This window comes from Solea senegalensis, linkage group LG11 (genome assembly GCF_019176455.1).
Source record: "Solea senegalensis isolate Sse05_10M linkage group LG11, IFAPA_SoseM_1, whole genome shotgun sequence".
NCBI lineage: Eukaryota > Metazoa > Chordata > Actinopteri > Pleuronectiformes > Soleidae > Solea > Solea senegalensis.
The window spans coordinates 19,082,215-19,154,303 of NC_058031.1; the positions used below are offsets into that span (position 1 = coordinate 19,082,215).

Consider the following 72,089-nt stretch of genomic DNA (forward strand, 5'->3'; position numbering starts at 1 on the left):
AGGCACTGGAGCAGAGCAGATAAGCCGGGCTGTTAATCGCCGGTCTGGGAGTTGCATGGGGTGGCTGATGCTGCAGTGAACTCAGCAATAGACCCTCAAATACTGAGGGACGGCGTTTATCTTCAGCCTCTTGTGAAGGAACAGCAGGACAGACAACAGCTTTCCCTTGTCCCGACACCGAGACTCCAAATAAAAAGATTAAATAAGACAATATGAGCAGTGACAGCCACCAGAAACACTGGCCCCCAAACCAAGACATGTGCTTCATAGATGTCACTTTTATTAAATAGATTACACTGAAAATGGCTCTGGAAACAGTTCACTATTCTAAAATAAAATACTGTATATGTGACAGGTGTACAAATTAGACATGTGTATTGTTAATAGGCCATGTTTAAGCAGGAAACACACAGGCGTTAACATTCTAACATCATTATTATTGACGGCTCTTCTCAGTTCCTGTAAGCGAAGACACCGTGTGTCATGGAAAAGTCCCATCATTTAATAACGCTATGACACAAAGGTCATGAGGCCACATGAGCAGCCATGGCCTACGTCCACACAAATACTTTTGTTCCTGTTCTTAAGTACAACATATCTGTACTTTACTTTATTCACATTTACTCTAAATACCTTTGTTACTACCGAATACAATCAGAAGGTCTTTGTATTTATATGGAGCTTTTCTTGCTATTCACACACTTCAACATGGATTTAGCGTCTTAGCTCAAGGACACAGAGCCAGGAATTGAACCCACAGCCTTCCAGTTGAATGACAACACACATATCAATACTCCTCACTTTTAAGTGACTTTTTTTTTAAAAAGTTAAGTACATTTTATATCAGAAAATGTACTTTTGATACTTAAGTAGAGTAAATGTCAAACTTTAAGACTTAAAAAAGTGACTTTGACTTCTACCAAAGTCACTTTCTGGTCACGTACTTGTACTTTTTACTCAAGCGTCACCTTTAAAGTACTTTAAACACAGACTGTCTACATCTTAGCTACGTCTGATCCAACATAGGAACAAGTTTTAATTATTAACAATCATTTTTGACTAATTACAGGAGCATTTATAAGTATCTATGAATGGAATTATTATTATTAAAGTGGTTAAGTACAGGTGACTCTGATAATAACAATAAAGATGGTGATTATTTGCACCTGGTGGAAAATCAAAATGGCGGCTAATTTAGAGGAAGACCTGAGTATTTGGGTCACAGTCCGTGAACGCAGCGTTTTTAAACGTCTGAACATTTAAACAACAACAACAACAACAACCGTGTCTGTGGACATTCACTCACACTGAGACCTTACGTTAAACACATGAGAAGATTTAAACCTCAAAAAAACCCACGCGAACCAGGAGAAACACGCACCTCTGTCTGTGGATGACACGCGGAGACGGAAGGCATTATGGGATGGTGGCGGTGGGGTCTACTCTCCAGTGCCGTGCTGTGCCGTGCCACGCCGGCTGCGTCGCCTCTCACCGGCGCACACCTGGGCCAATTAGTAAATACTCAGGAGCTCGCGCACGTATTCACTTATTAACAGCTGTGAGTGATTAGAGGATGTGGATGTAAAGATCAGCAGCAGGTCACGTGAGGTAAAGCTCAGACAGGTGTGAATTATGAGCGGTGGCTGAGTTCCATTTAGCTTTCACAGTGTCACCGTGTCCTCATCTCCACGCAGTGAACAAAGCTGTCAGCCAAGTGTCACGTCACTTAAATGATTATTATTTTACATATTTGACTGAAATGATGGGTTTAAAAATGCATTTAAAGCGACAGTGCATTATTTTTTGGATATTCTGTCGTTGTTGTTGTTTTGTGGTGTCTCTGTTTTTGTGAACAGAAATGATGAAACATTAGTTTGTGTCTCACCTCACTTTACTGTTGCCTTTGTCTGTCTCAAACATTTACATTTAAGCATTTAAGCATTTAGCAAACACTTACAAAAGAGGAATAAGCTGCATAGAAGAAGTCTTGGTTTGAACTCCATGTGATAGGAACAGTGGACTCATAGAGGTTGAGAGTGCAAAAGTGCAGAAGGGGGAGGTCAAAGGGTAAGTGCTCGGGCAGAAGACGCTCTCGGAAGAGCTGGGCCTTCAAGAGCTTCCTGAAGGTAGACTTAAACTAAACCGTAAATAATCACATCTGTGATTCTGAGGTTCAGAGCGGGATAAACCTGCGTCGTCACAATGTGATTCACGGAGGAGAAAAGCCGGAAAAGACATTTAAACAACTCTAAATTTGTCTAATTCATCACTACTGATTATCCTAGAGTATTTGGATAAGTATGTTACTCCGTGTGTGGGTGATCTGATGTCAGCAGACGTAGAAAACAATCATGATTACACTCATTTTTGACGAAGGGTGCATTCATTAATGATTTAAAGGTACAGAGTGACTTTGTAATTCCCTCTAAAATGACAAACGTCCTCTCCACGTTTAAACGCCTCACATGTCTGAAGTGAAGTTGTCCCGCGTTGACCACATAAGAGGCCTTTGTTCGGTCCTTCGCGAGCGTAACTCAAACACAAGACGATCAATAACCACGTCAGGTGACAGGTGCACGGAGTTCATATGCAAAGAAGGATTTTCACACATTGTGGGTTTGGGATATCACTGTGTACCCTTGACTGAGCTACTTTACCCGTGTCAATATTGAGCCAGCTGTATAAATGGGTGTTGTGCACAAACCTGCAAACTGAACTGGTTCCGCAGAGAAAGACGAGCCGGTGCCAAACAGAAAAGACTCCACTGAACTGAGAGAAGAGTCGACTGATTCACCTGTTCAACGAAAAGAAGAAGAAACAAACAGTAAACCATACTCATCACGTACAAGTCACGTCACACACTTAGTGCAGGGCAGTAACTCTGTGTGTGTGTGTGTGAGACTGTTGACTGCTTGAAAAACATATAAACCATAAGAAGTGAGGACATTCTGTCTGGTTCTCACTTCTTTAAATGTTTTTTAGCAGGTTAGGCTGCTTTTTTCACATGACTGTTTAAACATATACAGTATATACAGAGGCTATAAGAATATAGTGCAATATACAGTGTCTTATATCCTTTTCTTCAGCACAAACATTCATTTCCACCCACTATATAAACTCTAGAGCTGAAACGATTAATCAATTAATTGATAATCAATTAATCGGTTTGAAGCTTTTTTTTCATGATTAAAACAAGATTTCCGATAGTTTAAGCTTCTTAAATGTGAGTATTTTCTTCATTTCTTTTCTGGAGAACAAAGAAATCATTAAAAGTGAATCATTCTGGTTTGTGGACAAAACAAGACATTTGAGAACATAATTTCCAGGTTTTCTGATATTTTAATAATCGACAGATTAATCGATTATGAAAATAATCGTTAGTTGCAGCTCTAATAAACTCACCTGAGAAGAAAAAACGACTCAAAATTTAAGTTTAACATTGGGACTGAATGAACAAAAAAGAAAATAATTATTGCTACTTTATATCACGACAAACAAAATGTGACTCAACAACAAAAAACACATTTTTAAAGCACACACACCCAGGATGTCCATATAAGGAGTTGTGTATTATTCCCATGGTAAATGAACATGGGTGCACCTGCGGCACAGCTCCGTGCCGTGTGAGCACTAGGGGTTAATGGCTGGGTTTGGGATTAGGGGTCTCACTTTATCTACATTTCATCAGTTGCAGGTCAATTTACATCCGTCTTAAATTGGGCGTTTAGAAGATGGCCGACACGTTGTTGTTCCTCTCTTGTCGTAGTTTGTTTTCTAATTTTATCTGGACCTGCATCAAACAAACGACACAAAGGACGTCGATAAGGGATGATGTTGGAATGTTACCACCATTCACTCGTGTTGGTGCCTTGGTCAGTTGTATAATAAAGACGATTTCCTTTCCTTTCCTTTCCTGTGTAATACAGGGCCTGTATATGCGCACACACACACACACACACACAGTCTTCGTAGGACACTTCATTGTCTTCAGTCGTTTGAACAACTTAACCAAAACCTCATCCCTGACCACAATTCAACTCTCAGCCCTACACTTTAACCAGTTCCTCAACAAATGAGATTCCGCCACATTAGGACCAGGTTTAGGTCTCCATGAGGACTGCCGGTCCTGTGTCTGAGACTGTGTCTCAGTGTTCTGGAGGTGAAACCTGACACTTTAATGATCTGGAGCTCATCCAAAAAAAACTCACACCTTTTCTTCTTCTTTAAAAAAATCCACCCCTGCTGTGTGTGTGTGTGTGTGTGTGTGTGCTTCAGAACAGCAGGCTGAAAAACATCACCACGCTAACGGCAAGAGGGTGTCATCGGGGGGAGGAGGAGGAGGAGGAGGAGCCCGCAGTGGGCGGACACCCACATGAGACATTCCTTGGAGACAGAGAGTTGTAAACAAACATGCTTTGGCCCAGGGGTTCTCAAACTGTGTCTGAGACTCTGTGTTGGTCGGTTGGCCTCCAGACACATTCACATAGAGCAAGAAAAAAAACAGAACAAAACAAAAAACCACATGAGACGTTTTTTTAAATACAAATCATTCGGTGGAGGAACGGAACAAGTTATATGTTACTTAACAAGTAACATATAAAGAGTTCATAAAGGACGACGAAGGTCCTCTGAACAGTGGAGTGTGATTCATAGATTCAAGATCACGACACATACATGTTTAGATGGTTTATAACACCTGAAACCACACTTCACGACAATGAAACTTCACTTTTTAATCAGAATCCATGAACTCACTGTGGGATTTGATGAAACTAATTCAATTATTGTTCATTTGAAGTGAAGAAAAGACAGATCAAGGTGTTATTATGGAATTAGTTCATCTTTAAACACCTCAGAAAAGCACGTTTAACAGCAGGAAGTGTAGAATTATGGGCTCCATGTTAATCTGAAGATAACAACTTAACTTCCTCATCTTCAGCTGATGAAGTTATTTAGTCTCCGTGACAACTGTGGAGAAACACACAGATATTTAAAAAAAAACAGCAGTACAAAGAATTTATTTTTATAAGTGGAAAATCGATGTAACTCCACCCTGAGGCCAAGAAAGAACTTTTAAGTGCAACTGCAAAGGAGATAAAGACGGACAAACACGCCGGAGTCGTGGCGGGGAGTCATGGCGACGCTGGCCGCGACACGTAAACATGCATCAGGACACGTGTAACGTTGACAGCTACAGTTGTGTCCGTCTGCCACTGAAAAATCCCAACATCTTCTACAACACGACTCAGAGTTGCCAATAAGAAGTTTATTTCAGTTCAGTCGACATAGCTCGGATATTTTTCTGTGAACAACTTCACACATGTTATGAAATCATCTCTGGGGGGGCGGAGAAAAAAACAAAAAAACCTTCCTGTTAAACCTCTGCAGAGAGAAATGGGTTAGTCCAGAATTAAAATCCAAGCAGGCGAGGGAAAAATGGCCTTTTCGCTTCGCCCTCAAAATTCCGATGATACGTAGAAAATTTACACGTTGAATTCTGAGAAATCCAAAACAAATATTTACAAGTCCTTACTTAGGTTTGCCGTCGACGATTTGTTTCCATCACAAAACGTCTGAAAAATATGGCAAACGGGAGAAAACAAAAAGGAGGTTTGGTTTTTGTTTCAGCCGCGCTAAAGCACTTTCGGAGCTACTGTATCGTTACATACGTTCACAGGCACACGGCACGTTTCATAGCTACGCTGCTCGGCGTGTTTTTATCATAAATATCTTTAGCGTTAAGTGTTTTCTTTTCACCTCCAGAGTCTTTTCACCTCCACTCATAAGAAGGAAAGACTCGTGTCTGTATGGCAATGTAGTGATTTACAAAAAGTCCTTAAACAATCCCTTTAAACATGTCTATGAGCTACATAGAGTTGAATATTTGCTTTAGACCTCAGGTGATGTTTTTCCTGAGTTGCTAGGGTTGCAGCGGTTACAGGGAAAAGAGAATTCTACTGAGTTGAGCTACGACATTTTTGCCCGTTTTAAGGCAATGAGGAAATCAGAGCATGGATGCCAGGTAGCTTTACCTGCAGTCACAATGATTTTTGCTGAGCAATGATAAAAAGTAAAAGCATCACTTATCTGATATGTAAACCACTTAAGTTTGGATTAGCTTCAGCTTCTACTTAAACCTGTCAAAAATAAACAAAAAACACTGAAGCTTCAACACTGTTTACGACGCCCCTTAATAAGCAAAAAGACAAAAAAAAAAACTGCTTCTCAGTGTTTCATTTTTATAGCAAAGAAAGAGCAAAATAATCATTATTAAACAAGTAGAAAATAGACAGCTTGCGACCTTTTCCCCCCTTCATGCAGAGAGAAGGTCAGCTTCAAGGTCACTTATCAGGGCGTGTGGTCGACAACGCTCATGCACGACGGCTGCCTTTCTGTCTCACGACTCCTCAGGACGTTCATCAGCAAATTAATAAACAAGAGAAATTGGAGGTGACAACTAAAGAAAGAAATCAAAACGTGGGACAGAGACGGATAAGGGTTCATGCATTTGCTCTAAATGAGGGGGGAGAAGAAAAAGAAGTCCAGAGTTTGTTTTTTTCTTTCTCGTGGATGAGCACATCAGTCCTGGTGCTGAGCAGAAAGAGAGAGGAGAGAAGAGTGAGGGAGGAAGGAGGTGTAGAGGGGGGAGGTGACGGAGTGACTACACAGTGACCGGTGGAGGGAGGGAGGGAGGGAGGAGGAGGAGGTTTATTTGACCAGCCTCTTGGCGACGTCTCCGTAGGCGATCTCGATCTCTTTGTCACTGGGGCAGGTGTTGGTGAACTCCTCGCGCGTGTAGGCGATGTTCAGGTACTTCCAGATGGCCGTCATCTCTTTGGGGATGTCGAAACCTCTGTACTTCTTGGCCACCACCTGCAGGGACAGTGAGGGCATCATGAGTCATACGTGAAGAAGCAAATGCATGAATCACGCAGTGTGCGTAGTTCAGGGTCGGTCTCTCGTGTCACATATAAAGTTTTGAGGTGATCGGTCTATGTATGGCGAAGTTATAGGGCACTTCCTGTTTTGTGGCGAATGGTCAAAATTAGCCAAACTTCCGATGGTTGCCATGGCCACGCCCTTTTGAAACCTTTTGATACCATTTTACCTTTGATGTGTCCAGTACAAATTGTTGCATTTATGTCGGTACGATAAACTCGCTTAGGCGAGTTCGTTCATTTACGAAGCGCGGCCAAGATGGCCGCCAAATTCAAAATGGCTGACTTCCTGTTGAGTTGAGGTTGGAAATGACAAATGGCAAAGTCGACAATAAAACACTGATAGTCGTCGCTCTCACTGTTAAAGATGATTTTAGACAACATCGTATAAAAACACAACAAGAAGGAACAAGAACGCTGCTCACTCACCGACCGTCCCAACAACACAGTATTGTACAGATATTACACAGGTACTAGTGATACTCGTCAACAATATTTATCTAATAAAGTAAAAGTAAAAAGGCTGCTGCTACCAGACGACCTGAAGGTTCTTGAGGGTTCACAATAAACCTGTGCTCTCTTTCTGGTCCTGGTCAGACCACGTGCAGCGGAGTTCTGCAGGAGCATAAGCTGAGCTATGTTCTTTTTTTTGGAGAAAGTCTGGAAGTAATGGCCCCGTGCAAACATCTACTACATTCCTGCATACTTTATTTAAAAATAATAATAATAATAATAATTGTATTCCTCACTCACCTTAACTATGTGCAGTTTTGGCAGCAGGTTGCAGTCGGCCAGCGTCATCTCATCGCCATCCAAGAACTTGCGACTGGAGACCTTGACGTCCTCGATGCTGTTGTGGTCGATCTCATCGGGCAGTGGTGACCGGAGGTACTCGTCCAGCTTCTGCAGGGTCTTCAGGAGCCCGCGCTCCAGAGCTACGAGGAGACGCGGGATACGTTATTACTTTAAAATAACAAAACTGACTTCAGTTTATTTATAACATGTTCAGTATCAACACACAGGCCCGGACCGCTGCAGCTGGAGTTATACTGAGCGACCACATGAGGGCAGCATTCCATCACAAAGACAAACCTTTGTCATGTGCGTTTCAATCCTGAGACGCGGTGTATTGTTAATCTAACCTCATCTATCATCCTTCATCCTTCATTTATCATTTATAGATAGGTCATTAATACTTTTTTTCATTGGAAATTATGACACAGGCTTGAATGTATGACCTGAATGTGGCTCCATGCTTGGTTCAGTGACCGGTTCCTTTAGATAGCACTTATCACTGAACCATGAGATTCAGCTCCAAACTGTTGACATAGCCTTGTCTTTCACATCCAGCTGCACATGGCTCAATATTTTCCCAGGGCGGAGAACAGCCGCTGGCGACGCGATACAAAATCTAGGTATTCTGTGGAGATTATTAACATTGTTCCCAGGAAACAAATGAAGACACTGTTTAACCCCAGGATTCCACAGAATCTCAAAAAGACAATAGATGAGATATTTTTCCTTTTATTCAAATAATCTTATGTGGTGGTTAATGATATGGCTTTTCTCTGCCAGTGCAGTCAGGTTACATTTAAATCAAGAACTGGCAGGGTGAGATTGTGAGCGCCAGTTCATTCTCAGGATAGCTACTCTGTGGTTTTTTGTGGAAAGCTCCGCCAGGTGAGACGGAAAGCACGAGGACAGGAGGCAGCGGCAGAACAAAAGCTCTGTGTCCCAGAGTGAGAGTGTAATTCACCAATCAGGGCAGGGCTACCGACGTCACCTAGCAACCAGTAACTCTCACTGCACAATAGGAAGGTTTCTCTAGTGCTGCTCTTAGCACTGATCTCTTGTGTGTGTGTGTGTGTGTGTGTGTGTGTGTGAATGTGTCTCACAGAGAGACGCGGGCAGCCAGCTTACCCTCATTTGCATCGGGTTTGGAGTTTTTGATGTAGGCTGAAAACTTTGCAAAGATGTCCATACCAGCTGTGTTTGATTCAGGGTGTCTCGCACCAAGCTTTATGTACCTACACACACAAAAACACATGTACATATACATTTACACACACAATATTACAGTATTCTTCTGAAATACTGATAGGGTGCACCACTTGGTTTTTAGTTTGCTAAAGACTAAAATGCCCAAATTAAGAGAATCGTTTTCTTTTAAATAATAGCATATTTGTAAAATTACCAATTAAAGCTGCAACTAACGATTATTTTCATAATGAATGGTCCATAAAATGTCAGAAAAAGTCAAAGAATGTTGACCAGTGTTTGTCACATAATGATGTTCATCTCAAATGTCTTGTTTTAATGATTTCTTTGTGTTATGGAGCAAAAAACTAAGATAATATTCACATTTGAGAAGCTGAAACAATCCGAAAATTTGTTTTAATCATGAAAAAAGCTTCAAACGATCAATTTAGTAATCGATTAATCGAGTATTTGTTTCAGCTCTATTACCAACCTATGATTTTATTTGTCTTCAGTTGGGATAAATGGACTTGGAGCTAAAAGCTAAAAAAGGTATTACGAAAGTATAAAACCAAAAATACTAAGTGACATTTTGTGACGTCAGTGTGTTTAGATTGTAGGCGTGGCCTGCTGGAGGCACAGGGATTGGAAAGAGCACTCACTTCGGTGGGCAAAGCACATCCTCCAGGAACTCCTCGATCTTGTTGACGTCAGTTTTGACCTCGCCGTTGAAGGTGACGAAGGGCGGGTGTGTGCCGGGGGCCAGGTTCTGGAGGTCTGCCGGCTTTCTGGAAGAACAAAGAATGTGGAGACTTTAGCACGTTTGGCATGTTTTAATACAGTTTGTCGAAAGGTTGTCAAAGTGCATGACATAAGAGACATTACGTCTTTGAAATAAATACAAAAAAACTCTATGACGACGTGCTGCACACGAACCAGCGTTTGTTTTTTTTAATCCAGCTATAGCTGCTGTGTCTTTGAGCGTGTGTGTGTGTGTCTCCATGAGAACGCTCGTGTGTCCTTCAAACTAGCATATTTTGTACCAGATGTCTCTGGCAGGCAGATGCCATTGACACACAAACAAATATGAGCATGTGTCGAGTGAGCAGCAGCACTACTGTGTGAACGCACACAGACCCAGATGCTTAGATCCATTCACTGGAGACGACAGATGGACGTACGCTGGCAAACAGTGTGAATCTTCCCTTGGTCCAGGCTCTGCGTTTCCGACAATGTTCATTAACATTAACGGTGGAGTTTTGAGTCAAAAAAAAAGGCACAAAAACGGGAAATATCGTCACGCTTATTGCATGAAAAAAGGAAGTGGCTCCCTGACTCACTGATATCACTGAGGAGTGGGTAAGAAACCACAGCTTTGACCCACAACTACGACTCAGGAAATGTAAACATGTTGCACTCAAGGACGTGACATGTGACATCCAAGTCCTTGTGCAGCTGTAAAAACCCTGACTGTTCTTCATTTTCTTTTTTACACTACAATAAAAGGAGAGCTACATGCCTGCTTTTGCACTACAGTCATTTCATGTTGATAAAAAAAGCAAAGGCTGTCAGTTCTTCCACTAGAAAGTCAGTCAGTCAGTTCTTCCTCCACTGCCTTGCACAGGTTATTATCAGCATGGAGTTGTTTGTTACATACCTTCTTTCAGGTAAAATGCATGCATGCATGACCTTTTCATGTGCACACAGTTCTCCTTTTAGCATAAAAAAGCTCAGCAATGCTCAGGTGTAAATTTTGGTTGTTTGTTTGTTGTTTTTATTAGCATGCAGTGATTTCTATGTCCCAGAGGAGGAGAAGCAGCTGCTATAGAGACTGTGGGACAAATGTGAATGAAATAACCGTAAACCCATAGAAACAGGGAATTCATCTGACCATCAGCCATGGCTGAAAATAATCTGGCACTTGCCTGTCCTGGAAAAAACATGAAAGGGACCATTTAGATGAATCACACAGACAGAACATAGTGGGTTTGGCAGAGAACATCTGGTGCTGGAATCCACATGCGAGGGGAAATTGCAGATGATAACTGGTTTACTGATCCCAGGCATGAAAAATAAGACGTTGCCCACCAAAATCTAAGCAGGAAGTGAGCGGAGTTAGGAACCTCAAATAGCCCCTCCAGGGTCTGTGTTTATTTTCCTCTGATATTCTTCAGCCTGGGAAAGGGTCATGGGAAAACCAAATAAGTAGTCGGGAAGCACTGAGCGTGTCAGAGGTGTGGCCGTGTTACGGAGTCTTTCACAGAAACACCCAGAAATTTCAACAAAAACGCAATATTTTTATCCTTTTTTCAAACAAATCAAAAAGGACTCACCTCTTGAGATCGACCGTGGTGACGTTGAAGACGACTCCTTTAAGCCACAGGATCATGAAGAGCCTCTGAGAGAAGGGGCAGTTCCCGATGCTCTCGCCATCACTTCCCGCCTTAAATAAACACACAAGTTAGAAGAGCGGCAGATTAGAAGTCGGCAATAATGTAACGGGCCTCATTCCTGAGGACCGGGTACACAAACGACGGCACCTCTTCCTATCTGATGGAGACAGTCATGTTCCTGGATTTAATCATTACATATAGAACACACAAAAGCAGCAGACAAAGATCTTACAAAAACATCTGTAACAAGTTTCTATTGCTGATAGCACTAGGCTTGAATCTAAAGCCGTAACGGAAAAGATAGCAATAATCTTAAGATCCCATCTCTGCTGCGCAACCTTTATGGCCCTCAGGCGTTTTACTGTACTCGCCCATTTCAGACAATTACTCTCTCATACATAGATCTCAAACACATTAAAGTAGGAGGGAAACAGTAGAGGGCCATCTCCGTCTCTTAAATGCTTCACCACACTTTCCCTGCATTAGTCTGCCAAGCTGCTGCCTGACAGTAAGAGGAAACTTCTCTAGAGTGATGGACTCACTGCACACACACACACACAAGACTGAGCAGTGGTGGTGAGAGGTGCATCAACATCATTAAAACTGAAATAAAGAAGAGCTGGATTAGGAAAAGAAAACCTCATTACACTCTCAGCCGGGGTGGGAAGCAACAAACTGTCAGAGATCTCTCCACCATCTCCACAACCATCGCTCTTTTCAGTTACACACTGTGTTGCGTGTTTGCTTTGCTCGACTCACGGCCATGTAGGGAGTAAGAGGGGTGTAGAAAAGGACAACATGGTTTGGAGCCTCTTTTAAAAACTACAACAAACTGTTTCTTAAGCGCAAACGCTTGTCATTAACCACCTGACCACATTTATCATGGTTATCTATTGGTGGTTCGACAACTCAGAAATAATCGTGATGACCTTTGTGACCATGTTGTGCGGCCGTACTGATAGTAAACAACCATGCATATTATATAATCTTCACTGAGGACTTGTTGCAGAGCCTGTGAGGGGAAGCCGCTCTACACTCAAGGCCAGCCAAGAAAGAATCATCTATTCATCTATTCATCCATTCACAAGGACATGCATGGAGGTCATTCATGTATCTGTGCTGTGGAATGCACCTCTTTATTCAGATAATACAGTTTCTTTTGTCAGTCGTTCCACTTTCATTGTGTGAAATGCAAAATAAACACACACACGCACATGCTGTATTTTTCACTATGTTGCAAACCAATTTGCAAAGATATTCAAATCAGCTTTAGCGCCACAGCTTTATTCCGCGATGTGTGCGTCGCGTTTGAGACGTAGGTTCTGAACTGTCCTCAATAGAGGACTTTGTTTTGGAGCATGAAGTCAGTCCAGCAGCTCCTTGCCGGTGTGGACAGGCTGGCTGCTGTGTCCTCTGTGTGACACCCTGTGGGATGGCTCTGTTTGATCTGCCTGCTGGCTCCCATTGTACTGCGACTCTTCCCTCCCCTAAATTCAGTAACTGAAAAGCATGGATTAGATCATTGCCTTTGTTCGGCAAATGAAAGTCCTCCAAAATTCAATTCCACAATAAAAGCTTTGGCCGTGAAGTGTTGGCGGTATCATGGTCCGCGGCCATCACTGGACCAGACTTGCATTAGCGGATCCTCAGGGGATCCGACAGACATCAATGGGATGATTAGTCCATTTTCCCCCACAGCCTTACACCTACAGAGAACCACTCAGTTCTGGATCCAAGGTGGCAAAGCAGCACAGCAACTGTTCCCATGGCAATGGTCAGACACATGTGACATAGAAAACAGAGCAAACAGTGCGGAGGGGGCGACCAGTGTCTGAAGACAACTCTTATTCTGTGGGGGCATTAATCATTCATCAAAATAAAATCAGGCAATTACAGTACTTGGACACAGCGCGCTGCTTTTTAAGCCAAGTTCATCTAAGTTGCTGCGTCTCAAATGGCCAAGACGAAGGCCGCTGCAGCACATGAAGACATTTTACACTTCTCTCTTCCTCCTCAGTCTGTTCTTGGAGCAGTGGCAAGGTTCCAACCCTCAGGAGTCTGCAGCACAGCAGACAGCCGCTCTCTGCCGACCACAATGATAGGTGGGATGCAGCGAGAGACTTCAGGACAGACAGACAGAGATTCGACGGGAAGCAAGGATTTTACGGGCAGTGCCTGTAAAAGATGCAAGAAAGAGGAAAGACGGCAATCCTCAGCAGCTGTGTGCTATTTGGCACACTGTATTTTCTTCCTCCTCCTCTCCCCCCTGTATCCCTCTTTCCCCTTATCCTGGGCCCCTCTGTGGCGTCAGGAGGGGGGCGGGAGGCGGGGGAGTTGGGCATTTGGGGAGGAGAGACAAACTATTCGAGAAATGTCCTGTTTCTCCCGCCAAAGAGGGTGCTTTGTTTAGATTAAGATGATGTTGGTCGGGCTGCATTTCCGCCGCCTGTGGCACATAAAGTGCTGTGCTGTTAAAAGGAGCTACACTACATGTTTTTACTGTGAGGACACAAGTGAGGGGATCACAGTTCAAATTAGCACCAAGACGCTGACTTCCCCTGATCAATAGAAATCATAAACATGCAAGATTTTTTTTATATCATTCCAAGGGCCCAAAACCAATCTGTAAAACATTACAACAACTGCTCTCCACCACACAAACACCTCCCAGCATGCCGCTTGTTCACTGTGCCACTGGAGAGCATTTTACACAGCAACAACACAATGCACTTTTTGTTGTGCTAGGAAAGTGTTAGGAAAGTCACCAGCAAGCAAGTGCAGAAGAAAGAAAAAACAAAAAGAAACGTTTCTAACTGGCCCTTATAAGGCAACGGACATTAGTTCACAAAAAAAAGCACATTTTCCGAGAAGTTAACCAGCAATTGGGTTGCAAATGCTAGCAGCATTCACATGAACACTGTGCTGTGTCCAGTGACTGCTCTGCCAGTTTTACCACCCATGACTCACATCTTGGAGACAGCAGTGCCATCTTTTATAAAGATATAAAGACTGAAAACCTCCTGTGAAACGGCCACAACTCAATCTGATCCACAGCAGCAACAGTCGACTAATGCTAACGGACTCTTGTGCTTCATTTAAGCTCAGTGGATGGGTCACGATTGGACAGACACTTGGTTTATTTAATGCCAAACACACACACAGCTGCCCAGCAGCGGATGGTAATCATGCTCAAGTCGGATGTTGTTGCGAAATCGTCTCAAAAAAAGGAAAGCTTGGCCCCACAGCAGTACAACAGGGTTCTTTCTTTCAGCCGGGGGTCCAATCATGTCCTTGAAAGAAAACACACTGAGGTCATTCCTATCATCACTTCCTTTTTGACTCTGAGTGATTATGTAGCCACTGATGTAATCACAAAACCTAGACTTTCACTGACACCGATATTTTACAGGTATCCTTGTCCAGTGTCATAACATTTTAAGAGCAGTCACATAAAATCCACGAGCTGTTACTTAACCTCTCCCCTCTATTTTTTGTTCTTCCACTGACATTTCTACTCATCTGATGCAACATCACAGTAACAGTAGCCAACCGTCAGGGACAATGGATCCTGTTCAGTCTGGGCACGGTCCTCCCAGTCTCCGCTCACAGTCTAATTTTAGTAACACGGTGGCCCGTGCCTTCCCCTCCCCAGTACACTTCATACTCTAAATTGGGTGGGCTGCTCAGCAATTTCGAGCCACACTTTGACCGAATAAGGAACTGACTGATGCAAGGAGCGCGGCAGCGTTCCACCTCCTGCTCTGACACACAGTGGGAATGTCTGTTTGAGAGTAGGCAGCCATGGCAACGTCATGGCGACACCTCTCCCCGTTTGTTAGTTAAGTATAGAGGCTTATGTTAAGACTGTCCCAGCCAAAATCAGTCAGTTTCAGACAGTGTTGCTCAGTCCATGGTGGTCTAAGCTGAGCCTGGTTGCTGGACGTCAATACATCGGGCTCATGGCACCTACACACTAGAATTATCTATCTATTGTATATAGTGTATATTATAGTTTGGCTCATTGTGTATCGCAATGTCTTTAATTTCATTTCATTTAATTTTTATGTATTTATTTGTATTCTTTTACTGCTGCTATGATGACCCAATTTCCCCTCAGGGATAAATAAAGTTATCTATCTGTCTATCTATAGATTATTTATTATTTAATTCAAATCGACATGAGAGATTTTGTGTTGAACTTTGGCCACAAGTTTGAATGATAAGGCCCGGGTTGTGTGTGTGTGTGTGATGTGACCATGGTGAGGGGGATGAGTGTACGGAGGACTCAGACCCTGCTGGAACACGGAAACACCATCACATCCTTGGTGTGGCTCTGACTCAGGCTGACATCACACAGTGGAAACCTCAAAGCCGTCCAGACACAGGGCTACTGTTTCTGAGGCCTGAGCACATAAGCGTCGACTTGTGGAAAATTGGAGGCTCAGGTCTAAAAAAAAACCCCAGTGTTTTACAGCATAACCATGCTATGGCAATGATGTAAGCTAAGTCAATAACGTTTGACCACCAAATTTCTACAGAGATAAGAGACTGAGTGAGTTTAAGGCACGTGGTGAGCGTCTGCTAATGAGTAAGACTGAGGCCAAAATGAGGGAAAAGCAAACACAGAGGCAAGTGGAAGATCAGTGTGAACAAACATCATCATCCTCACTCTGCTGATTCAAGTGTTAGCCTCAGATCCACCTTCCACCCAAAACACATCCATAGACCCCAGACAGATGACTAAGTTAGACAGTATTCACATTTATACAGCTACATACAACACGTCTATGCTGATATTTTAGTATGGAAGCTAAGTCGTGATTAGCCCTTAAAACTACCTATCTTTAAAATCTAAACTACACTGACTGAGGGCACACACGTTTAATTTCAGCTCAAATTAACTCACCATCTGTTCATTAAGAACAACTGTCTCGTCTTGACAACTGTGAACAGACAAAGTCCCAGCATGCAATATCCACACATGCCACACATGGGAGGCAGCAGAGCATGTGTCATTGCCAACAAGCACTTGTCAATGTCTCACTCACACTTATATTTACTCTGACCTGTCCCTGAGTTGTGTTTCCATACATGTCTGCTTTGAACATTGAAATGTGCGCTGATGTACACTGTACATTACAATAAAAGCAACATTTGTCGTCTTATTGCAGTGTTTTCAATACATTTATGATCAATTCCTATGAGTTGAGGTTTATGGAGGCCCTTATAACTAATATTTGGTAAACTTGTCGCTTTCGTCACTTTATCCTCCATGTTCAGGTACGGCAATGTAATGAAACAACGTAGACGGTGAAATACAAGCACACTGGATCATGTTAAGACTGATTGAGTTACATGTGTAGGATTCTCCTTATTCACAAACACACCTCGTCTCACAGAGAAGATGATGTGACACAGGTACAGTCAGAGGATTGTTTATAGAAAAATAAAACACTCCACGTTCCAGTGAACCAGTGTTTCTCCTTCATTCATTTAGCAGCGGCACACCACCGTCATTAGCGCCGCTAAAATCTTACATAATATCAAATGATTTGAGCACAACCTCCTACGTTAACTTGGAATTGTTTTAAAAAAAACTAAACAGGAAAAAATGCAAGGGAAACACTTCATGTACTTAGAAGAGTCTGAAGTGGCCGCTCATTGATGTTAGAGGCTAGCCTAACTTCCTGTCATTGACCTTGAAAGAGAAACGCCTCATTAGTCATTGGTTTCCTGGTCATGCAACAGAGACGAGCTCTTGAACTAAGCTTTTCCTCTAGATGTTCTAACACATCATGATATTATACAGCCATTTATCCAAGTGCAATTAGGATCAAGGCCCCAAGTCAAGCAATGATCCAGCCAATAATCCTCTGGCATAGACATAAATTAACCTCTGAATTTGCCTTCCCATTAAAAAAGGCAGTGTTTGCACAGTACCTCTCTGAATTGCTGTAATAAAACATTAACATAACCATACAAATGAGGCTAATTTCCAGGAAGTCAGTCGACCTGATCGTTGTACAGAGTCAACGGTAAGTGCTGCAAAAGCAAATTCACAGATCAAGAACAATGACACAGTAACTGCACCGCATTCTACAACAAGCAATAAGCCATTAATCTTAATAAACTCTGCTCTATTGATTTTCCTTTTCATCTCTTTTGTCAGAGATGACAAGAACAACAACCAAATTGAAATTCATTGAAAAAGAACACGCAAACAGAAAGTAAATTGCTGTACAGGTTTTTATTACCACCACCCGTCAAAGGTTACTCTCGGAAAAACCGGTAAAAAAAAATATACGACCAACTCTTGACCTTGTATTTACTTTCAAACAACTGCCTTGAACAAAATAACTGCTGAAAAAGCTCACTGTGTTCCCATAAAAATCAGCACATCATGTGGAACAAGTCTCATGTTCATTATTGTCACATGTTGTGACAGCACAATAGGACAGGAGCAGCTCGTCTTGAAGCCAACAGAACACAATCCTTGTGTCTACCACAACACTATGGGAACCATATAGTTTCTTACGCAGAACGAAAAACAAACAAACATGTAAATGAGTATGTATGCAGCACGACGTGTGTTCCTTCTGCAGAGTGTACTCGTGCTCCTCACCCTGATCATGTCTACAGAAGTGCTGCTTTGTGTTGGGACCAATATCTCTGTCCCTATGGGAGCATCCCAGAGGACGTACACAAACACAGATGTTACCCAGACCTAAAAGCACGTCTGTGACATGTTTTGTTTACGCTGGCTTTGTTGATGCTTCTGGTGAGAGACAGCGAGAGGGTTTGCAGCCACAGTTGCAGCCGCATACACAAAGAGAGATAAAGCCTGTGTGTTTCTCTTAGCTCAGTCACGTCATATGGTTCCCTCTTCAATGTAGATAAATGTCTGACTGAGGGACATGTGATTTTAAAAATGCTCTATGGTAATTGTCTTCATTATCACATCATGTAATTTTGGTTTAAGCAGGAAACAAAACAAAATCACAATTATCATAATTAATCAGAACACAAATTGAAGATTGTGATCCAATCAAATTGTGACAAAAGCATATAATCCCAGCCCTAATTACCAATTACGATAGTTTAATATAGTTCTAGCTGCACTTGTATCCTTTTCAGCTTGACGTTATTGTGAAACGTCTCAGAATGATCACAGGTTCATACAAAATATACAGCAGATTTAGGGACAGGCAGGCAGAAAGAGAGAGATTCTCCAGCTCACAGCATAGACCACGTTACCACTCCTGTGTAAAACAATTCAGTTTCTAATCTGCTGTGCAGGGATGAGGTCAACGGCTGGCCCGCCCTCTTACTAAGTCATTACGCTGTGCTCACTTGCAACTAAACGCAATAAAACTGTGACAATGCTGAGCTTCACCTTATCGCCCTCAAAGACGGACACAATGTCAAGCGTTCCCATAGCAATGCAATGACTGTTGCTGTAAACACTGCAGATAGAAAAGTGCCAGATCATCAAAGGAGCTGTGAACAGGCAGAGTCAGCTACTGTCAGTGGGTAAACACCATCTATACAGAAAAGACACTGTGTGGCAACTCCTATACAACAAATATAATTAGTCTGCTTTGATATGTGGCAGTGCCCTAACAGATCTAACACCACTGCGCATGGAGAGAGCACACACACACTTATCAGCTGTTCCCAGAGGCCTGACTAGCAGCATTGTGCCTATGGCAACCTGCGTGCCTGCCATTGTCTCTAATGACTGTGTTTAACTCTGCACTGTAAAGACAATGGCATCAATAATAGACGTGGACATGTCAGATGATGATGAACATAACACAGGGACCTGCTAGAGCGTTGAAAAACCAAAGACCACCAAGCGCTCACAGACAGACAAGGTGAGAAAATATGAAATTAACTCATGTACACGATGGGCTGTACAGTCCAAACAGGGAGGGGCTGCCTGACTCAGTCATATATAAAACCTGGTCAGTTCTTTCCCCTCAGTGTCATCAATTTCTAACAATTACAGTCTCTCTATGAAACAGTCAGTGGAAAACAATAAGTAAAGAAAAAGAAATATTTACTGCAATAAAAATCCCATCATTATCAATATAACAAAGGTTTGGTATATATATCAATATTTTAATGCACTGTATAAACACTGTTTCACTCGAGAGCAAAACTTAATCTTTGACGTTTTATTGTGATAATTATCAATATTGGCTGATTTGAAATCACCCAGTGCCATAAACCACAGCTACTGCAGCTTAACAATACTTTTACAGAGCCGGGAGGACAGATTAGCAGATAAGAATCTTTTTACAAGGATTAGTAATTAACTACTCACACAAGTTGGATTTAGAAATGACGTTTTCCAAATATAGAAGCAACCACAATCACAATCTCTAATGACTTGTTTGCTTTTCTGGTCAGTAACAACCCACCGCACCACCAATAACATGCTCCCCTATCACCAAACTTGTTTATGATTGACAAATCATTGAGTAACGACCCAAACACCAACATTACACTCAAAATAACGCGGTCACCAACAACGGAGCATGGTCCAGATACAGAGCCAGACCCAGGACTCCAACTCTCATACATTAATGATAATAATTTTGATGGACTGGACATCCGACGGTGTTCCCTGCATTTGGTCCCATGTCGGCTGGGATTGGCACCAGCACCCTCTGCAACCCTCATGTGGAGGATGAAGCGATTGTATTTTCACTGCTTCTATGGCACGAGGAGTTCGAGAAACTAAGACCACTAATGACAGTCAATCACGTTTAAACCAATCAGTGTTTCAGACACAAGGGGAGGAAGAAAGGAACATGTGACATCTGATAGACAAACTGTTCTGAGAGTTTTCATCTGGACAGACGCTTTGGTTAACAAAAGGAACCAAAAATGGCAACTTAATCTACACATTTCTTACTAAAATTAACCGTTTTAGTTTAAGATGCTCATTTGTTTGTTTCAAATGTGCAGCTTATGATTTTGATTTTAAATATTTGTTATGTATAGTAGAGGTTGACCGATTCTATGTCAATTCCAATCTTTAGAAATAAGTGCAACTAATGGCTTAACCTTCTCCATGAAAACAAATCAGGTTTTACTGATTTTGCAGCATATATTTTTGAAGATGTGTAAACTACAAGAAATAATCTACGGTGACAATTATTAAAATAGTTTTTTTTTTTTAAATGGCCAAAACAATTTTACTTGACACAAGAAGAAAATATAATTTTTTTTTAAAATTACAGTTATTGTTTATAGTCCCTTCAGTTCTATGTGAAAACTGATTAAACATATTGCTCCATTTCATACTGATACTGATGGACATGTTTGAACACATACAACTACTATTGAGATATTACAGTGTTTTGGATCGATATTCTCTGATCTGAATGCGTCCAGCACTGTCTTATTTCATTATTTACTACATCAATCGACAAAGAAGCAGTGCAGCAACGTTTAAGTGTCTTCTGTGTCGCTCCAAGTACTGAGCTTTTGTTCACGACATAACGCCCGGGATGGACGCAGGGAGAGGGACAGAGGGAGGGAGCTGCACCCGCCCTGCGTGTGACACTGCGGGATCCACATGGCCACAATGGCAAGGAGATGTTCAAACATAAAATGTCTGCTTCATGGGAAAACCGTTCTCCTTCTACTTGTATTTCAATACATATTTTTAAAAAAAGGCGTGAATAAAACATTCGGACACTGCTAGTTTCAGGGGTATTAGCTAAACAAGAACATTTACACAACACTAACGTTCTTTTCATTTTTCCAGGAGAGAAATAAAACACATTTCCACACTGAACTGATAAATGTTACTTAAAGCAAGCAGACAAACTTCTCTCAGACGACGTGTGCTGCGCTCTTACCTTCACAAAGAGCTCGATAACGGGCTCAGAGTCCGCCTTCACTCCGTTCTGCGGCACCGACAGCGACATGGTGGTGGATGCTACTTCTGGAAGTTTTGCTAACAAGGATGAAGAGGGTTTTTTTCCCCCCTGCTACCACGCCCGCGTTAGCCCGCTCCAATTCTCCAGAACCTTTACTTTTTCTCCGCACTGAAGCCCAGTAAGCGCCCTTTTTTCCTCCCCAGGGAGGAGCCGCAGATAGAGGCAGAGGAGTCTGTTAGAAATGTGGGGAGAGGGAGGCAGCGCCGCGGTGTCCTCCAGCTAACGAGCGCCGTTTGTTTGGACGAGGACGTGTTACTTGGAGCTAGCTGCAGCTAAACTGCCACAAGCATAGCCCGGGTGTGCGAAGCTGCTGCCGAAGTTGAACAGGGGAGGGAGTACGAGGTCGAGTGGGAAGAAGAAGCAACGGGAATATTTAAGGCAGTGATGTCATCTGCAGCGCAAACAGAGAAAAATGTGGGAGGGTTAGAGGAGGGGAGGATGAGGAGGATGCTGGGGAGACACTCAGCGGCTGCTCACATGTAGTGCGGGCAGTTCCAAAATCCACACTTCACAGTAGTATGTCCCTTTTGGTCCCCATTTTTCCTTTGTTTATGTCGACATTTTGAATGTCTGTGTAAACTTTAAGTTGGGGACCAAAGGGGTAGAAAAAAGTTGAACTCTGTCACCCCCCTAAAGTCATTTTAATCTTAATTTCAGTCCTGTTATTTACATTCACCTATTGCACTAATAGTGTGTGTTTGGATCTGATACCACTCATCAATTATTACATTAACTGCCAATTATTTCGATTCTAAAGTAGTAATTTAAGCCTGTTAAGTGTTAAATATTTTCTTCTTTTCGCACAACTGTGTTTATATCCCGGACAAAACCATTCATTTTATTTAGAACATAATTAAAGCATCAATCATTACGTAAATAAACACTAGTTACAGCCCTAGTTATGCACTGGACTTTCCAATCAATCAGTGGTTTAATTGTGAATGGGTTTTCTTATCAGCTGCTTCCTAAGTGTAAGTGCATGCAAGTCTCATACATCCATGTAACAACTGCCACCAAAAGTCTCTCAGTTGTTGAAATGAAGGAAAAATACACATGTCCTATAAAAAAGGTTTTAATTTTGACATTATGACCAGATGACAAGGAACCAGGATTACTAAATACAAATTATATAGCAGTCCAATGGAGATTGGCTCGGTGTAAGAGTGTCAACATAAAATTGCATATCGATTCATTTGGAAAAATTAAAGCATACTCCATAGGTCAGACTGGTTAAGTTTTAAAACAAGATTATTTCAAAGTCAGGAGAAAAAAAAACAGCAGGTTAGACATTGCCAAACGACTCGATTAATTAACAATGTGGGACAAGACATTCAGCTAGAGCACACAGCTGTGTCACTGGTTCCACTAATCAAAGGCAGTAACAGTGTGTTCCTGTATGTTGGGTTTTTCTCTACACTTTGTAACGTCAGTGGTTCATGCACATCAGAGACAATCGCTGCACATGCAAGTCTAGTGTAGGCTGTGGAATTTATCTGAAACCTGCCCCAACTCTAACCTGTGAGCTGCAACCATTTCCCTGCTCAACAATTTCAAACAGACAACAGACTTCTTTACTGTTAAGTTACACAAGCTGACAAAACAAGCTCTGAATGCAACACACTCTTCAGAATGTACCAAACCAGTATAAAGAAAACAAAAAAAGACTTAAGGATTAACAATTTGTACATTCTAAAGCTGAACCAGGTTGATGACAAACATCAAGAGTGAGAGGGAAATTCTTAAGTGAGAAAGCCACTTGGTTCAAGGACATCGGTTATGGAGACAACTGAGCCTTCCTCATGGATCGCAGGGCTTTCTCTCTTAGGTGCTTCTCTAGGTCGTCCAAGCTGTCATCTACTTCACTCTCTGATTCCTAAAAGAACACCTCAAATTAGCCACCTGGACACAAATAACAATGAAGGTGCATGGCAAACAAAAATACTTGTAAAAATGTACTAATTTTAAAAATTAAAAAAAAGTCTTTACATTTTTTGTTTACCTTTCTTGAGTCGCCATCCTCCTCCACAACCTGGTTCTCTTGTCCGTCTCCAGCACCAGTGGCACCAGTCTTCTCCTTCTTATGCTTCTTGTGTTTCTTCTCTTTCTTGTGCTTCTTGTGTTTCTTTTCCTTCTTCTTTTTCTTTTTCTTTCCACTGCCATCAATGTCAGAATTCTGCAATACAACAGAACTTTATGAGCAAGACGGAAAGGATGACAGACGTGCAACAACACAACATGATATTCAGACCATTACAGTAGTAGTCGTACAAAGATAAAATACCTTGCTTGGAGACTGACTGCCAGAAACACTGCGGGCCTTTTTAGCTGCCGGTGGGGAACCACTGGCAGAGTGAGCTGGTGAGGGGGAGGCAGATTTTGCAACTGGACGCTTATGAGCTGCTGGTTGAGGGGAAACGGATCTAGATCTGGAAGATGCTCTTCTCATGGGCTGGGGACTTGGAGAGGATCTGTGGAGAAGAAACCAGAGACATCAGTGGACATTCAAAAAAAGTCCAAAAATAAAAATAGAGAGTCAGATAAATTCTGGCTACTTATTTACCTCTGGTTGCTACGCGGCTCTGGGGTGCGTGACACTCTGCGGATGGGTTTGCCACTGTGTGAAGGGGACTGTTGTCTTCTATGGTTAGATGGGGATGTGCTAGAGGTTTCAAAACGACCCTGGGGACTGGGGGAACTCCTGACAGCGCGACCACGGTTTACGGGGGATGGGGACATGCGGTGTGCTTCTGCAGCAGGAGATCGTGTATCCCTGCTTTGCCAGCTTGACGGTAACATGGGACTCCTCCTGTGTCTGGGTGGCGATGAGCGTGGAGGTGAACGTCTCCTGTGAGGAGGAGAACTTCTGCGCTTGGGAGACCTGGAGGAATGTCGCTTGGCAACTGGGGAGGAGCGCTTTGCAGGTGAGCTGGACAACTTCCTCCTCTGTGGAGGCAAAGGTGAGGGGCTGTAGCGACGCTGGATAGGGGGCGAATATCGTCTGGGAGATGGAGATCGTCGGCGAGGAGGTGGGGAAGGAGACCTGGGCAAGCACCAAATGCAATTGTAAAAAACGTTTTCTTCGTAAAATAAATATTAGTGATATAAAAAACATGTTCATACCTGCGTCTAGGAGGAGAGGGGGATCTGCGGCGTCGTGGGGGAGAAGGGGTGCGGCGTCTGCGCCCAGGAGATGGAGAACGCCTTTTCCTGTTGGAGAACAAACACAATGAATATTTTAAAAGAACATAATTTTCACAATATAATGAACTTGGTTTTAAAAGTTAAATCATTCAGACAGTGTGCAAATACTATGCTTGGTGCCCAACCTTGGAGATGGATCCCTGTGTCGCCTCCTTGGGGAAGGTGTGCGGCTTCTTCTCCTCCTGACTTCACCGTTTCTGGCTCCAGGCCCCGCTGCAGGCCTCTTGGGGGCTTCATCTTCTGAGGAGGAAGACCCTGTATCTGAAACCAGAAGGAGAGCAAGGGCATCAGAAAGTGCTCCATTATAGTCGTCACTGTATGCCGTGAGGAAAAGACACCAAGGTTGGGTTGTTAGGACACAGCTTCAAAAGTCCATGAGACGATGGGAGCAAGATGACATGGACAGAGACTTGGTTAGAGAGAGGGGTCGGGTATGGGAGAGGAAAGAACGGGGATAAAAACGCTTTTAACCTGAAGACGACTGTCGATTCTGCCTGCGATACTGACGTCGCTGCTGCACCGAATCTGCTGTTGCCCCTTTTTCATTTTTATCCTCTTCTGAAATGTAGAGCATTGAGTGTCCCATCAGTGTTAACCAAACCAGTGACAGAATGCCATGGAAAAGTTGCAAATAATACGAAAAAACAGAGCTATTTTATTGGTTTCAATATTGCGTAGTGCAATATATGACCTATATCCCTTGTATAGGTACAGATTTAATGTTCCCTGTTTCAACTGAGACAGAATTATCACATCGATGTGCCCCATCTTATTAAATTGGAGGTTAATACGGTTGTAATTTACTCAACTTTCTACTCATCTCATTTACTACTGTCATGACAATATTCTCTTTTGAGGTTTTTGAGGGGTTCAAACTTCTGGAAATGCCTATATATGTTTTTTTCTCTACAGAGATCTCCAAAGATTTGATTTGTGTATTTTGCAATGGGACAATTTGTGAAGGTTCTCAGTCTCCCTTTCCTAAGTTCTGAATAAGCCCCTTGGATGACAGGTGAGACTAAGTCTATATCTACACTGAGGATAATGTAAATGTCTGCATCATGCTTATCCCTCTAAAAAACAGGGCAAACCAAAGAGGCAAAAAAAAGTGTCAATTAAGTCAAACAGAGGTGGGTAGGAACTCCATTATGAGTGGTCATCTCAGTGAGCCGTACAATGAAAGGCCATTTTTGTTCTTTAAGCAGACAATTCATCGCTTACCTGACTCAGACCTGTCAGAATGTCTAGGCTTAAAAGGAGAATCACCCCTTCCTCCTGCTTTCTGCTTTAAACCTGAAAAACAGGGCACCAAGGATTTAGTATACAAAAATAATAATCCAAGCACCACAATGAGCCAAGGAGATGGACAGGTCACGTGTCAGTATAACACAAATATGCAATAAATATGGCGAATGGGTAATTGATTAAAGGAGTAGTACCCGATCTGGGTGGGGAAGCTGAAGCCCGTCCTCTTCTGGCCCTGGGAGACGGCGACCGTCTGTCTTTCCCTGCGGGGCTAATGGAGGCATCTCTGTGATGCAGCGGTTTTCGGGGGGGTGTGTTTGATAGTCGTTTCGCAGCTTTTTTAGCTGAGCCAGAGCCTGAAGAGCTGCTGCCAGAGGATGAAGCAGAGCGAGAGCGCCTCCTGTAAGAGACGAGCACATTTGCAAAAAAAACCCCCAGAAAGATAGCATAGAGGATAGAAACCTAGCAGTAATATACCCCGAAAAAAAGCCACCCCTGCCCACCATCATACTGACCTGCGAGGTGGGGAGCGTCTGTGTCTGTGTCTGGAGTTGGTGGGACCACGTCGAGGGGGACTCCTGCGACGAGGAGACATCCTCCTCCTGGGACTTGGTCTTCTACGAGGGGAGTAAGATCTGACCAGGTAGAGGAGGAAGGTAAATTGAGAATGTTTTAGAACGATACTTTCTTTACTTACTTTACAATTGTCGACTGGAAGATGTTGTCAGAGCAGAATGTCAGAATTTACCTAGAACGAGAACGTCGTCTGCGAGAACGGGAATGAGAACGGGATCGGTGATGAGGTCTTTCCCTCCTGCTTTCCTTCTCCCTTTCTCGAGACCGGGGCCTTTCTTCTTTCTTTTGTGTTTTCTCTGGAGTGGGTTCTTTGACCTCTGTGACCTGCTGTGAGTCTGCTTTCACCACCTCCACAACTATATCACTAAAGACCAGAGATAAAGTTTTAAATATTACCATTTAATATTATTAATCTAAAAACAAAGCTGTACTGCACTATACAACCAATTGTACTACACAGCAATTAAAATGCTAAAATCCTAACATAAAAGGAAAACATCTTTATTGTCATTATACAACTGGTATTGCACAACAAAATTTCGAGGTCAGATGGAGGGTTGATCAGAGCCGCTATGAATGAGCGCGCCGCCACAAGGGACCAACCTGACCGAATGTAACTAGCATTATAACATGTTTTTTTGATGGTGGGAGGAAAGAGGAGAATTTTCTTTCTTTTAAGGAAATACTCAACACACCAGGTGGAAGAAGCTTCTTGAACCACTGGTTCAGGCAGGGCCTGTCCTGATGTATCGGGTTCCACGATCGGCTCCACAGGTTTCGTGGGCAGCTGCATCAGCGGTGGAGGTGGTGAACTGCCACCAACTGGACTGGGTTTGCGCCTTGGGGAGCGAGATGGGCTGCGTTTCCTTTCCCGCTTCACCGGCGACCTTCGTCGTGGGGATGGCGACCTTGTCTTTCGTCTTAACAGAGAAGAACCACAAAAGAATACGTTACCACCTACTGTAGTTAAAATAAATCCAACAGCTGTGCAGTGATGAACAATGAAATCATTTTTTTTTCTTACCTTCTTGGACTTTTTGACTGAGCTCTCTCTCTGGTGTCCTTTTCCTTCTTATCCTCATCCATCTTCTTAAGAGAAGCTAGCTTCTCCTGTTCAATCTACAAAACAAAAAGGAACCGTGTTCATAGTTCCCTGTGGCATCAAACACGAAGCTCACTTTTGTCTTGCTCTCTTAAATATAGTTCTGTCTCATCCATTTCTTTTTTTTTAGTTCACACTAGACGACTACACAACGTGTTGTTCTGTCAAGTGTTTTAATGTCTGTTCCTCACCTGTCTCTGTTTAATTTCCTCTTTCTTCTGTTCCAGAAAAGCAGAGGGGATGCCAGCAATGTTCTCCTGGGCACTCAACAGCAGGGGCCACAGGTCCTTCATGAACTCCCGGGCATTCTTTCCGTCCAGAAAACCTGTCAGGTTGATCTGCATCATCTTGCTATCCGGGTGCTGCAACACACACACGAAGGGGGGAGAGAAAAGACCATATATGGATTGAAATAATGTAGTGCACAAATCAATTGGAGGCAGGATCCCACAAATGAGATTTCCTACCACTTTCCTATACCTGTGACTATGTAGTTAACCGTACTTTCAACATGTTATATACTAACAAGAATACTTGGGTCCTGAGTCCAATTAAAAATTTAATAAATAAGTAATTGAATAATTAAATAAATAAATAAATAAAGTGATTGACTTAAACACATACTCACAAACTCATCAAACTGAGAATGCAAGCTATCTGAGGGGAGAAGTCTAGTGATAGAAAAACTGCATGCAACCCTGCTGTTCTGATTTACTTCCCATATAAATTATCTATCATAGCTCTACCATATCAATAGACATGTTCAAATATTTGATTTTCTCTGTGCTGTCCCCAATACTATGTCCCGACCCACCCATTGTTATCCAGTCTCCCCACAGTCTACACTTCTGGAGTTAAACAAATAGCCACAATACAGAGTGCTTTAAAACCCAACAGTGCAAATACAGTTCCGGTGTCTTCAGTGAGTCCCGTGGGATCAGTGGGCACGGAGCTCCCTTGGCTTGCTTCCGCCTCCCTACTGCTTGAGACTCAACCACCTTGAGCTTAATGTTATATCATTTATCTAAATTGCAAGAGACGAACAAGCAATAATGAGTACACAGTTACACAAAAAATGTTTTCTTTCAACAACTGATTATGAGAATTACTGGGAGTTCGTAATCTAAATTTAATAGACCATTATGCAAAAGTAACCTTTAAAACTTAGCTTCAACAGTCATCAAAAGCCATAGCAAGCAAAAGGTAACTCATCTCATATTTAATGTGAAATGCGAATGTTACATGTAAACTTTATTTCGTTTTTAAAAGGGTAAATAAAACTTTGCTATAAATACATAATAAATTGAACCAATATTATTCCAATGGGGACACTATGTAAATTTCCCTCCATGGAACTCCCACCCAAACATCCTAAATTATTTAATGTATCAGTGGGACAGTAAGTCTTCTGTCTGTCTGAAACATCAACATCAGTGTGGAATCAAACGCAGGTCACTGCATTGTTGTAGTTTATGGCTTTCTGAAACCACATTCTGTAATTCATGATGGACTAGGAAAATAGGAGATCTGTAACTGAGCATTCTAAACGTTCATATTGTTCAGTATCCAGCCAGGGGTGGTGCTGAACGTGAAGACGTTTTGCTAAGTGGCAGAACAATATTATTGTCTTTTGGTTAACTTCCTGTCCATTGCTGCCATTAGCATTCCCCACCCTCCTCCCTGCATCACCTCGTGAATGTGTTTGACGATTGAGTGCATTTTCACCCACAAAGAACCAAACCTCATGAGCAGAGAGAGTGGACTTGTGGGATACTGGAAAGGCTTCTCATTGATTTACTGTCTGAGCCAAAGACTGAGAGGCTAATTTCATGCTCTACGTCAGTGAGAGCTGTCACAATATTGACATTAAGTAAGTATTTTACACAGAGTTGAACTAAAGGCTTTCACTGACAGCAGCGTTTACTGGCTGAGGAGGAAGCTCAAGGTGTGATAATATGTGAAATATTTTCATTCTTTTTTTTGTTACTTGCCCTCCAGTCACACTTGGTTCAAGGCTTGAAACTGCAACGCACTTTTTAGACCCACTCGTAGTGGGACGGGTGTTCATTCCCAGAATGTAAACAGTGTCCGCCATCTTTGCTAACAGTTACGCTAACAGGACCAAGCGCCACTGGTGGGCACGTAACAAAGAAAAGTATGAAGATATTTCTCAACTCAGGGGTAAGTGAGGTTGGGATGCACAATTTTTCAAAAAATACTGCCCTTATTCTTGTAATAAAAAGCTAAGTCCTTTAAGCCAGTAAGCTAAATTAGCTGCTAGCCCTCAACATCTATTAAACTGTGCTTTAAAAGAAAAAAAAACAATGTTAGCAACAAAAAAAACCCACTTCTACCCTTGGTGGGTTAATCCACACATGTGGCCTTGTGTTGTGTTCGTGTACACCTACAGTGTGCTCTAGTACTCACCGATGAAGAAGGTGTCCGGTGCCTTATCACCACTGAGCAGAGAGACAGTTTCAGGGTCAAAGCGCAGCCACAGCCCCACAGCCAGAACAAAGGAACCCATCAACTGCAGGGAGCAGAAAGACATACACTGACATGTAAAAATATATAGACATATTGCATAATATAACATAAATGTTTGCCAATAACTTTCCATAAAGGTAACTACAGTAGCCTATATCCATCCCATACAACAACAACAACAACAACATGGTGGGCAATGAAAAGAAAAGATGATTGTTAAGACAAATGTAATGACAGACATGTTGAACATTTTAATAAAACCATGTTTTAGGAATGATATAGTACATTTCATCGCATGTTTATTATTTGTTATCTTTATCTGTACTGTCTTTGCTGCTGTGACAATGTATATTTCCCCACTAATAAAGGACTATCTTATCTTATTGTTTGCATTGTCTGCATGGGCTACTCTGGGTCTGTGTGAGCCACCAAACCAAAGCAGAAAGACACTGTGCATCTTATAATGCAGCAGTACATTTATAAACACCAAATGTATTCCGGCACTAGTCTTCCCTTATTATTTCTATTCTGATTAAATATTGAATTCTCATCATATTGGGACATGGTCGCAGAAATGAAGTGGACAAACAATAAACAACTGCTTCAGTGTCATGTACTTCATTGTGACACACGTTTCTCTGTGAGTTGTTCTCGGTCTGCATGTAACGCTCTATTCATTCCAGGCACAGCAGTGGACGTGCATGTGCTTCAGGCCTTCGCAGGGGCCTGTGGATGCTCAAATGTGATTTTCCACATTACTAAAACCAAATGGTCTGTGGAGTTTCCACTGCAACCCTCAAGCCTTCACACAGACGACAGAGGTAGGATTTCATTAGGACACAGTTGGGTTCAAATTTCATATTTACTTTAAAACAACAGGTCTGACTCTGTGTCATTGTGGGTGGATAATTAAAGCAGTCGTAGGCAACAGATCCCAGCAGCTCATGTAACACTGAATCAGGCCGACAAAGCTCTGGCATCCCAGTGGAGAGAAAATGACCTGCTTGGCTGTGGGCGTGTGGCACCCTGAGCTTAAACAGGCTCTCCTGCTTGTTTGGAAATGTGGTTAATGTAGTTATACTTTCCTTCATCTACCACCATCAGTATTCACCAACATAAAATCCTACTCCCTGCAATGGTCCTACTTCAGCAGGCCACAGCAAATAACTATTCTATTCTTCCCAGATGACCATAAACACATAGGTTTTTTTGAAGTTTTGAGTAGTTGTATGAGTTTGTGACGAATCGTCTCACATAGAAAACATGGCTGCCAGTGAGGACACAAGTAAAAAAAGAAAACCGACAGTTGTGTCCCTTTGTAAACCGCTCATTACCTGCTCCTGTGTCACAGTGAAATACAAACAGATTGATAAATTACTTTGACTCTAAGCATACTTTGAAAATATCGTAGACTTGAGAAGGCATATATTTTATCAGGTCCGTCTGCTGGTAACGATTTCAGGGAGTGTGAGCCTTCATTTCTCAGTTTGCCTAAGTACCTCATACAACCACACAGAAGCCAACTGCAAATATCCCTTTTATAATAAAAGCTTCCTTCTGCTTTGTTATGCTGCCTGTGGTGGGCGCGCAGAGGACAGATCAATACTGAGAGGTTTTAATGACTACTGAGTGCATGTCGCCTGAGTTGAGCTTCAAAACAGATAGCGTCTGAAATGGTTTGCCTAAATGGAGAGTATTTAGGATCATATGGTTTTTGTGTGTCCCAGATCTCAGGACATACAGAGACAGATGGACTGTAATGGATGACAGTTTGAGCTCTGTTAAGTCTTATTTAGTGAACCAAAGCCCACTGCCACTGAGAACACTAATGGTTCATCACAGCTGAAACAGTCATTGGTGTGCACGCAACCTCTATATTAAAAACAAAATCTAAAGTAGTTCTATTTAAATGTAACATCCTTTTTACCATCCGATACAATAGTTACTTAGAAGCCAAAAATCATGACATGATGAAGTGACCCTGTCAGCTTGTAAACACTTGCAGAAGGATTGAGAACATACACAAATTCAAAGTCTAGAAGATGATTATACAAACTCAAACTTTCCAAGCTGCACATCCATGGAGCGCTGCTTCACATTTCTGAAAGAGTGTACATGCGTGCGCTTCCAGAACAATGAAGGATTTTTACTTTTACTTTTTCTAATTTAACAGCTTATGCAACAAGCCATTTAACTTGTGATGGTTAAATGGCTTGTTGCAGGGAGATTGGGGGCTGTCTCCACTCCCCCTACCATCTTTCAGTGGAAAACCAGCCTTGCAAGATCACAGTTGTCAAACCAGATTCCTCAGAACGAGGAGGTCTCGTAAAAAAAACAAAACAACTTGATTAATGTACACACATGTCTTCCAGCCAGGTGTCAGCTATAAGACCGAGGCAGTGAGAGCGTTATTTTGGACTTTCATTATGGCACAGCTGGTGAAAGACAAGCAGAAAAAACGTTGCGGAGGAAGAGGATATTTTAAATAAACAAAATGTAGTTAGTCAAGTGTGATTGTGTGCTCTACCTGTGGAATCCAAGTGCAGCTCTCTACTGGTACCCACTGAATTATGTACGTGCTGGAGGAACCAGGCCACGACCAAGCTACTGTAAATTGTGTTAGTGTTGTATAGAGGAGCAGGTGCAGCAGTTCCACAGCGAAAATGAGATTAGAACTCAGCCAAACCTCATTAGTAATACGGCTGCTTGTGAAATCCCTCTCAAAACCAGACCTATAGTAGTGAGTAGTGAAAACACTAAATGGATTCAGAGCACTCCCAAGGCTCCCAAAGGTCCCATTAACCCCCGCCACTGCTTGAATACCCCCCCGATTTACCCCCCCAAACACTTGTCTGTCATCATTACCAAGGCTGACACCAGACACACCCTTCTCCCGCCTCCCTGATTCTCTGTCTCTCAAATCTCCACCCCCTCCCGTTACCTTCTGATTTATCTCCATGCATGTACCCCCAACCCCAAGCCTAATCTCCCTCCCAACCTCACCCAAAGCACAAAGACCAACTGTGTCCCTTGGGCTGTGTGCAGTCGTGCACAGCAGGAGGATAAAAGACAAACACAATGAAAGGGAGAATAAAAGGAGGGAAAGAATAAGTTGTTATAGGGCCTGTCATTTGTTTTCAAGATAAAACGCTATCTTGTGTTCTATAGCCATTATATACATCCTACTACCTCTGAAGATAGGATCTGTCTGGATATGCCTTGATCGGGTGTGAAGGGTGTTACTTTTCCTAACCATGTGCAGTTAAATAGTGTTTTGTGAGGGGAGTTTCCATGAGAACAGTCACCAAGCTGACACATGGCTGTGGTCGTGCTCAGACAGACAGTATGTGGCATTCTCCTCTCCTCTCTCTCGAAGTTAGAACACAGTGTATTCAGAAAAGAAGGTGTAAATTAAACCAAAAACAGTACATGAAAGCAAAAAAAACAGTCATAAACAACATCTTTAAATCCAGCAGTAATTGGGGACTTATTCAGAAATAGATTTCTGTCTGGCTGTATGTTTGTGAGAACAGATGCACATTAAAAAAATGATGGGCAGAAGGAAAGCGAGATAATTATGGGTGGAGAAAATCCCATTGTTTTCGTTCCACAGGGTGAGGGTGGGGAAGTGGGGCGACTCACGTTAACCTCAACGACTCAGACAAACGTGTTTTGGGGCTGACAAATGGAACAATATGTATTTGTCAGAGTTGATTTAACGTCCAGTAGCACAAGTGTAACGTCATTTTTGTCTACAAAATAAAATGAAAAATAAAATTAAAATTTTGCTAGATTTTATTTCCCAAACAACTTTACAAATTTACATTTATTTGGTAGAAAATTTAAGTGTGCCTACCATGTGTTTTTTTTGTTTTGTTTTTTAAATTATTATTATTTGAATCAAACAAAATGCAATGACAATCAGTGCCTTCACAATGATACTCTCATTATGTATAATGTGATATTCTACAACACAACAAAGAGCAGAATGAGCAACACATTTTCAGATCACACCAGGTTTTGCTTTTTCATAATACTGATCCTGACAAGGTGTTTATGCCAGAAAATGTCCTAAAGAGGTAACAAATACAAGTTATTGCTTTGGTGTTAAAGCTGCAGTAGGCAACATATTTCATTACATACATCATTAGGACATAAGTGCCAGGTATTTGCCAGGTGAGTATAGAACAGAACGGCCATATTTGGTCGACTATCCTGTTATTATTAAGCGTCCATTAGCTGTGTGTGCTCATCTGGTGGGAGGGGCTTAGGACAGATAGCATTCCTCCTACGATATTAGCATTAGCTTGAACTGAAGTCCAAACAGGGCAGCTGGTTGCTATCTGCAGCTGGCAGTCTCTAATATACACAAACGTCGAGTCTGTGTTACCTTAAAGACAGTTTATTTAAGGGAGAAGTCTCACTACATCACCATGCTGTGACACAGAGTCGGAGGTTTTTAAACAAACAGCCACTTTGTGTGTGTTGACTGATAACCGTGTGTGTCAGATGAAGTTGGTTCAGAGTTCACTTCATTGTTCAAGGTTCATATTTGTGTTTGTTTGTCAGCGACATCGCTCCTCACTTTGCCCGGAGGAAACACAGGGACGGCTAAGTGGATATCGGCCCCTCCATCACACACTCAACTCATCATGGGAGACAGAAAACAGAGGATGTGCACAAGCATCCGTTTACATATCCAGAGAGTATCTAGGTCAGTTCCATGCCAACTGTTCCTCTACACACACACGCACACACTCACATAATCGCAATCTCCTAATGTGCCGTTTTTTCCCCCCATCACCTAGATCGGTCCTCTTTATTTTCCAGCTCTCTCTCCAGATTGTTTGTCATTTGTCTTCGGCTGTCGCTGTGTCCACACTCACATGCTAGTCTCCCAGAAAGGCTTTGCGATTGTACTTTCTTTTTCAAACCACGGGAGACGTTGCATTTGTACATTACAGGATTACAGTATAGGAAAAGTAAATGGTGAGCAATAGACGTCTGAATGTCATCATGAGGACAACGTGCTGTGTTTTAAACACAATTCATTTTTTAATTAATTAAAACAAGCTTCTTCAATGTGACTATTTTCTGGTCCATATAACAAAGAAATCTTTAACTGAATCATGTCGGTTTGTGGAAAAAACAAAAACATTTGACAACACCATCGTTTCCAGGTTTGGAAAAGACTGATCAACATTTTCCGATATTCCATGGAGCAGACAACTAACCGATTAATCGAGAAAACAATCAACAGATTCATCGATTAAGACAATTATCATTAGTTGCAGCCCTTTAAATGCAGTCAGGATCAGGAGGTCAAAATAACTAAGCGGAAATAATGAGAATTTATGTAACAACACAGCAAGTAAGTGTGTAAATATGTAAAATATGATTAATACATGTGCTTTGTCAGAGCAGTTAGTTCCATGCTCAGCTTCGTTTTTGTTTAAAACCCCTCTTAATCCTTAAAAGTAAACATTTATTATGTGTGGAAAAAGCAACATGTCATCCCGGAGACTGAGCCGCAGACACGCCAGAAAGAGGATTTCAGCAACAATGGCCACACCCAGCCATGCGGAAGGATGCTGCCTGTGGCTGTACATGTGAGGTAGACACTGGAGACGTGTGACCACTTGGGGTCACTGTGTTCATACATGTGCTGGGCAGCGGCAGCAGCAACAGCAGCAGCAGCAGCAGACCCAAGGTATTGTGTCTCTGTCACAATGGATCAATTCACAGTGTACATGCACATGATCCACTCCACAGATGCTTGATGGAAACTTGCTCTCTCTCGCACAAACACATACACAATGAAGTTCCTCTCTGTTACTTCACACACACCCAAACAGGCTTCATGTGTAGAGCAACTTCTGCAGGAGTGAAGTGAGTTGTATTCGTGTAGTTAAGAAGAATGAATGGACTTTAACAAGGATGTCAAAGTATGTGCGCAGGACACACACACACATTCTTAGTGGGGAGGGACACTTATTAACATTAACCTTAAATGTCTAACCTTAACCCAAATCTACTTCTATCCTCAACCAACCCATAAACAGCGTGATGGACCAGCCAAAATGTCCCCACTTCCTGTGATGTATCAGTTCTTTGGCCCTCACACGGTCGTATGTAAGTACACAGAAGTACACAGAAGTACCTTTCACATCCACCTGACAGTTAGTCTGAGGTACAGTGACTCTCTTCAGCCTCATAAGTGCAGCACTGGCGATGGTGATGACGCCTCGGGCTGTTTGTAACTTTCTGTGTGTTTCAGTCACTTCTCTTTGTTAATGAAGCGATGTGGCGCGTGGTGCCAACTGCTGAGTTTGTTTTCCATGCTGCTCCTCCGTCTCTTTCCCTCTCCCTGTCTTTTCATTCAGTCTTCCTTTCAAAAACACGCTTCCCCGGGAAAAAGGGAGGGGGCGAGTTTTTTTTTTTGGAAAATCTGATTTGAGCCCGACGAGCCGAAACTTAAACACCCCTGACTGCTGCTGCTGCTGTCGCCCTTTCAGCGCCACGCACGGACCGACCCATGCTGCCGAAACAAGACAGAATGAGCAAAAATACATTTTCACCTCCTCGTTAAACAATAAATAATTAAAATAACACGTGGCTGTGAGAGTCGGATTAAGGGGAGAAGTTGTGTGCGCGCGCCGCAGCCATGGCTGCACTTGCTCTGCGTTCATTTACGCACAACTCCCCTCTCCTCATCCTCTCACCGCAGTTCGCCGAGCTAACACTCACCCAGAATATGAAGTTGAAGATGAACAAAAGGTATTTGACACATTTCATTCCTCCTTCCACCTTCCCCATGTCTCCTGATGCTGCAGCCGCTGCGCCGTTATCCGCGTAAATTCTCCTGCTGTTGTTTTTGGCTCCACACTGAGCCACAATAACACTCACGACACTGGCGCGTCAAGGAGCGGTGTCACTACAGCCTCTCTCTCTCTCTCTCACACCCTCTCTCTCACACGCACACTCTCACACACACTATTGCGCGCGTGCACGCGCACCAAACACCGCAGGATGCGCTTAGACTCTTTCCAGACCGCCCCTTTCAATAATGCTAAGGGGGCCTGAAGGGGGGAACGTGACTGGACGATCAGTAGTTGTCCAGCAGTGTCATATAAATCCAGCCACACACATACAACATATTGTGTTTTATCTTTAATAAACACAGTAGTACCCACTGTAGTATTATTCTAAACAAATATACTAATAAAAATAATATACAATAAAACTGCCGTAATATGCAGGAGCTGAATAAATCAAGTACCATATACTGTAAATACAGTAAATTTTAATACTAAAAAGATAAGTGAAATAGTATGGACCGAGTTTAACCTACTGCATAGATCTGAGTGTGGCAACACTGGTTAATGCAAAGTAAATAAAGTACACTTATACTCTAAAGCACAGTGGACATCTCTACAGATGCCAATTATCATAAGACTATTGAATATTAAGACGACTGACATGCATTTTGTCACACATACACAAAGTATGGCCTAAGACAGTGTTTCCTAAATGTTTTATATGGGGATCTATACATTTTTTTTTTTTTTTTTAAAGTGACAAAACAATACAAATCATGGCAACTGTCAACTGCCGTCTCCGAGTCTGCCAGTGCAATTTCTTTAACAATTAACAGGCAATTTTCCAGTTACAAATCTGCGTTCTCTGCGGCCACTGACAATACAGGTGCAGTATAATGTAATATGATATAATATTAGATGTTATAGAGCCACATGGCGGGGGAGAGGCTTGTATTGTTGCCTTACAGCAAAAAAGTTAGTGTAGCGACAGTTTTCCTATAAAAGGTCGCTAAGAGGCTTAGGTGGGCTCCAGGCAGTTACGCGTCATTCAAATGAATCCAAGTTCAGTGATGTTTATTGTTTGACGATTTATTCTTGGTTATTTGACGATTTGACGGTAAACAGAAAATATAAATCAGGAACGCCACTAACCCCCTTTCTCTCTTACCCACCGCCCGTCCGAGTGCCCAGGTGTATAGATTAAACCACACCCATGTGTCAATCAAAACGGAAGTGACATGACCAAAAAAACAGTATGAGTGACCTTTCAAAATAAACAATAAACAAACAGACCAAATATGCATTTTGGCCCCTACAATTCCGGCCCCTAATTATTATGTTTCAAATAATAATTACAATTTCGACATAATCAACATAGTATATAAATATATTTTCTTGATCTTCTTTCTTCATTATTTGTAATCCAATATACGTTCTCTAAGGAAAGAGTGATTAGTCAAAGTCAAGTGTTCAGGAACAAAGTCAAGGGGTCAAAAGTCAGTTTGGGTCAGTCAATGATCCTCTGCCTCCAATAGTAGGCAGACTTTGTTGATGGGCCTGGTCAGAAATCCGGTCTTTGACTTGATCCGAAGCTGACGTACAAGTCCCTTTTTGTCCATAATGGTCTCCACAATCCTTCCAGTCAACCAGGAGTTGCGAGGCGCGGAATCATCCACAATGACGACGATGTCTCCTGGTGTGAAGTTGCGTCTTATGTTGGACCATTTCTGTCGTTCTTGTAGTTGGGGAAGATATTCCTTAATCCACCTTTTCCAAAATAAGTCAGACATATATTGAACTTGCCTCCATCTGCGGCGAGCATATAGGTCTTCCTTCTGAAACTGTCCTGGTGGCAGGGATGGCGTAGTTTTGAGAAGCAGAAGGTGATTTGGTGTGAGTGCTTCAAGGTCGTTGGGATCTGTAGAAGCCTTTGTGATTGGACGACTGTTGAGAATAGCTTCAGCTTCACATAGGACTGTGTGGAGTCCCTCCTCATCTAGACTTTGCACATTTAGTGTTGAGTTGAGAACCTTCCGCACTGATCTGATTAATCTTTCCCACACACCTCCATGGTGTGAGCCAGCAGGGGGATTGAATATCCAGTTTATTCCCCTTTGAAGCAGTATGTTATGGATCTGACCTTGATTCCATCCTTCAATAGCTTCCTTCAACTCGCGCTGTGCTCCCACAAAATTGGTTCCATTGTCTGATCGTAGTTCTTTTACTTGGCCTCGTCTGGCTATGAAGCGCCGAAGGGCATGGATGAAAGAGTCTGTGTCAAGCGATGAGGCCATTTCAAGGTGAATTGCTCTTGTAGCCAAACAGGTGAAAATAACACCATATCGCTTCACGACACTTCTGCCACGCTTCACTCCAAAGGGTCCAAAGTAATCGACTCCAACGTTTGTGAATGGTGGTTCATCTGGAGAGACTCTATCCAGGGGTAGATCAGCCATATGCTGTTGTCCAGGAGTAGCAGTTATACGCCGACAAACAACACATTTAGACAGGCTTTTCCTGATCAATACTGTGGCACCAGGAATCCAATATTTCTGACGCAGTCTGGATAACATATGGTTGCGACCACCATGTCCCACCTCTCCAAGAATATGTCGTAGAATGAGGTCAGCAATGTGAAAGTCTTTGGCCAGAATGACAGGATGTTTCATTTCTTCTGGCATTGCTGCTCTGCTTAGGCGACCACCAACTCTTAACACATCTTTGTCCAGAATGGGGTTGAGTTTATGAATGTGGCTTGTCCTTTTAACATTCATTCCTTTTTTCAGATTTGAGATTTCATATCCAAATCTCTTCTTTTGGCAGAAGCGGATTATCTCAATCTCTGCGTTCTCCAATTCACCGATTGTGAGACGGATTTCATGGGTGTCAAGATTTCCTTGCAACGAGAGAACACCACTTGCTGTTTTCCTCTTCCTGATTCGTTGCAGAAGCAGTCCTTTGATTCGGAGCATCCATGCTACTGCCCTTTTCAACTGATTCCAGGATGAGAAGTAATGGATTAAGTTGGTTGTTGGATCTCTCTGGAAACGCCTTTTTAAGTTTAGTGCCCTCTGTTCAGCGCAGTTCTTATTATCAGGCAAGCAGATTTCCCTGTCCTTCAATGGTAAACCAAAGCAGTAATGTCCATTAACTAGCTTTGCAGATGTTGATACCAAATCCAAGAACTGCTGATCTTCTTTTGAAGGCTCTTGGTCATCTTTGACACACTCAGGAAAGTCAATCTTGAACTGCTGCTCCCACTGCTCATCAAGTGCAACAACTGATATCCTGTTAACCCTGATCTCTGACTGCTCCTGAGCATAATCATCTTTTCCTCCCAGAGGTCCGTTAACTGTCCAGCCGAGCATTGTTTCGACGGCATACGGTCCATCTACCACACTCCGGATGACTTGAAGTGGTTCCAGAGCCTTTGGTACATCGGAGCCAATCAACAACTCAATCTCACAGTCCAGTTCAGGTAAGTGAATATTCTTCAAATGATGCCACTGATTGATGTCATTTTGATGTGGGATGTTTCCTTTATGCACAGGCATGGTCTTCTGAGTGTACACACATGGGAGATCACAGAAATCAGTGCCATGAAGTCCTGTAACCTCTAGGCCTGAAACAATGCTGGTTTCTACGACCTTCTTTTGACCCATTGTTCTCAGAAGAATATTAGATTTTCTTCCCTGGAGATTTAGCTTAGTCATTAGCCCCAATGTGCAAAATGACGCAGTGCTTCCCGGGTCAAGGAATGCATATGTATGCACTGTTGTGTTCCCCTTCTTGGCCTTTACTTTCACAGGCACTATTGAGAGTTTGCAATTGTCTTCACCGGCCCCAGTAAGACCACTTGTCTGTACCGAGGCTATGGCTCTGATGTCAGCTTCTTCTTTTGTTTGAGCTTGATGTTTGTCCATTTCAAATCTCCTTTGGTGGATATGCAGCATCTGAGGATGCTTCAAATTGCATATGTTGCAGCTGAGTCGCTTCCTGCAGTCCTTGCTCATGTGTCCTATCTGCAAACAACCAAAGCAGGCTCCATTTTCTTTAAGGAAAGTGATTTTCTCATGATGTGCTTTCTTTTCCAATAGGAAACACACCTCCAAAGCATGTCCACCTCCACAGAACAAACACCTTTTTACAGCCGGCCAACTCTCCATTTTCCTCGGTCCATTTCCATTTTTCTCATGTGCAACTGTCACAGTGGTTGCAAATGTACTTCCTTTGATTCTTGGATGAGGTGGTTTTGACATAAAACTTCTTCCATCCTTGCTTGGTGTTGGAGTGTCTCTGATGTCTCCAAATACTGGATCAGTTGCAATCCTCACCTGTTTTTCAAGGTAATTGACCAGATCCCTGAAGGTAGCCCTTTGTTTGTACCTTTCCTGAAAATCACATGCCACAGATCTCCATTTATCCCTCAGTCGATATGGCAGCTTCTTAATTATAATTAGCAGGTTAGCTGACATGTTGAGCTCTTGCATGTTGTTGAGATCTTCCATGGCATTGCAACATCCTCTTAGAAACAGAGTGTATGCTTGTAGTGTTTTTGTGTCATCTGGTTTAATTGACGCCCATGAAAGAGCCTTCTCCATGTAGGCTGTAGCAATTTTATGCTCGTTGCCAAAGTGCTCCTGCAGTAAAGATTTTGCCTTCCTGAATCCTCTGTCTGCTGTCATATGAAGGCAGCTCCTCACCATTTCTCTTGGTTGTGCTTCTGTATATTGTTCCAGATAATAAAGACAATCTGTGGGGTTTGGGTTCTTGCTTTCAATGTTGTGTTCAAAGGATTTTATGAATGTTTGAAATTGAAGTGGGTCACCATAAAAACGACAAATCTCCTTCTTGGGCATTAAAGAGAGAGACTGTTGTTGGACCATTAATGCAGTGATGTCATTTTGCTTTTCCATGATGCTAAGCATGTTGCTCTGTTCACCATTGTTAGGAGCAGGCAATGTGGCTGGTATTGTAACATGTGCATCCATAGTTAATGTATTTGACTGAACGGTCACTGGCACTGTGGGGAGAGATTGGGTTTGAGTACTGTCTCCGTCAGCAGTGGCAGTCATTTGTGTTTTCTTTTCATGTTGTTTTTTCTCCATATACGAGTTCATACCATCCGACACTCTTGATCTGTGGCTGCACACACCAGATCTACTTGAGGCTCCAAGAATCTTCATTTTTGCCATTGTAGCAGCAAGGTTTCCATCCAGCTCCAGTTGCTCTTTTTTCCTCCTTAGCTGCTCCTCTTGTGCTTCTATGGCATGTTTATCTTTTAGCATTTGTTGTTTTACAATAAGAGCAGCCATTTCAGCCTCAGCCTTGATGCATGCAGATGAGGTGGTGGAAAATCTTGAGCATGAAGAATGTGATTTGTGACTCCTGTTGGTAACATTTGACACACTGTCACTTGGTTTAATTTCATCCTGCATGTCAGATATTGCTTTATTCTATTGAGAAGGAATGGCAGTTGGAACATCAGAGTGTGGTATATCTTCCTTTAATTCAACAGGTGCAACAGGTGCCTCTTCTTCAGGTGGAATGGGAGAGTTGACTGATTGTGCAGCAAACACATCTGCAGTTACATTTCTTGCTTGCTGAAAGTGTCTTTCAGTCTCAGAGAGCCATGTTTTTACATCATCAGTGAAGTCTGTGTTGTGTTTTATTATGCGTCCAAACCACTCATTTTGTGTTACCTTTTCCTCTTTGGGAAGTAAAACAATCACTGACTCATGTACTGCCTTTGCATTTTCATCCAGTTGTTTGAGTTCATTCAGTTTGAATTGCACTTTCTTTGCATTTTCATCATTTTTCATGAGCTCTTTAATTTCGCGTGAGAGTGCTTTCATTTTTGTCACATTAGATTGACGTTGCTTTTGAAGAGTTTCCATTTTGCAATCCAGCGCTTTGGCTGTAAGCTTGACCGTTCTCTTCTCCGTATTTTCCATTTCATTTGCGTCACTCATTATGTGAACTTTCAACGTGCACAATTCACCAAAGCACTGAGCAACAGACACAATGCAATTTTCAACACAACAGCACAGCACGGCGGCCACTGCTCACCACACAGTCAAATCAGCCCAAACAATTGCCGATCGCGACAAACGAAGCACGCGCAACACAAGCCCAAACAAACAGTCCCCAATGGACAAAACGGCAGCCTCTCCAAACTGTGTTCAACTTCAAACAAATACACAGGAGGATCAACCAACATACCGTTTCCGATGGCTGTGATGCGCTGCTGTCACTTATGTCTCTGATCCAAGGCGTCCGCGGAAAAGAGTCCAATGTGTTGCATAGTTCGTTCACTGCAAAACATCGAGATCCAAGCGGTAAGAGCAACGTTGAATTCCGTCCATGCCGTGGTGTTTTATGGATTGAATTTTCTGTTTACTAATTGTAGCGACAGTTTTCCTATAAAAGGTCGCTAAGAGGCTTAGGTGGGCTCCAGGCAGTTACGCGTCATTCAAATGAATCCAAGTCCAGTGATGTTTATTGTTTGACGATTTATTCTTGGTTATTTGACGATTTGACGATTTGACGGTAAACAGAAAATATAAATCAGGAACGCCACTAACCCCCTTTCTCTCTTACCCACCGCCCGTCCGAGTGCCCAGGTGTATAGATTAAACCACACCCATGTGTCAATCAAAACGGAAGTGACATGACCAAAAAAACAGTATGAGTGACCTTTCAAAATAAACAATAAACAAACAGACCAAATATGCATTTTGGCCCCTACAGTTAGGTTCAGGCCTTTCTGTGTGGAGTTTGTCAGTTCTCCTCACGGGTGCCCAGGTTTTCACCAGTTTCTCTGGTTTCCTCCCACAGTTAATTGGACACTCTAAATTGATGGTCTGTGTGACTGTTAATGATGGACCGGCAACATATCCCGGGTGTGACCCCTCTTTTCTATGTCAGCTTGGCTTCGGCAACCAGCAACTCATCACAGCCTCTCCTTTAGAGCTCTGTGGTACAGTAAAACCAGAAGTCAGTGCATTAACATGTAACTTTTGGATAAATAAAAAATGGTTGACATGCAGTGGACATGTCTACAGTTACTGTAGACATCGGGCTTCAGAACAGTGGTTTATGAACCAGTGGGTGAAATCACAGTGGGCTGACACTTGAAATAGTTCCACCTTCTATCTGTTTGCACTAGTAGTACTAAATATAGTCTTGATGAGATGATGAGTCAAGGAGCTCCACTACACAGAATGATTCACATGCTGTTTTTCATGTAAATCATAAAAAACAAGAGCAATTTCAATGAGAGCAATTATTTTTTATTCATTGTCATTTTCTATGAGAAACAACATTGTCATTGCCATTCTTATTTAAAGATTTTCCTTCAACTCTGGCACTTCACTGAACATCAGACTCAGTATTGATCAGTGTGACCTGAGTGAGATTATAATATAGTGTGTACTTACAAACACAATCATTGGTACCTAAGAAAACTGATAAAACAAAAGCCTGATTTTAATGGTCAAAGATGAAAGGTCATGGTCACGTAACCTTACAAAAACACATTTCAAACCATAATTCATCACACAACACAAATATTTCTAAAGGTTAAAATGACAAGTAGGAGGTTGACTCACAGTGACATCATACACTGTTCTGCATAAACATGTTTCACACTAAGGGTCAGGAACAGAAGATGACCACACTCTCTGTGATGTGACAAACATGCATGTGGTTCCAGTTTCCCACTATTGTTGGTTTACAAAACTACCCTTTATAGTTTCTATACTGGAAAACGCTGGTTACATCTGGATCTCTTTTTACCTCAGTGATATTTTTACAAGGTTCATTTTTAGTCCTTTAAACACAATACAAAACAAATATATTATACGTGACGTGAGTGATGCTGTGCTGGATTTCTTCCCTCAGTGTCACCAGCCAGTGGGAGGCTCAACATGAATATTTTCCCTTCAACCATGGAGAGCAGTAAGCAGTTCATTTTATCACAGGTTGGAAAATGTCACTGGAGGAACAAAGTGAACGAAGTCAAGCTGAGCATTACAGGACAAGAGGAGTCACATGACGAGACAGAGGGAGAGAGAACAAATAGAAATGACCTTAGGTGATAAATCTATGTAAAGACACAATGAAATGTAGCTGTGTGGTTATAGGAGCAATAGCAGTTGCTGGTTTTTGAAACAAGGGACGCTGATTTCAGGCCCAGTTATTTATACATAAATTCTGCAAATGAACAACTGGAACAATAATTATGTGAAACTGAAATACTATAATAGTGTTTTTATTTACAGTGTAAATGTGCAAACGAAAATGGTCCATATTGCCGAGCAAATGACACACAACGGCCACTTACTCCAGATCCAGTTTTGAGGCTATTATGTTAGAAACGCTCACAAAGCTTGGACCCAAACGCACAAGACCAGAAACAGGAGAAGGTTTTAATAAAGAAGAGCTTTATTGACCCTTTAAATCAGCAAACAAAAGGTGAGCTGGAACAGCTCGGAAAAAAGGCTAAACGCTAAGCTAAACTAGACCTAAAACTGAGAAACAAACAAAACTTTAGCTTGACTATGACAACAAAATACCTCTTTCTTTGTTTGTAACTTGAAGTGGCACAGACACTGACAACATACGTAAGACGCTCTGGCAACAGGAAAAATGGGAGAAGGGAGTATATGTAGGGAGTGAGGGTAAGGAGCACCAGGTGAAAACAATCAGGGAATCAGGCGAGACACAGAACAAGGCACACAAGGTGCTAACCGGAAGTTAAAAAAACCTTACCAAAAATAAAACAGGAAGTGACACTGAACTAAAACTAACTAACACAAAATAAAACAGGAAGTGACACTGAACTAAAACTAACTAACACAAAATAAAACAAGAAGTGATACTGAACTAACACAACTGACGGTGCATGACATATTATTATTCTCATTATCAGTATTATTAGAGTCATTATTGTGCTATATAATTCAAATTGATATCACTGTAATATGGAGCTATGCTACTGCTTGAGTGAAAGTTGTGTGAAAGTGCTGTATGAATGTGTGATTGAATGGTTGAATGGCTGTGTTGAGTAAAGCTCTACTATATTAGAGGTAGCTGACGTCACACAACCAAGCTAACAAAGCTATTTACCTCTATAGACTACACATAAGTCTTACAACTCATCTCTTCACCCGTTGTTCTCATCATAAAAGTGAAGACGGTATATAGATGTTGTGCTAAAACAGTCAGAGACAGAGAGACAGCAGAGGTGAATCACTGCAATGAAACATGCTATGAAACTCACAAGCAACGGCTTTCATGCTTAGCTCTTGGTAAATCTAGTCTGAGTCCATGAAATCCGTTGCTTGTTGTTTCCCATCGTCTTCTTCTGCTCGCTGTGAGCATGTTTGTCTCTCTGCATCTCGTCTGTACAGCAACATTAACACAGCAATTATTTACATTACACTGATGGGCATAATGTTATGCTATGTTATGCTACACTTACCATTCAAGTGACAACAATGCTATCTTTAGCTGGTAGATTCCAGAGTTGAATATTTGTCACAAAGCCAGATTGTGTCCAGTTGTTTCCCTCGATGTTCTTGTAAACGTCCATGCAGTGACTCTATGTAGTAAGATGAAGGAAAGTTAATCAAAAAGTTAAAGAAAACAATATGCTAAACCCCCTTTAAAGCATTATAAGCATTTTAAGGATCAGTTATTCAATCTGTCAAGTTTTATGATATAATCAATGATCTCTGGTTGAATTTTTGCTGCATCTTAGAAACTGTGTCACTTGACGTCCAGCGAAGGAGAAACTACTTTTAGATTCACCTAATAAAATTCACGGCATGATACTGTCAGAATATGTTCACCCACTTTATCTTGTAGTCACACAGTCTTTTTACAACTGGGAATTAGGAATTTACACAGCAAACATAGATTTTTCTTCTGAACTTTGGTGCAGGGGACTATAGGCAGTTCATTGTTTGTAACAGCAAATAAGGTATCATAGACTTATTATAAGACATTAAGGAGGGATTATTGGCATACATTTCATGAAAGTTAACTTCAAAATGGACATTTTCATAGCTTTATAATAAATCTTGTATGTAGGCAAAACCCTGGCTCCACGTGGACCGCCACCTTGCCCTGCCATGTTCCCACAGCAACACAAACGGTCAAACCAGCCAGAGCATTTGTTTTTGTGCTTTGAAGCAGAAGCTGAACTTTCAAAAGCTGCAGAGTCTTTGCTGTGTGAGACGTCTCAAATTGTGGAACACACACAGGAATGTTTTTGTTTGGACTGCAAGCTAAAAGAGGAAAGCCTGATAAGACTAAAGCAGGGACGCTGTGTCCCTGTTGCCTGCGTCAAAACATGTGCGGCACTCATAACTTCCAAGAAAATATATATATACGGAATAGCCACAGCGCCACTTTGTAACTCAATGCAATGATGAACGTCTCCATCCTTCAGTCGCTGTGTCTCCTCAGGTTTTTATTTTAATGGAAAGGAGATTCATTTTTCAAGGTTTGTGGTTGCCACCGCTGTACCGGCAATTATAGTCTTCAGGAACTGAATTAACGGCATTCTTTTCTCCTTCTCTCTTAAATGGGTGTGGTCAGTAATGGCTGTTGCTTTTTTATCTGGGTCACTGCCTGGCCCTTTTTCCTCAGCTCGTAGGTCATTATTGATCTGCGACCTAGATACAGTCACACTGAGAGAGTGGGAGTTTGTTTTCATGAAGAGGTGAATTAAACAAACACAAAGGACAACGTTATTAATGAATTAAACTGTGTTTGTGATATACTGATTTAATTTAGCAGCAGAAAACTGGCAGGAGACTTCAGTGATGACTGATGCATCTCCATGTGGCTGCATAGCACCATCTACTGGTCAAACTGCCAGCATCACCCATGTGCTCATGATCATATTCAAATGATTCAGATTTTTTTTAATTGATGTGCAGTTTAATCACTGTATTTATCTGTGTGCAAAAAAATGGAAAGTGTAGAGAGACTGGACAATTTCGGCAAACATCTGGTTTTCCTCCTCGTGGAACTTGACTGCAGCAAAGCAGAAGAGGACATAGTGCAAAAATATATTATATTATATTATATTATAATATATATTATATATTATATTTTGTATTTTGTTTTTACAAAAATGTGGATAAATATTACGTATTATCATCCCGTTGCTTTTTAACCCACCGGATGTGATGATGATAGATTGATTGACAGCATCAGTTGCAGCAGCTCAGTTCACAGCAACTCTGTTCAATCTTGATGATTAAAAACTCCAATGACAGGAGCAACTGTATTGTCATTGAGACAATACAATGAAAATAAAATTTGGCATTGTAGAAAAAGTTGTTTTGACACTAAAAAAGATTTCTTGAATAAGTGTCTCTTTGAGCCACTGTTACCTCATAATTCATTAATGTATTAATAGTGAGAACAAAAATCATAAAGGGAGGTTTTTTTCTCGTATGTTTTTTTTGTCAGAATGATGACAGAACAGTCAAAGCATTGCAAATTAAGATCAACTATATCAATGAAGAGATACTTTTATTTTGAGGTTTGTGAATGATAATAAAGTTGAGATTTCAAGAAGACAAAATGTTAACTGTCCCTATAGAACTGCACCGAACCTCAGATTCGGCGTTGATAAAGAAATACTTTCCGTTTTAGCGATCTAGTAAACAGTGTGATGACTTTGTTTGAAGAGTCTGACTTAAAGAAAGTGTTTATAAAGGAGAAACCATACAAGTGTGAGGTGGCTGCATTGTGATGGCAATAAGATTTCATTGGGGAGTTGAATTTTATTCTTGATTAATCCTGAATGCTTTTAAAGACATCCCCAAATTATTTGTGCTTTAGTGTTTGTTTCTACATGGTGCATGTTGATAAATGTTGATAAATGAACATTAACTCAAAACCTAGACTATTGTAAAACCGAAGTACTGTTATTGTCTCACAGGGTAAACAGACATGACTAAAGAAAGTAGTTTTCCACAACGTCAACACAATATCTTTTCAAAGTTTAACAGTTTGAGATCCAGATGTGTGTCTGGATCACCACCAAGTCGAATCATTTCCACCTTGGGCCATACGGCAACAGAAAATGAATCAAATCCATCTTTACCTTTGTGAGTTTTGCTGCTCACAAATATGTCCACAAACGTTCGTGGATTTAACAAACTGCTTACGCACATGCATTGAAATCTAGAACAGATCTTTAAGGCTCCCGAAAGTTTGTAAAACCTCCAAGGCCCACATCCAGATTTGTAGCATAACATTGAAATAAACAATGTCATTTACGGTTACAATTACTTCGAAGTAATCATAAACTCAATATTGGTCAAACTAATTGGTATCATCTTTTTGGTCTTAACTGGGAAGCCCCACGAAATGTTTACATGTAAACTCAACTCATTGAAATGTGGATGACAAAGGAGGCATCATTGTTTTATTAGACATATTTTAACGTCTTTTAATTTACATGTATTTTTCCCAGAACAAAGAACAGATGTTTCAAAGGATTTGGTCAATGGAAGAATGTTTGTACCCATCTGAGGCCCATCTGCAATACCTCCAAGGCCCTGGCCCTCTAGTGGGCACTTTGGAAAACACTGGTCTAGACATTTTCCTGGAATTGCACAAAGGGGCTGTGCAAAATTTCTGCAGACATCACTTTAGACCCTTTTTCAGAAATTTTCCCTCCAGCTCCACGTGTCAGATTTCCAGAAAAAGTCCAAGTGAGCTCACAGGGAGCAAGTTTTCTGTCTGCTCAACACAATCTCCTGCTGCATTCTTCATTTATGGAGGGCAAATGCCAATAAAACATGTCTAGACCGAGTTTTCTGGAGTTAATGTCTATGTAATAGAATAACTTTTCCTTATATCTCACGGATCATTGAAATTCCCCTTAGATTCATCTTGTGACTCATCACTACCTTGTTACAGTGACACAACAAACCAGGCAAGTACTGAGGTGTTTAATAAATAACAGCATTAACAACACAACAATAACAACAAAATTAAAAGCTTGAATTCATTTTGTATATATACATACTGTATATATATATATATACATATATATTCATATTTGACTGTATAAACCATAAATATAATATGACATGCAGTCCATATAATTTAAAAACAACCAGGACTTCTCAGACTGAGGTAGGGTCAGGGGCCAAGACATTGGATAGATGAAACTGTGTGTGTGTGTGTGTGTAGGTGGGGGAGAGGAATACAGTATTGGCAATAAATCTGCAGTGGCTGCTTACAAGAAACGTGTGCTTGGTTTGTAGTTGAGTGGTCAAGAGTTGTCCTCCCTAGTCAGTGTCCCAGTCGTCCCCCCCAAGACTTCCGACTGAGGACACACACACATGCTGCATTGATGCGGATGAAACGCCAGGCTGTCCGTTCCTTGAAGATGGTCAGGGCACTTACGAATATGTGCGTGTTGGTGCAGTAGGAGTTCCAGTGGCGATTATCAATGCCAAGACAGCCTGAGTTGCCGGGTTTGGTGCCCTGTTTGCTGCCCCGCCCCCCCGGCCGTCCTCCATGTGCATTTCCGGAGCCTCTGTGCGTTGGATATCGGCAGGTGGTCTCGTAGAAAAACTGTTTCTTCACCACATTGTTGATTGTAACGTTGGGCAGTACTGTCACCTCGTTTCCAGCTATGTCTGTGGCTTGTGTCATGTTGCCCACCCAGGTATTTATGCTGTCACATACTGAGTACTCCCCTCGGTGCATGGTGTGCGATCCTGCTCTACGTCTTACCCTTACCCCCCTTAGCCCTTCGTTGTCATAGTCCTCACCCTCTAGGGCATCATGTGACGGGGGAACCTCGCTGAAGACAACGCGTGGTGAGGAGCGGTAATGTCTCTTGGAGAATAGCTTGGGGTCCACCATCGGGATGGAGGGGTCAGGAGATGTCGAGTGCTTGGCGGCTAGGCTTCTGTCCTGGGTGTGTGAGGCTGCTCGATGGTGCTTCTTGGTCCTGTGGTGGCTGGTCCTGTGATGCTCCTGTGAAGAATGCTGTCCTGCTCTGTGATTAGCTGCCGTCTGCTGTCCGGCTTTGTGGTTGGCAGCCCCGGCACCGCGGGCCAATCCACCTCCCATGTTCAGTGCAGCCTGGACGCCAATCAGGAGGAGCAGGACCAGTGGTGACGACCTCATGGGCACACGTCCTGAGACAACGACAGGGACATTTCAGATTCTCTCATGCTGGTATCAACGTTAAAGAAAAAAAAAAAAATCAGGTTTTATAAAAACGTGTTCGTGTGAGGTACTGACACGCCCTTTTTCAGGAACCATCGTAAGACACAGATGCTGACAGCGGGGACATAAGGGAAAAGAGATTTTAGCAACTTCATAAAAGTCTTACCTACTACTTTCAACTGCTCACTCCCTGCACCAAAGTCCATACAAAAAAAATCAGCACACACAGGAACATTGCTATGTTTTAGGTTTTTACTTTTTAAATGTCATTAATAATATACTTTTGAACACTTATCTTTACTCAATAAGCGTGATTTCACAAAAAAATTAAAATTGTAAACATTTTTTTCTCTTTTAAAAACAAGTCCTCCAACTGAAACATAACTATGGGTCGATTTCTTTTATTGGTCGACCCCTGAACACGACCCATAGGTGTGTTTTTAGCACACCGCTGTTTTTCAACCCAAGTGTTAATGAGGTTAGGGTTACGGCTAAAAAAGACAGGGCTAGGTAGTAAGTTACAGACAATGGCAAAAAAAATGAGCGCGTCACGTGTAAAAGTCCACACCACACCAAAGTAAATGCTTTAATCAGTAAGCGAACGACCAGTGGAAACCTCATCGTCATCAGCTACTTGATGACGACACAACCAAGCTACCAGATTGCTGCTTGATTTGAACAATTACAGTTGGCAAGGCAAAACCATACAGGAAAATGTTAATTAGCAGATGCAGACTTAGCTTTGTTTTATCCACCATCACCAAAATCTTTGGTTTTCAAATGATGTGTGTGTGTTGTTGTTATTGTTGTTGTTGTTGAGTGTTGAGCACCTGTGGAATGTGTCCAGTTGAAGTAGGAGCCCCTGTGGACTCTAGAGCCAGACCCCAGTGCAGGCCGGGCCCCTGGTGCCAGCCATCTGGACCCCCTAAACCACAGTTCTGCAACAAACACATACAACAAAAATATATAAATTAAACACATACATTTGCAAAGCACACGTTTCCATTCATTCGTCTTTATGGGAGCTGGGGCCAATCTCAGCTGACATTGACTGGAAGTCGAGGTAAACCCTGCACGACACCAGCCACACGCAGGAGTAACAAACACAGACAACCAACCATTCACACTCACATTTACACCTGCATTCAATTTAGAGTCTCCATTTATTTGAATAAACCGACCCCAATCTACAGGCTTTTGGGCTGTGGGAGGAAGCCATAATACTTTTAAAACGACTTCTACTCATTTTGGTTGGCCTATACAAAGGCTTCTCTCTAACCATCACCAGATAATGTCTAATCTTAACCTAACCACAATTCAAGTCTTAGCCCTAAACTTAACCAGTTCCTCAGAAATTAGACTCCGCCTCATTAGGACCAGTTTTTGGTCACTATGAGGACAACTGGTCCTAACAAGGTCAGTTTATACCAGAAAAGGTCAAGAGGTGATCATACCAAACTGAGATTTTAAAAACAAGGACTCTCTCTGTCACACTGTTGTCCACCAGCTCGTCCCATGTCTAAAACATGTCATTCAGTCAGTGCGTGATATCAACCCTTCAAAAGTCACATTATTACATCTGTATGATTTCAGGTCAAGCTGTCGTCAGTGACCCTGGTCATCTTTTGGCTAAGTGTTGCTGCTGCCATTAGCTTCCCTTACATGTTTGCTGAGTGGTTTTCACCAAACAAATCTCCTCCTAACCTCAGCAGCAAAGAGGGCCGCCACTTTGCGGCGTTCTGGCCCCTGATTGGATATGGTCTTGTGGGATAGTGAAAAAGCTTCTCCTACATTTACTGTCGGAGCCTGAGACTAAGAGCATCACTCAGTGACAACTGTCAGAGTTGGTTTGAGCAATGGCATTTTACAGATTACAGATTATTATTTTTTTCTTCCACACTTACAGACAGACAGACACAAACTCTAAAACACAAAAATAACATCAGGGCATGTCATTTATAAGAGACAATAGGACCAGGACATTTTTTTAATGTCGCATGTGCATCAGTGCGGGTAAACTCTGTGGTGCCCTCATCCCCGGTCACTGTTCTCTCACACACACACACATCATCCATCACTATCTCACCTTATCTCATGCAACATAAACACACACACACTCAACATGTTTAAGTCTTAGTGCTCGACTCTCACACTCTGGAATGTGTGGCATTTCAAAGCTCGTCTCATACATACTAGACATAAATAATACACATAATATAATGCGCTATCAATGTAGGTGAGTGGACACACACGTGTGTATGTGTAATGCCATACATGTATATCATTTGTATATCAATGTATATCATCTTGTTTTTGTTTGTTTGTTTGGAGACATACTCTAACCTTAACCCTAACCTCATCCTAACCATTCCTCATGTCTTCGCCATAAAATATAATCATTTGTGTAATGGGGACTTGATTTTTGTCCCCACAATAATATTAGAAATACCTGGAACATACAGACACACAAACACATGCTCTATTCCAACACAAACATTCTGAAGGTCACTGGGGTGAGTTGAAACTGGCATGTCGGTATTTATCTCACTGGTACAGTGTTGGCATACCACAAAGGTTTGCTGTAAATAAATACAACTTGGTTTGAGAGGTAAAACCTTCAAGTAGGATGTACAAAACATAGACAGCAAAAAAGAATTCATTGTACTAAATTGTAATTCTCTTGTCTGCTCACTCATTTTCGGTGGAACCCAGTTTGTCAAGATAATGTATAATAATGTCTTGCTCCGCGCTGACATCCTCCCTGTGTTGCACATTGTAACCTGCAGAGGTCAGTGTTGCCTGTTCAGTACCATCTAGCAACTGAGACACGTCAAATGTCACTGACCGCATGAGAGAGGAACTTCAGCATTGTTAGTCATATCTCAAGTTAAAGTTAAGGTGACTTTATTAATCCCCATGGGAAAAATCAAATCATACTCAGCATTTAATCAAAGTTCCATGATTGGCTTGGTTCCCAGGCGTTGTTGGTGCCAGGGACTCCAGATTTACGTCAACACATGTTTTGATGGCGAAAGTAAACGAGTGAACCCAGAGAAAACCCAGAGAAATACAGAGCAAATGTACAAACTCTCCATAAAAAGGGCCTTGAATGGACCCATGACCTTCTAGCAAACCACTGTTCACTGTGCTGTCCATTTTTATTACATCAGCATTTTCCCACAAACTGAAAATATTGGTGTCCTTGCGGTTTTTGTTTTTTGTTTTATGTATTCTTACCTAAATTTGGTTCCCACACAGTGGTGGAAAAGAAAATAAAGTATGTTGAGACACAGACAAAATTGTAATTTTCACTCAGCCACATTATGACAACTGTAGTTACATCACTTTGCCATTGTCTTTTAGAAGTTTTTGTCTGTGTTTATGTGCTTTTGTTGTCATATGTTTCAAATGTATCTTTATCTTTATGTTATGTATTCAGGTGGACCAAACTGTGACATAATGGCATAATGTTTGTCCATCTCTGTATGTTGCCATGCGATGGATTGGTGACCGATCCATGGTGCACCCTGCCTTTTTCTGTGTTAGCTGGGAGTGGTCCTTACAGCAGTAAATGCTAATAAGGACACAGATGTTTTTCCTAGTCGTCAGTTTTGTGCCATAATGAGAACATCTGTCTCAGGCATCCCTATTGCATGTGCAGCATAAACTCAGGCAGTGGGGGTGTTTTTCATTTAGAGGTGCTTCCTATGGCACAACATCTGGCTCCTGGTGAAGTAATGAAAACCTTCTGAGATAAACATGTTCACTGTAGAGGTAAACTGAACTTTTTTGTACAATGTCACACTGAAAAGCTATTGTAACAGTGTGTGTTGCATGGCCACTACAAATGTAACATTATTGCTTGGCAAAAATGAGTAATAATGTCAAGGGAGTGGTGTTGATGTTTAGAGTGAAACAATAGAAAGCAGCTGACTTAATCAAGTTGGCATTTTTCTGTGAACTGCATCTGACTTACAGGAAACACATATTAAGGTGCATGGTGTTGTTTTTCTGTCGCCAACACACTATTAAACACACAATTAAAATGACAAAGTGTCTATTCATGTTTAGAATGTTTCTATTATTATTACGACTATAATATCACTTTTATATTTCTGATATCAACCCCTGCAGATGAAAATGATCTTGTCTTGCCATTTAAAGCGAACAGTCCCTCCATCACAGCAGACAGGAACGACATGGGGTTTAGTGTCTTGCCCAATTGGCATACAGACCTGTGGAGCTGGGAATCTAACCCACAACCTTCCCAGTTGCAAGAAGACTCACACTGAAATGTAGGACTTCAATATGTAATGCAATACCCTTCACTTAAATAAAACCACTGCGCCACATTGTTATCACTTTTCACCGTATTTGTTAAACAGTTCAGGGATCCTGGGTGATGGAAAGCGCTATTGTTTGAGACAATTCAAGATCCTGACCTACCGGCGCTATCTTTTGGCTTCAGTAAACACAATCATACACACTCAGTCACACACATATGGAGCTGGTCCAAACAGACAGTGAGCTGACTGATCCAGGCTGACAAGCAGCTCACTATTTACATGGCCCAGGGTGAGCTGGGAGGATCCTAATGTTAAAAATATGTGCCTTGTGTTTAATGCCAGTGGAGCCAGTGTAAACATTGTGATGCAGGAGCACAGAGGTCAGAGTGGTTTAGAGCGCACCTCTGACTTATAGGATTACCTCAGCACTGGATCAGAATCTGTCTGACCCACCATCTGACCCTTCTGTATGCACAACACCAAACACATGGAGTCCCATACATACTCCAGCCCATATGGATGTACTCCCAAAACTGTTAGTTTGCGTTACTGTTGTGCAGAAACTAAACCACACTCTGAGAGGCGGTTGTACAGGGTAAGGCATAGACACATGGCGGAGTCGGAGTGGTGTGACCTATTTACCTAGAAGCAGTATGACACAGGCAAGCACGCTCTCAAAGAAAACATGGCTGCACCTCTACACCTCCTTTCGTCTGGGCTATTTGAAACATGTGCTCTCTGTTTCATCTTTTCATAAGACAGCCTTTTGTGACTGTAATGAAGCTGAACCTTTGTGTCATGTTGTAAACCACTCACTGCCCACGTTACAGTCCAAAAAGTACATCATCGATTCTGTACGTCACAGCACAGTGGAGTAGTTGATTAGATTACATGTCATTTTGATCCACTGCTGCCTCTATTAGTAACTTCAAAGGTGTTGTTTTGTGACCTTGGTGGTTAAAATCCCTTCGTTTGGATTTACCACACAAACTTAACAAATAAAGGAGTGTGAATGAGTGATTTACAAAGTGACATAAAACTTTAGTCTTCCGTCAGAAAAGGCTGCTTCATGAAGGGATAAAGTGGGGTCCATATTTTGTAAATTGAAGTTGCTGTGTTCTTTGACAGTATGCCTGCTTGCCTAAAGCATTTATTGTAAAACACCTTGTAACTCTGTTTTGAATGGTGGTATATAAATACAGTTATTATTCATAATTATTACTATTATGTATCAGTTTGGCAACACTGAAAAAGAAAAAGCCCTGAGCTATTCCATCGAAATATTTCATCCTCACTTGTGGGGTGTTAATGGGGCGTTGCGAAACAGAAACAAATGGAATAGTGGTGCAAATGAGAAAAACAGTTTACCTCCTATATTAAACTGTAGGAGAAAGGTGTTCCATACTGACAAAACAGGAACTGGCAGAAAGGTGTTTGAGGCTCCCTGCACTATGACACACTCACAGCATGCTGTCCCGCTTAGTAAAAAAGACCCAAACCCACATGGGACCTGCCCTGAAAAAGAAAGTCCTGCTCCCATGAGTTTTCCAATAATGGTAAACGCATATTTCTAGTCTGGATGATCAAAGCTGCTTGACACTACTCTTTTGCCGATCACCCTTTCACACCCTTTCACTCACACATTCATACAGTGGCGTTAGGTGTCTTCCCAAGGACACATCGGCACATAGACAGGGATCAAATCCACAACCTTTCATTTGAAAGACGGCACGCCCCACCCACTGAGCCACCGTTGCCCCTATGACAAAGGTATTCCACAATTTAATCAAATACAGCAGAGATGACACGACATGGTTCATTTTTCCAGACAGAAAGAAGTTGCTTTAAAATTCAGGGCTTGTGCACTTTGTTCCAGGGAGGTTGTTTATGAGAGCAGACTTTGTAAAACAGCTTCAGCCTGCTTTAAGGAGGTTCCCTTTCTTACAATAAACTCACTCCCTCATATCTATGCCAAACTGTAGTCCTAAATAAAGACCATTCCCTTTTGACTCATCCATCAATTTCATTTGCTGTGATGGCACGGGCTGTTCAAGGCACCACATGGCACTACCAGGTTGAAGAAGACTGCTAAAGTTGATGACAGTGCGTGGAAAGAAAACACACGGTGCATCAAGCAGCTGTTAGGCTGTGAGCTGGAAAAACCAATCATCAGACTGCATGAGAGGAAAACACTTTGGACAGAGAGCAATTACTCAGCTCGAGGCAGTGGAGCCCAGCCACAAAGTTACTGGTACTCACTTTGTGACTACCAGTAACCAGTACCGTTTAGCCACACATTTCCATTACGTCTGCCAGTGCACAAAAAGCACCAGAAATTACACCCATAAGTAGTGTCGCTGTCAAGACCACACTTAAGAGACAGAGCAGTTTAGTACTGAATCCAAGATCAATGTAGGGCCTCGTTTTGGTCTTGGACTCTGTCTTGGTTTTGAATGGATTCTGGCCATGGTCTTGTTCGTGCAATCTTGACTACAATGCTACCTTCATGCAGTGTTAGTTATAATGGAGCCACAAAGCCCCCAGTCCACTTCAAGTTAAAGTTTTAGCTATCATTAAGTCCCCACTAAGTTCAAGTCATCAAGTCTTAGTTTGGTTCTAAGGTGGACTTAACAGTGAAGAGTCAAACACTGTCTGGGTGGGTCATAAAAGTAATGCAAAACCTCTTTATAATAGGCTTAACATATTCAGCATTCACTATCTACTTAATAGCATGGACCAGTGGAATACTGACCCTTTATTCATTAGTCATTACAAAGCACTTTTTAACCTTATTGTACATTTCCAGATACTTTGCATAATGTCATTATGTAAACAATTCCGGACCAAGCACAGACCCCTGTGGCACACACGCATATTACGTTATGCATGTTATGTAACACTCACGCACATAAATCTTGACTGAAGATGGTCTTTGGGAATCACTGCCCTAGACCCCACTATAGAATAGTAAATGGTCTCTATTTATATAGCGCTTTTCTCGTCTTCTCGACAACTACACAAAGCAGCTTCACACTACAGTTTTGTCACTCACACACTCACTCATACAGCGCATCTATGTAAAGCGCGTTTTCTAATGCACATCTTTTGTACCCATTCACACACTGCCGGCACAGCTGTCATGAGCAACGTGGGGATAACATTTGTAGACTAACAGAGCCAGGATTTGAAAGACAACTCGCTCCACCGCGCTCTATTTATCAATATTAACACATGCAGTTTGTGTTTTGTTCAATAAGAATAGGTTGCATTCATTCAATATTAATAAGAAAGAATAACAGTTTTTGTGGTACTACCCACTTAATAGGTCCATACTAAGAAAAGCGCATTATCATTACATAGTAATTAGAAGGTCACATACGGTAAACTCTTAATTAATGGCCTATTAATGTTAGAATATGGTCATACATGATAAGGTGTTAATAAGGGATTTGTAATGACTAATACTTTGTCAGTATTCCATTAATATACATGCTAATAAGTAGATAGTTATGTGTAATCTGATTGTTTTGTTTCAGTTTCAGTTTATTTAATAAAGCTTCAAGTATCGATACAATACAGTATGTATAGTCAATTTTAAAAAGTAATCTTCAGTAAGAAAAAGTCATGGGATATAAATTTTGTGTTATTCTTCATGAATTTGACATTTTTACAAAAATTTGTACAACAGGTGTCAGTGGATGTGTTGTCACCTCACACTCACACAGTCTCATTAGCAGGGGAATCATAAAAGGAACACTGTTCAGTATGTGCAGGGTGGGTTTCCGGTGTGCGGTTGATTAAAGCTTAATTCCAAAAAACTAAGAAGAAATCATGTTTCTTAACTTTCTACTCCAAATACAATCAAAGTCTTTCACCCTTTGGAGAATCATAAACAATCTTTTTTTTTTTTGTAATTTAAAAAAAAAGGTTTTCCATAAACATGTCATTGTTTCATCCACACAAAATGACTGTAATACATATGCCTGGCATGTGCATACGAGATGTGTGCAGTGTACAAACGTTTTTCTCTAAATAAAGCTTTATTCAATTTGCAACGTATACATTCACAGAAATAGAGACGGAATCAAGAAAGCCAGGGTGACTAAGGAAATAAAATAAAATTGATCATAAAGCAAACGTTAAACACAGTTAGAGCATGAGCTTCCTACTTGGAGGATCATCAGAAATCCTGTTCTACTGCATGTGATCGGAGTGCGGTTAAGGAATTTTGACAGGAGAATAGTAATAATAAATTAAATTAAAATTAGTCACCTTATCGCTCGCTCCATCTTAATCCAATTTCATTATACCAGTGTCTGAAGGAGGATGATGAGAGAGTAAATTATATTATTATAATAAATCTGACTCCTGTAAAATGTGCGTAGCTGACTTAACCTGGCCTATTTACCCCACTGTATTTTAACGTTGGGGAATAATGCAGTATTTTCAAAAAATAGGCTTCCAGTTCTCCCGAAATGCTGTTTCCATGTGGATAAAAGGCTGACACGATAAAACATGTCAAACTCAAGTCAAGTGCAACAAGCTGCCAAATGACTGCATGCAGCAGTGGAAGCACAATAATGTTGACCGTGATACCCTGACAACAATGCAGCTGTATCACATCAGGAGCCGTTAAGGGTGTTGTCACCAATCCAAGGTTAGTTTACAGTAAACCAGCAGCTCTTCTGATCCGTGTTATGCATGAGTCATTAGTTAGGAGTCCTTGTTAAAAGATATGCAGCGGCAGCATGTCAGCCCTTCTGTCAAACAAACACACACCTCTCTCTCGGCGTGATGACAACGCCATCAGATTATGAGAGGGTGTGAAAGAACGATTGACAAGTCCCGTGACAGAGGAAGGAAGGGAGAACAGAGACGGCGAGAGGGGCCGAGGCAGACGAAACACAGAAATGTCAACAGTTTTTTCAGTGTCTCTCATCAGCTCAGTGTAGTGCAGTTCCTCCTGCTGTCATCCACTGGAAATAATTCTCAAGAGGTATGACCGCCAGCCAACCTGCTCTCTTTCACTTTATCCAAATGGTTAAAGATGTTTTACTTCCTCTAAAAATACTGTCCAATTCTCATTTGGCAATTATCTGTAAACATGCAAAGATGTTTTGATTGGAATTTGTGGACGGTGCAAGTCATCATTTTAAGGGTGATTTTATTTGAAAAGAGTCATGGCTTCAGTTCACTCTTTCATTAAATAAAGCTTGTCATCCATGAAAGATCAGCAGAAGTCTTCTTGTCATAGTCTGGATGGGAAACAGATACAACTTCCAAGACACTGCTGTGTGAATTGAGTTTTGTCATGCGATGTGATGTCATGGTGAAACTCAAATTACACTCTATCAGATGTTCTTGTGGGATGTTCAGTGAGCTACCTATTCCTGGACAAGATTTAGATCATCAAAAGGTGCAGAAGCTGGTAAAACATTGATCATTAAGTCTGTTTAAGAAGGCTTCCTGTTTATTAAGACCAAAACCAAAACCTTGTTTATTTTTCTAGTAAACATTTAGTTTGAGTCATTAAAATGGGGGATATGTCAAAAATGACATTGTCCTGCAATGTCTTGTTTTGTTCACAAATTAATTAAAACAAAGATTGGGGGAATTCTGCAAGTCAGTCTTTGGAAATCATTGCCTCATTATATTGTATGTGAATGAATTGTGTTTTTGATGTGATTATTCTGCCACTCTGTCAAGACATACTATCAGACCTGACTAAGGGAGCATTTGTGTGTATACAGCAGCAGAGTAAGGGCAGGCTGGGACAAGGCATTCTTATTCCATCGAACTGCTGAAAAACAGTAGCAGTACAATTCCCTTCAGGAACTTGTGTGCATAAGACACAATTTGACAAATTCCAATCAGGTTTCCGACCTCATCGCAGTATAGAAACAGCTCTTATTAGAGTGATGAGATTAGAGGTTGAACACTGACTCAGGCTAGGTGTCAGCTCTGATCTTAAAGAGGTTGGAAACATGTGCAGGACTAAATGGATGATGTTTTGAGTCTCTCAAGGAAAGATTCATGGAGTCCTTCTCTTTCACTTATTATGCTGCCTTTGGAGCAAATTCTGCAGAGGTCTAACATTGACTATCATAGTTATGCAGATGACACACAGCTATATATGGCACTGTCCCCAGACGACTATTGTCCAATAGAGTCATCGAGTCATTGTTTAGAGCAAGTAAATAAATGGATGAACAGGAAAAAAAAGGAAACTGAGCAAATAGTTTACACCTTGAGTCACAGTCTCTACAAACTAAAAAACAAGTCAATAACGTTGGTGTGCTGATAGACTCACATCTGATCTTTAGCTGTCATACCATCATCAAAACAGCCTTCCATCAGCTTAAAAACATATCCAGAGTAAAAGGTTTCATGTCCCAAACAGACCAGGAGAAGTCTGTTCATGCTTTCATCTCCAGTAGTCTCAACTATTATAATGGTCTAATGGACAGGACTCCCCGAAAGAGCGTTAAACAGCTGCAAGTCATTCAGAATGCTGCAGTTGAGTTTTAACCAGAACAAAAAGATCAGAGCGCATTACTCCAGTTGTAAAGTCTTTACACCGGCTTCCAATCAGTTATAGAATATACTTTAAAGTTCTGCTGCCGGTCTACAAATCATTGAATGGTTTAGGTCCCGAACAAATTAAAGAATACACATCACATCAGGCTCGGAGATCTCCTGACTCAGGTCAGATAGAGTTCAGAGCTTAAATCAATTATGGTGAAGCAGCATTTGTTTTTATGTTGCACAAGTGGAACAAACTGACAAATGTGACATTAAACACTACTTTTCTCATATGCTTATGATTGAACTCTTTTAAAGCATGTTTTTTTTGTATTTAAATGTTCTAAACTTCACATTATTTTAATAATTTGAGAGTAAATTCTTATTGTATGCTGCATTATCATACTTTATGCTCCACTGTAGTCTAACGTTGTGTTTTCTTTCTCTCTGTTATAATTGTGGTTTTCTCAAATTTTACATTTTAATGTTTCCAACATTAAAGTTTAAATGTCATTTTGTTTTTTTTCCTGTAAAGCACATTGAGTTGCCCTTGTGTATGAATGTGCTATACAAATACAACTGCCCTGCATTGCCTTGCTATAGTGAAAAACAGATGTGTGGAGCTGATAGACTTAATTGACACTGTCTGAACTCATCTGACAATGGTTTGTTAATATTTGTACGTAATGACTGACTGATAGTTTCATGCTGGGGCCCTTTTCTGAGTGGCTACAGTTGCAGCTGTATTTGACTGAGCTTGCTTCCACCTCTGTGTTGCCAGCTACTTCCAGTGGAAGGTAGTTAAAGCCAGTAGTGTCACATCAGACACTAATGTGCATATTTAAGACATCGTCACCATGCTGACAGTGTCTTCTGATTATATTCCACTATATATACACAGGTAAAGTAATTGTACCATTGGAGAGTTAAAAAGCAGCACTTTCTTTCATTTATTTGTACCTTATACATAATGTGTCTGTCTATTAGTGAGTGTCACAGTTGAATATACTTCTATAATTAATATGTCCTGAGTTGGTTCAGACATGAGTGAAAAAAGAAGATTTTGTGTTGAAGACGAACAGGGAAACTAAATCTTCAATCGGGGGACAAGGAAACAAAACTCATTTTCACAGACCTTTTATTTTACCTGGATGAACAATACATATGCACTGTACATCCACAGCTCAGTCTTTTCTGTGAGCCTACACCCAGACCGGCTCTCCAGATGCAGCAACTCGCGCTGCAGAACTGGCGATTTCTTCCTTCCATAGCTAGAGCTATGCCAGAAAGTTGCTAGATTTGTTGCAAAAAAAAAGTCAGAAAAGTCACTAAATACAGCTGTTGGTAACGCTGGTCCACCCTTTGCTGCTTTTCACCTCAGAGAGTGCAGAATGCAGTCTCCCTGTATGCCATACACTTACTAAGTTCACTAACGTCATACTATCCAACTTCAGAAATCCACTACATCCCTTTAAGCCAGAATGATCAAGCGTTTCATATTACAATGAAACACATAAATTAAAGTCTTTACTTAACCAACTATAGTTCAGTACAGCAACGTTTCTTTTACTCCCAGACCGCCTGACACGAGCCTGACAGGGTTAGTCAGGCGTAATGCGACTAACAGAGATGAAAGATGAGCCTCTGCTCTGTCCTTTACCCTTGTCTTCATGTTAAAAAGACATTTCCTGCTATGTGAACCAAGCACCTGTTGCACACCGGGGATACTTCAAACACTAAAGTCTGCTGCTCAGGCCTCAGGTCACGGGAAGAGCTGAGAGGCTGGCTACACAGGTCATCGTCAATCTGACAGGTACACACAACCTGCTAAAGCACTTGACTCCAAGTGCAATGACACACTACAGATAGGCAAAAAGGGGGGAAAACAACCCCCACACATGTGCACCAGCTTATCGAGTGCAGCAATAAAATATGTTGGCGAGCACGACACATACCTATACGTGTTTCTAATGTTATAATGCACATTTTTCACAAGATTGAGCCTTTTTCCTCAACTTAACTTCCTGATACTGGCAGCCTCACAGACGCCTTCACTTCGCACAACCACTGAATCGTCTCCAGCTCAACAACCCGCTGCCAACAGGATCTCTGATGTTTATCAGTCTGTGGTTTTACAAGCAGCTATTTCTAATAAATTCACCTGTAATAAAACTACAAATGAAAAACGGTGCCATGCAGTGATATGGTACACACCCCAAAAGTCATTTGTAGTTCATTTCTTGTTTGGGTTAGCAAGTGTATACGACATGTAGGATTTAATATATACAGGTGTTTCTCTTCATCAGCTGTGATGAAATAAAAGCTTGTTTATCAGCCCAGGGTATCATGGGAATATCAGAGAAACGGAGAGGAAAGGTGTGGAAAGTAAAAGGAAGGGATATTGGCAAGGAGCCAGTGTCTGCATCCAGCTGTTTAGTGTCTTTGTCCAGCTTTATGTCTTTGTCTGACTGTGTCTGTCTCTAATTTATCCTGCAGGTTCTCAGATTCTGCTCACGGGAACTGCCTTAGTCTTTGTTTTTTGTTTTTTTTTCCTCCCAGTCAAAAGCCCGAGGTAACTTCCTGGATGCACGTCTGTTTCTGTGTCCTAACAGCAATAACAGATTTCAACACTGTGTAACTATAAGCAGAGCACTGCTCTCATGGGTGTTGTAAATTGCACAACAACAATTTATGAATAAAAGTCATTGACTTTTTTTCTTCCAAATTGGCTGTGTCATTTCCAAGACTGTGTGTGTTTGTGTGTGTGTGTGTACTTGTGACCTCTTTAGGACCTTTTTTGGTACAAACACTGATCTCATCATAACCAGTAGTCCTCATGGAGACCAAAACCTGGTCCTAATGAGGCAGAATCTCATTTGTGAGGACCATGCTAGTGTGTGGTTGTGGTTAAGGTTAGGAATAAAACTTTGTTGAGGGTTAGTCTAAATGAATGGTAGTCAATGCAGTATCCTAAGACAAATAGCTGTGCTAACCTGCATGTGTGTGTGTCTTCTTTAGGACCTTCTCTGAAAGGACCAGCAGTCCTGATTAGGACCGGGTACCTCATTTGTGAGGAACTGGTCGTTTATGCTGAGATTTGAATTGTGGTTGGGTTAAGTTTAGTTGTAGGCATTAACTGGCAAAGGTTAAGGTTAAGGCTACTGCCTTGTGTATGCTGAATGGAAGTGAGTGCAGGAAAAGCTGTGCAAACCTGCGTGTGTGTGTGTGTGTGAGTGTGTGTGCTGTAGGCAACAAAGCACTAGCCAAGTAGTTTCAGCATCTCTAAATGGAAATATCTACAGATATAAACACACAGGAAATTAGATTTCAATAAGAATGGCCACTGGAGGAAAAACTGGGATGATTAAAATATTGGGTCTTGTGCCTGCATATGGCTTCATTTATAATTGACCAACAGTAGTACAGCTGCAGTAAAGCTAACATAAATATTGATTTAATCTATCCCACCTGCACAGGCAGTCCGGCAGTGGGTGCAATAATGTACACATGTGAATATTAAGTCCCTATACCGTTTTAATGTATTTTGCTGGGGTAGGTAACATTTTCATCATGACTACTTAATGATTCCACAATAATCTTCTGATAAGATCTGAAAGAGAACTGGACTTCTGCCACTCATCCAGGCTTCGTTTCCATGGTGTTTGGAGAAATAAATAGAAACCGTATATGACAAATGGACAGTTTCAGGCTCCATAGAGTGAAGCCAATTTTCATCGAATGGCCATCAGGATGTGATTTCACCGGTGTGTATGTAAAACAATGAAAAATGAGCATATTACTTACTTGATTTACAGTATAAATAAAGTTATAGAAAAGTTTTTCCTAGGAATATAATTTACTACAACATATATAAGGAATGGGAAATAATCTGTCAACTCAGCTTTTTTAAAACTAAATTTGCAGTACTTTTCCCAGAAATAAAAAGACACAACAAACCTGCTGGGTCTGTTGACATACAGTCTATTAAGTAATTCAGTTATTGTATGTATTCTCTAGCATTAAAAATTAACCGTGTCATACAAGCAGAAAACTATTGTGCATTAAAGCTGGGATAGACAGCATACAATGTATAAATGGTTATAGATCAATAATAACAACCTTTTATCATAAACTAAACCATGTGATTTGACTGGCATATCTCTCAGAGAGCCTACATGCCCAAAACAATATTGTTAATCCACTAGATTAGATTCAGCATCAATTTTAGTACAGCCAAGCTTTTCCCTGCATTGGACCACCAGCTGTGGAAGGCCAGTCATCCAGGCCATGAAGGCCGGATGAACGCAACAATTAACATTTATTTCCAGTCCTTTACTTTGTATGACCTTCACATTGAGCAATCTTTTCACGACAAGCCGTTAATCTTTTAGAACGGCTGCGGTAACAACAGCAACTCCCCAATTCTGGTGAGAACCTAAGATCTCGCAGCGGAACAGTGAGCGCAGGAGAACCAGAGGCAAGGGCGCTTGTGTGCACATAGAGTGAGATAGATGTAGACAGAGGAAAGAAGAGGCAAGTTAAAGAAGCGCAAGTAGATGCCAAAACATGAATGAGAATCTGAGAATGAATACTAGTGGCTCCAGTGTTCCTTACTGTTCTCTTTAGCATAAACAGCATGTCAGAGTTTTCTTTGTTCTCAGAAATATGTCAGCATTTGGTATGTAAGTCTTATACAGTCATGTTTGCAGGGATATGAGTCCTAATTATTAATCCATTAATACTGATCGTTGCTTATAGTCTATAAAAAATATCCATTGATCCTGAGTGTCGTGTCAAAATGCAGAGAGAAGAGGCAAGAAGAGAAATTTCATTTAAACACTGCCGTTGTTTACTTGCTCCCCTTCTGCTCCCCTGCCCTCGTCATGTCAGCATCGTAAGACTATAATGAACATGTTAGCAACATGGCAAAAGGACTCAGCTCTAAGGAGCCAAGTTCAGTCACAAAAAATGAAACAGTGACATTGAATGGATAGGTTTTTGCTTCCAACGAAGTGGCAACCTGCCAAGCTGTCACCCACTGGTTTGTGAGCTGCCATTTGGAAACATTGAGTTCTGTCCAGCGCCATTCCTTTTTTGTAAAAAGAGACATTTTTGGAAGGATGGTTGTAGGCCAGACTGACAGCTTTGTCCACTGCACATCCACCTACATCTATAAACATACACCTATTGAGTAATACTGAATGAACGACCCCATCATCCACAGTGTTCATGCCCCAATACATGCCAGACCAGATGTGGTCATGATAATAGCCCGCGTTTAATTTGAAATGAGAAAAAAAAAAACTGTAAATAACAGGGCTCTAGAGTGCGATGCACAGAATCAACACTGATGTATCATATGTTCCGTTCATTCATCTCCCTGCCCGGCAGCTCTCTCTCTCTCGTTCCCTCTCTCCTGCAAACACACAGATCAGCTGTCTGCTCATTCTCTCCACGTACAACACATGCAGCCTATATCAAACGCTAACGCTAAAAACGTTCGTGGTGTTTTTCTTCTACGAGCATCTCAGTTTGAGTGCATTAGATAGCATTAGCTTGTTAGCACCCTATTAGCACCTATTGATAAACCCAGACATGGCACAGTATCAACACTGCCTCCCTCCCTGTTTGTTATCTTAGTATCTAACCAGCAAAGCACCGTCAGCTCCAAAATTCCGTACGACAAAGCAAGCATCTGTTGTCATTATTTTCATTGCTTCTTTTTTTTCCTACGGCAAATTTTGGCATGTAACTCGTCCCACAGTTTTGAGAAAAAACATGGTGTGCTATGAAAGCGTTTGAAATAACAGGTCACAAGACTTGGGACTCAAAGTTTTGATACATATTACTGTTTCTAAACAATCGCAGTTTAAGTTTTGTACTTTTGAAAATAGAAAATAATTGCAAAAATCTCTAAACAAAGTCTTTCCAGCCTACACAGACAATTTTACATAAAATGTTGCTATGGGCTTGTACAACCAGCTGCAAGTCTCTCTCTCTCTTTGTAAAGGTTGATTCCATCCAAGTGATACAATTTACTGCTTTTTATGAAGACATAAAATTAATATTGAGCAGAATTTAGTTCAGCCCATTGGCCCTTAAGAACATTTTATACTTCTTATGTGGCCCCCTGGGGAAAATAATTGCTCACCCCTGTGCTAGACCATAATTAACTAAATGCTATATTGATGGAAAACTGTGAGCAGGAATCAGGAAAATGTTCACTGATGATAAAAATCAAGTGAGACGACTTTATTGTCACAAAATATTTGCTTTATCTTACTGACCCAGAATCTAAATGGTCGATGTCTGTAAGTCAGGGTTTGTACCACAGAGCTTGGATCCAATAGGCACGAGTCGGATACGTAAAATAAAAAATGAGGCTTTATTGCTCTCTCAAAAACATGAACAAAAAAAAAGGCAGAAGACAAGAGAAAAGGCGAAAAAACAAACCTATAACCAGAAAACGTAAACTAGATCAACTTGGATCGTAACTCTAAACATGAAAACATAAACTAGATCAACTTGATTCAACACTCTAAACATGAACAAGGTAACGAAGAACATGGAGACAAAAAAACGCACTGACAAAGGGAAATGAGTGACTTAAGAAGGGGAAAGGGGACCAGGTGCTGACAATCAGGGAAGGACACCAGGTGCAAACACTCAAGGTAATCAGACAAGACAAGGACAAGGTAGACAAAGTACAGACCAACAGGAAACTCTAAGCCCTCACCAAAATAAAACAGGAAATCTCCCAAAACAAACATAACTAACACATTTGCCGACATTACACTGTAATGTATGTATATATGTAACACTGTATTTACAGAACACTTCTTGTAATGTAATCTTAATGACCACTCAAAGCTGTTTTATTTACAGTTTTGTCATTCATCCATTCACATCCATTCACTTACACGTTCATACTACGCGGGTTAGGGTTGCCTAAGAACACACTGGCATGTAGACAAGCAGAGCTGGGAATCAAACCTGGAACCTTCCAGTTGAAAGACGACTTGCTCTACCACTGAGACACCATCACCTAAAGTCTTTAGTTTTTAATGTTTCAGATTTAAAAGAAAGCACATGAGGAGGACTATGAGTATTACCATTTGTTCTCTCTTTAATCATACAAACCAAATGTGTACATTTCAGTTGGCTGGACGCTTACAGATGGCCTTGCCAGGACTGTGCTGAATCCTTTGAGAGGGTAGAATATTTTATGTTGTTGTTACTCACAGCGTTCGTTTGATTACAGTCTTGGCCTTCTCACTGAAGACTTGACCCAGCCATTTTCTGTTCTGTGTGGTCTCCACATCGTTCTGTCATCTCCCTCTCTCTCGGCTTCTGTCCTTCCTATCTAACTCCACTCCCTCCCTCCGTCTCTCCCTCGAGCTGATGTCAACCACCTGTCTGCGTGGGACCTCCCAGGCCCATCCTCTGTCTGTTAGCAGCATACCATGTTCAGTGTGTGAGCAGAGCTATGTTGAAAGAGATTAAGTGGCAGCTTTCCAGATGGTCCTCATGTGTGCTCATGTGTGTATGTGACCTGTAGCAAGAGTTTACATAAATATTTATTGTGGCGCTTCATACACGGATTACCGAGGAACCAAGAGCCTCATTCTACCAAAAACTCACCATGACACACTGTTCGTCCTCAAGTTTGAACCAAAAAATGTCACGTCACGGTGCAGAGGTGGGGAAAACAAGACTTAAAAAGTCCTTCAAATATCATAGCTTTTGAGAACATGTCAGACAAAAACAACAATTAGACAAATGATGCCTTACAGACCAGTCTGGAGCGGATGTTGTGGTTATGTCACTAAAGTGGCGGGACATCAGCAGTCACAAGCGAAGTGAAATTAAGGGGAACACAATTGTTTTGTTGTGCCAGTAAGCATCGTAACTGGAATTCATAAAGGTTTTTTTTTATATAGTATTTATCAAAGATGTCCATTGAAACTTAACAGACTTTTATGAACTCAAGTTGTTAAACAGACAAAAGTTGTGTGTTTATCACACACAAGCTTGTAGTTATAAGTCAGTAACAGTTGTAACCATAGGTTGGGCAAACTGTTCCGTTCAGTTTGGCTATAAATGTGCTCAGTATTTAAGCAAGCATTTAGTGAATGAATAGGTCTTAAGCTGCCTTCAGACATACACTGAAGTCCAGCCATTCTCGGGCCAGTGTCTACAATGGGCTGTATGTGGGAATGCAAATGCCCACAAAAGTCACTCCGGACATTCTTAGGAACATCTTCAAATAATGTCAACCCACCCATAGTCTCCTCCACTGGATTGTTATTGATTCATAATTATATAATAACCTTTCAGCATCATGTAAGTCAAGTGATCTGAGACAGAGCAAGACGGCACCTCGTCGAGGATCTGTTTTCCAGGCTCGGGAAAATCTGAACTGTGATGAAAGACTTCAATCACAATCAGTCAGAGGGCAGTTCAGACAGAGAGGGCACCTCCTACAAGCTCTTCTACTAAGCGGTTGTTTTTACATCAACACTTCTGAACAAAATTTTCCCTACGGGTTAAAGTGCAACAAAATACGAGCCTCGGAAAAAAACCACATAAACACTTTATCAGGCCCTGCCACTGTAAACAACAGCAAAAATATAACTTTTCAGCAAGATATGAACCAAATTCCAGGGATCTTATCTTAACCATGGGAGCCCAAGTGGAAGTTAAAGTCAGAACCAATATTCATTAAACACAAATCCTCCTAAACTTAGAGCGAGTCTAACAGAGAGTGTCGGACAATAAATAAAATGCATGTCAAATGCATGTAAAATTTCCTTTTAGAGATGGAAATATATTAAAGTCATCTGTTACATATGAATCATGTTTACGTATTGTTTTAACCTGCCTCCTGCTGACAAATTCATAAAACAATTAAACTAAACATCAGCATAACAACTGTATGTTTTGAAGTGACTACATTAGCTGTTACATTTCATCACAGAAAATTAATCCTCTGTGTTTACAAAAATAAAAGAAAGAATACAAAACATACAAAAACAGGTGTATGAATATCTGCCCACGTGACCCAATCTTCTAAAACCAACAAGTGATTCATCCTCCTACACACAGTCACTTCACAAATCATCATAATCTCGGTAATATGTGGTTACACTTGTATCCTTGGGGCAAAGGCATGTGTGTGTGTGTGTGTGTGTGTGTGTGTGTGTGTTTGATGCGTATCCAACACAAATGCTCACATATATCCACAAGTACACACATGTGCATTGCTCACACACACAGTCACTAACATTCCTCCAGTGCTGGAGCCATTATGTATCCACTTGTTCTTCTTTTAACTTTGATCTCTCAAACATCACTTGCAATTCAGTTTTCCTAAGCAAAGGCAAATTTCATCTTTCTGAGATTCTCCGCACACACTTCAATACTTGAGAAACACCCTGTCGATATTGCTCTGTTGTTGGCAACAAGTGTGCGCTTCGTGTCCAGACAAGCTACACTGAAGACAACCTAATCAGGATAAAGGGAAAGTGAAGCGAGTGTGAGACAGTGTCATCACAGAATCCAAAAGTATACACACACACACACATATATGAACACACACGGAGATTAGGTTGTGGTGAAACAGTTCAAAACACCAGATGTGTGCTAAATCAACAGATTAAGACCACAACAGTGTTATTCTAGCTAAGTGAAAAGCTCTGGTAATTTAGTGATTTATCAGCTACTGTGTGTTCGCAGCTGTGTGCACTTGCATGAGACCAAACAGAGCAATAGCTGAAAGTCATAGAAGCATTTGATGTGGAATGAACAGGCATGTCTGCACATTTAGTTGTCATGCTTCTTTTTTCTGTCTTGTGGGCATACAGGATACAGTTCACGTTCATCTGCATGTGTGCAGACATGGGAGCAGACACAGGCGGACCCAATCACTGTCAAACACGAAGACTGGCTTTCATTTAAAGCCTTGATTTCTGTTTACAAAATGTGGAATTGTACAAACACAGTAGTGCATTATTTTTGATTTGGTACCAAGAAAAGAAGCTGAAAAACAGGTCCTTGAATGAAGAAGGTAAAAACAAAAGAATCCTGTGCAAATCCTGGACGTCACAAATGTCAAACAACGTTAGCAGTGATTTCTACAGAATGAAACTTCTCCCCAACAACCAGAAAAAGTTGTTTGAAAAGGTAACATTCACAAGACGGACTTCCAGTTCCAGATTCTACTCAACAAACACAGGTGTAACCCAAGGCCCAAACTCTGACCTATTACCTCTCCCGCTGAGACCAGACAGAACATTTAATGTGTTTCACTTTACACCAGATGTTGTTACCCCATTCTGTGCATTGACCGCTGTCAGACTGCGGCTCCAGCAACCAAAA

The 72,089-nt window shown here is 41.5% G+C and overlaps 3 protein-coding genes across 8 annotated transcripts in view; all 3 read right to left on the reverse strand.

Moving 5' to 3' along the window:
* Window positions 1–5,245: 5,245 nt before the first annotated feature.
* Window positions 5,246–21,622, reverse strand: clic4 (chloride intracellular channel 4). The gene is made up of 6 exons (XM_044039163.1): window positions 21,181–21,622; window positions 11,249–11,358; window positions 9,578–9,703; window positions 8,859–8,965; window positions 7,692–7,873; window positions 5,246–6,873 (listed from the first exon to the last, which is right to left on the reverse strand). Exons 1-6 carry the CDS (start codon window positions 21,247–21,249, stop codon window positions 6,709–6,711), a joined length of 759 nt encoding a protein of 252 aa, XP_043895098.1. The 5' UTR covers window positions 21,250–21,622; the 3' UTR covers window positions 5,246–6,708.
* Window positions 21,623–22,317: 695 nt separating this feature from the next.
* On the reverse strand, window positions 22,318–28,815 carry LOC122777457 (serine/arginine repetitive matrix protein 1-like). 4 transcript variants are annotated; one of them, XM_044038720.1, is made up of 14 exons: window positions 27,577–28,815; window positions 27,308–27,402; window positions 26,979–27,203; window positions 26,456–26,647; window positions 26,223–26,342; window positions 25,902–26,107; window positions 25,684–25,755; window positions 24,934–25,020; window positions 24,588–24,723; window positions 24,382–24,468; window positions 23,822–24,301; window positions 23,543–23,729; window positions 23,261–23,434; window positions 22,318–23,134 (listed from the first exon to the last, which is right to left on the reverse strand). In XM_044038720.1, the coding sequence occupies exons 1-14, from the start codon at window positions 27,730–27,732 to the stop codon at window positions 23,036–23,038; spliced, it is 2,316 nt and encodes a 771-aa protein (XP_043894655.1). In that variant the 5' UTR covers window positions 27,733–28,815; the 3' UTR covers window positions 22,318–23,035. The 4 variants fall into 4 exon arrangements, with proteins under 4 accessions (XP_043894655.1, XP_043894656.1, XP_043894658.1 ...); XM_044038721.1 differs by having other exon boundaries at window positions 22,318–23,160; XM_044038723.1 differs by having other exon boundaries at window positions 23,248–23,434.
* Window positions 28,816–49,136: 20,321 nt separating this feature from the next.
* The window catches only part of LOC122777529 (nerve growth factor-like), a 31,073-nt gene continuing 8,120 nt past the window's right edge, over window positions 49,137–72,089 (reverse strand). The window contains exons 1-2 of one of the 3 annotated variants that reach the window (XM_044038823.1): window positions 51,735–51,839; window positions 49,137–50,873 (exon numbers count right to left, since the gene is read on the reverse strand). In XM_044038823.1, coding sequence (XP_043894758.1) covers window positions 50,017–50,862 — 846 coding nt within the window. In that variant the 5' untranslated portion in view covers window positions 50,863–50,873; window positions 51,735–51,839 and the 3' untranslated portion in view covers window positions 49,137–50,016. Of the gene's footprint in view, window positions 50,874–51,734; window positions 51,843–72,089 lie in introns of those variants that run through there. The other 2 variants (XM_044038822.1, XR_006361330.1) reach the window with 2 other exon arrangements.

What these genes read in the sequence shown, in the direction of transcription:
- clic4 (XM_044039163.1), bottom strand. Translation starts at nt 21,249, where the DNA reads ATGTCGCTGTCGGTGCCGCAGAACGGAGTGAAGGCGGACTCTGAGCCC. An exon ending in TTATCGAGCTCTTTGTGAAG is followed by an intron (nt 11,359 to 21,180) that starts GTAAGAGCGCAG and finishes TGTTTATTTAAG; the next exon opens with GCGGGAAGTGATGGCGAGAG. An exon ending in CAAACCCGATGCAAATGAGG is followed by an intron (nt 7,874 to 8,858) that starts GTAAGCTGGCTG and finishes GTCTCCTCGTAG; the next exon opens with CTCTGGAGCGCGGGCTCCTG.
- LOC122777457 (XM_044038720.1), bottom strand. Translation starts at nt 27,732, where the DNA reads ATGATGCAGATCAACCTGACAGGTTTTCTGGACGGAAAGAATGCCCGG. An exon ending in CAAGAAGCTTCTTCCACCTG is followed by an intron (nt 26,648 to 26,978) that starts GTGTGTTGAGTA and finishes TCTGGTCTTTAG; the next exon opens with TGATATAGTTGTGGAGGTGG. An exon ending in GAATCGACAGTCGTCTTCAG is followed by an intron (nt 24,724 to 24,933) that starts GTTAAAAGCGTT and finishes TTCTGGTTTCAG; the next exon opens with ATACAGGGTCTTCCTCCTCA.